The sequence below is a fragment of the Nicotiana sylvestris genome, chromosome 4 (genome assembly GCF_000393655.2).
Source record: "Nicotiana sylvestris chromosome 4, ASM39365v2, whole genome shotgun sequence".
NCBI classification, from domain to species: Eukaryota; Viridiplantae; Streptophyta; class Magnoliopsida; order Solanales; family Solanaceae; genus Nicotiana; species Nicotiana sylvestris.
In genome coordinates this window covers 88,023,172-88,095,260 of record NC_091060.1, presented here as the reverse complement: position 1 = coordinate 88,095,260, position 72,089 = coordinate 88,023,172, and the positions used below count along the sequence as shown (strand labels likewise).

The 72,089-nt window shown below is 35.6% G+C and overlaps 3 protein-coding genes across 7 annotated transcripts; 1 reads left to right on the top strand and 2 right to left on the bottom strand.

The window, feature by feature from the left end:
- The first annotated feature begins 33,760 nt into the window (after window positions 1-33,760).
- LOC104239164 (protein WHAT'S THIS FACTOR 1 homolog, chloroplastic) lies at window positions 33,761-39,582 on the top strand. Of its 5 annotated transcripts, XR_011406846.1 has the most exons (4): window positions 33,761-35,776; window positions 36,206-36,266; window positions 37,150-37,332; window positions 38,958-39,582. XR_011406846.1 is itself a non-coding variant. In XM_070172063.1 (3 exons), the coding sequence occupies exons 1-2, from the start codon at window positions 34,518-34,520 to the stop codon at window positions 36,240-36,242; spliced, it is 1,296 nt and encodes a 431-aa protein (XP_070028164.1). In that variant the 5' UTR covers window positions 33,761-34,517; the 3' UTR covers window positions 36,243-36,266; window positions 37,150-37,333. The 5 variants fall into 5 exon arrangements, 2 of the variants coding, with proteins under 2 accessions (XP_070028164.1, XP_070028165.1); XR_011406847.1 differs by lacking the exon at window positions 36,206-36,266; XM_070172063.1 differs by lacking the exon at window positions 38,958-39,582 and having other exon boundaries at window positions 37,150-37,333.
- A 617-nt stretch (window positions 39,583-40,199) lies between these two features.
- LOC104239163 (histone H3.2) lies at window positions 40,200-40,907 on the bottom strand. The gene has a single exon (XM_009793712.2). It carries the CDS (start codon window positions 40,828-40,830, stop codon window positions 40,420-40,422), a length of 411 nt encoding a protein of 136 aa, XP_009792014.1. The 5' UTR covers window positions 40,831-40,907; the 3' UTR covers window positions 40,200-40,419.
- Window positions 40,908-57,748: 16,841 nt separating this feature from the next.
- LOC104246052 (histone H3.2) lies at window positions 57,749-58,375 on the bottom strand. Its single transcript, XM_009801785.2, has one exon. The coding sequence runs from the start codon at window positions 58,287-58,289 to the stop codon at window positions 57,879-57,881; it is 411 nt and encodes a 136-aa protein (XP_009800087.1). The 5' UTR covers window positions 58,290-58,375; the 3' UTR covers window positions 57,749-57,878.
- Between the last annotated feature and the right edge of the window lie 13,714 nt (window positions 58,376-72,089).

Sequence of the window (72,089 nt, the reverse complement as noted above, 5' to 3'; positions counted from 1 at the left end):
TGGTCAAAGACATACCAGGTGCCTCTTTGCCCTTTGGGGGCCTCCTCAAGCTTAGACAAAATGCACTATTCTTCACCAAGATGTTAGATAAGTTTACCCTTAACTTCAGCAGTATGCTCGTATTCATAGGAGAGCATGTCCTGAATCCAAATAAAGAATTGAAGGTATGGCAACGACACTACGTCCTCTCCTATGTTCAGCTTAGCCCTTGGACTCCTAAGCGGTACGTGTAAACAAAGATTTAAGATTAACCGTTTCGGAGGTGAGAATTGAGGTCTTTGTCACCACTTTTCTAATTTTTGTATGCATTTTGTTACTTTGTTAAAGAGCTTTAAATTATATACACATAAAGAACTTTTTTTCACTAAGTTAGACCCAAAGATATTTACAAGTAAGTCTCCTTAAAATATAAAATTTAAAAATTTGAAAATAAATTAGGTTACATGCTATAATAGGTAAAGATAAAAACAGATTAGGTTTAGGGTGTGTTTAGTACCATGAATATAAATATAATGTTGTAATATCAACAATTTAAATTTTAAAAAGTATTTTTCCACATTTTTGTTTCTCTGCGGATCGCAACCGGATATTGTATAGGGTAAAATATGTTCATATTTAATGATTGCATGAGAAAATGACACGTGAAACCGAAGGCAGAAGATAGTTAAACCCGAAGGCAATGATCTCGCTTGTCACCGGAAAGAATGTCATGACCCATATTTAAGTTAGGGTATGTTGGTCTTTTAACATAACAAAAAAAAATAATACAAGAAAAGAAAATAAAAAGAAAGAAAGAAAACCTAATCAATTTAAAATAAGGGCAAAAGCCCACGTGAACCAAAAGAAAGAAAAGGGAATTGGGGGAAAGGGAAAGCAGCAGCGCATCAGAAGCAAAAAAAAACGCAGAGAAGGGAAAAAAGAAAAAGAAGAAGAAGAAAGAGGTTGGAACCAACTTTGGAAAATAGGTAATATAATATTCTTATATTTTTTTTTACTAATATGAGAGTATATAAATTAAATAATTTGAGTTATATAGTGAGATTGACTAATATAATTAGAAACAAGAAAAGATTAAGTAATACTTCCCTTAACTCATAGCACTTTGTGGAAGAATCATGGGTACCCGTAGAATACTTTGTAATGAAGATTTATTTTTTTAAAACCAATCAAATTCTTTATATCTTTGTATGTAGTAATATAAATTAAATATGGGAACATACATAGAAACAAAGGCAATTTGTTGAAGGCATTCTTTTTAATTCAAAGGATAAACTTTCTTACTTCACTTACTTAAGATTATCTTCTAGGTGTATATAATTTTGTTAGGTAAGAAAGAAAGTATTGTCGATAGTGATCCTATATGATTTAGATATATACACATAATTGGCATAATTTGGGTAAAAGAAAATTGAAAAATAAATAAATATACGAGTAAGTTGGAATTGATAGATTATAGACTAGTTAAATTACTCATAGCATGGATAAATATAATCCAAAAAATTGATGGTGTAACAAAAACGTTGAGGATTTGGAAGCTAAATTTAGCTATGAATTAGCTTAAACAAAGAAATTAACACAAGATCGATATTGATGTGATTATAGATTGATTGAAGAAAGCCGTATAGATCGCTCGAGGCGACGAGTTTGGTATTTCGACACAAGTACTGTGAGTAGTAGTCTTACCACAATTTGTGTTTTTATAACCTGCATGGTTTATATATGATTTTGAAAATAAATGTATTACCGATGCTTTGAAATTGCATGTGGGACAAGTCCTTTTACTTGATATGGTACCGAACAATTTACTTGAGATGTTTACCGATTAATCTAAATGTTTTCACCAATACTAGATATGTTTTACTGTTACTTGAGATGTTACAGTTATTTGAAGTATTCTCACTATTACTAGACATGTTTTACTATTACTAGATATATGATTACCATTACCGAAATTGGATTACATAATTTGATAAAAATTTAAAATGCCCTGTACTATTTTGAAAATGCTTCCATGTGAAGATTTACTGTTTACAATGAGTGACCTCTACCCGTTCAGTTGAGTTTTCCTTTCTGGTGTTGTTCAAATCTTCCATCTTTCCTTTGCTCCTGCTTCTGATAGGACTAGGAGGAGGAGTGGGTAGAGGGCCCTTTGATCTTGTGGAATATGATGATGATGCCAGAGTGCACGAACTAACCTTTGGGGAGGGGAGTAAATAAACAAAAAGTAAAAACAAAAAAGGTAACAAGTCAGTGAGGATTATAAGGAAAAGATGTTGCAATATTAAACACATAGTGCAAGAATATAAATCGTGTCCTAATTTGGGAGCCTCGTTGTGCCCGAGGTAGGCCTAGCGACAAATTGATTTGGAGAACTTAGAATGCTAAATGCCTTATTTTATTGATAAAAAGCAGACGAATCCCAAAACGACACTAAATAACAAGGAATAAAATGTCACTAGTGGTCATTGGCCTTATTACATTTCATAAAGTAAAAGAGAACTCCTATCTATTTGGTCCCAGAAGGACCTTCTCCAGACTCGGCATCTTTGGCTCCATCGAACAGCTTCACCAGCTCGCGAAGTCCCAGCAGCAGGTAGGCTCTGGCCAGGTGTCCACCCTCGTTTCCTTCATCATTCTGGCAGTCCTCGATCCTCTTGAGAAACTTCCTTTCAGCTCCACCAAACCTCGTTCCAGGTATCCTAATCGCTTGTTGGCACTGACAGCCATGTCTTTCCACTCTTCAATCAGTTTTTGGTGGGCTTCTTGAATCTCACGGTGCTCGCTTTCACATTCCCGAATCCTCTTGCGCAGTTGGTTGTATTTGACATGTGCTTTAGCCCTTTCATCGATGATTCTGTGACCTCGAACAAACCCGGGTTGGTCCAGACCATTGTGATTATCCTCCAGCCAGCCTAAATAGTATGGGGTGCAGCCAGCATGGTATCTGTCTGGTTCGATAGTATCTCTTCCCATGATGATCTTGCAATGCCACATATGCTGAGCTTGGCACTTATAAGGACTGTCATCAGCTTGGAAGTCAGCCCGGAAGTGACTCATCTTGTCAACCCTTGGTATAACCTGCTTCCTACCAGCCTGTCTCATAACTCGGAGAGGGATATAAGGGTAGGTTCCTCTCAAACCGATCAATATCAGAAATGGTGTGTCCCTGGATCGGGCGATGAACTCTTCAGTAGGGAACTACTCGAACATCCATTGTATTTGATCCTCAGTTAGATTTTCAAACAGATCCACCCACCCCTTGGCATCTTCTGGTTGAGCAAACATGTTGGGCATGTAGTTCTTTACCTTAGTTGATGGAAGGCTATATGATCGTCCCAGTCTCTACACTGAATCTCTTGCCGATATTCACCCCTTTGAAGATGCTCCATGAGCCAGAGCTAGAGTAGCAAGTTGTAGCCCTCGAAGTGTTGGGATCCTTGTTGACACTTTTCCAAGGATCGGTATATCTCTGCGATGATCATGGGAACTATGCTAAATGGTTGTCCACCAATTCCCTCCATCAAAGTTTTGGTGACCATGGCTAGCCTGGTATGGATCCTTGCTTTCTTCATTGGAAACACTATCATCCCCAAGAAGCAGAACATGAAGACAATGACCTTTCGGTGAATATGCCCCAACGATGTAAGGGAGAACTCATCCGGATAAGTGCGGTAGGATTTGATGTGACCGTACCTCTCGTACAAATAATCAAAGGGAATGTAGGACTCCTTCAAATATGTCAAGTATGGATTCTTCTTTAGGCCCATCATTTTGAGAAAACCTCTACCCCTTGCGATTTTTCGGCATTAACAAACCCGGGGTCTCCCATGGTATACCGGCCAATCTTCTTATTTCCTCTAGCAGGGGTGTCATCTCAATCTCTCCGAAGCGAAACACATACCTATCACAATCCCAAAACAGAGTAGCAGCTTCTATGATTTTATTGTTGGGTTAGACCTCCAGGAGGGAAGGTAGATTTCCTAGGTATTTTCGGACAAGAGTCTGATCACTGGAATGAAGATCCTCCCACCAGCTTAGCAACCTTAGGTGGATGTTTGTGACCATGCCGAATCCGGGGACTTCGTGCCTCATGTTTCTGCAAGACAAAAGGGTTAGGCCCTTACCCCCACCAGATTCTACTATTAAATACCAATAATTGGAATAAAAGCATTTAGTTCTCCAAATAAATGCACAAAACATGATAGTGTCCGTTTGGGAAACCCAGTGGACTTTGGATAAGGCTATCTTAAAGAGTTATTATGTGGACAACATAACTGAATCGGCTAGGTTTGACCATGATGCATGCACAATTAAATAGAGTAAGGTTTCTATGGGGGTTTTAGATTGGTACCCTTGAGCGGACAACTCAAGAGGAAAAGGCACGAAACCGTCGACTACACCGTTGATCGACTGGTTTTATCGTAAATACACCTTTTCCGGATTTAAAGGGTGATAATATCGGAAGAGCGCAACCACTCATTATAAGCGTTGCTATGGTATTTGTTTGGCACGAGTGGAATATGATGTTGGAAATATGCATATGCAATTAAAACAAGTTGTCACGTATTTGCACGTTCATAAAGTAATAATTACAATAATTTAAAACAGTAATAAAGGAGTGCAGTAAAGGAAAGTAGTGAAAGAAATAAGGGAAAGAAACAAGAAACAAGTTAGTTTTTGCAGTAGAAGAGGGAATTAAATGCTTAAAGGCATTAAGCAAATAAAGACATATAGAGAAGCGCAAAGTCATAATAATAGCCTGAAATGGTAAAAGCCTAAAAATCATCCCCAGCAGAGTCGCCACGCTGTCGTGCCCCCTTTTTCTCGCGAAATCGGGTTTATGACATTTGGGAGGACAACTCGTTCCCTTTTAGGAATTGGGTTTGAAGTGAAGAGTCGTCATCTAATGATTTGAGTGCATTAAGACACTAGAGAAGGTTTGATTTGAACAACCAGATATTGGGTAAGGGCTTGAAATTATCTCAAGGGGAAGGTGTTAGGCACCCCTCAAGATCCACTAGTATGGTTCCCGGCCAAGCTATTATTGTGACTTTAAGTACGAACAACACATAGGCAAATAAAGGCTTCAAAATAAGAGGGGGGTTTTCACGTAATAAACAAAAGTAAGAAAAAGGAACTAAAAGAGTTGATTTTCTTAAAAGAAAATGGTTTAAAAGATTTAAAAGAGACAAAGAAAACAAAGGAAAGGGGGGTCCTAGGTTTATTAATAATATGGATCACCCCACACAATATCTGGTAATCACTCCTCAATGAGGGGCTACACGTGATGTTATTGCATGGTCATCATATCCATATCTACCCTTTCCCACCCTGTTAAGGTATTAAAGCGCGGAATGGTCTTGTTTACTTATTGTATGCTATTACCCGCCTCAATCCTATCAGCCCCGGAGGCACTTGGGACTACTAATCTTAGAGGGAGGAGGTATTGGGCTTATTTGTGGTTTCAAAAGGTAAAATACTAAGGCGACAAACAAAAACATATAGCAAGTTTGGGGAAAACATATAACAAATAAAAGGGCTCAAACAGACCTCCTTTAAACCAAAGAAAGCACATAATGTAGCATGACTTGTATGTATTGTTTAAGGTCTGATTAAAACTTAAAGGGTCGAGGCAGACTGATTTATTACATAGTTCAGATAAGAAGCTTGAATCAGGCCTGCCTGCTGGTTGTAGCATATAAAATCTGATTCAGTTTATAAACTTTCACCCTATGGCTTGCATAAGTGTTAGACGAAGACCCTATAGGCATGATATCTACTGATTCCAGAAATAATGAAGTAAACATGAATACATACTGGTTTAAGAAAAAAAATCATTTGTTATTAAAGAAAGGCGAGTTTTAGCAAAAGAGCACAAGTCATTTGTGACTGGTTTTAAACTTATAAGTAAATGAAGTGGTTCAGATTCGATTAAAGCTCCTATAGGCATGCTTTCTATGTGTTGTCAATTTTGGACACTTTTACAGACATAGCAAGAGTGCAGAAATCCTATAGGCATGGCATCTAAATGTTGTACTTCGTTTAAGCCTATGAACATGATATCTAGATGTAGTTAGTTATTTAAGCCCTATAAACAGGTTTGCCTAATGACAGATGCATATGCAGGATTCGGATTTCCAGTTAACTATGAGCATGGTATCTATATGAGAGATGCAGAAATTTAACTATAGGCAAGATATCCATATGAATGCAGAATTTCAGAAAACTATAGGCGGGATATCTATATGGGTACAGAATTCCTTACAAGCATAGTATCTACATATGAAAGTGCAGAATTCTTATAGGCAGGATATCTATGTGATATGCAGAGATCAGAAATTCCCTATGAGCAAGATATCTACCCATTTTACATACATAGTTATCCCCCCCCCCTTTTCACTAGCCATCCCAATAGTTTATTACAAAGTTGTTACAGTCCAGAAAAAATAAAGTAAAGAAAATATATCAGAAGTTGAAAATTACAACCAAGGAGAGCCTGATTCAAACTTCTTGTCTAAAGTATGAAGTAAACCAATTCCAAAGATCATGTTTCAAAGCCTTCCTACCGCTTGGGTGTGTCAGATTTCCCTAAGAGTTTCATAAGAACTTTGGGCAGTACTTACATCCAAATGTATCACCATATTAAGCCAAAGTGCAGTGTGAAAGGGCTAGCCCTCAGGTGTCTAAGTTCAGAGGGAACTCAAGGTCCCAAGGCAAGGCTCACAAGAGGGGGCAGAACTTAGAGACTAGGAGAGAGTGCAAGTGCAGAATTCTGAAAGGGGAAAAAGGGAAGGGAAACAGTACACATAGGGATATAGGGAATGGGGGATTGCGAGAGCACAAGAAGAGCAGGCTGATAGGCATACCCAGCAATGGGATGTGCTGGCACACCCTCCAGCCTGTTTAGAGGTTAAGACCCCATTGGTTCAAAGCTCAGTTCATGGACAACAACTCATATTGCCATGCCCTAAGCCACCATTTACAAACACATAGGGGTAATAGGATAGGGAGTAAAGATTCACAATAGAAACAGGCAGTAGAACATAGGCATACTAAGCTAAATATCGAACTCTACAGAAAATAATAAAGTAGACATGGATACAAAGACTGTAAGTAAACACGTTGGGGTGATGCTGAAACTTAAATCAGGACATACTAGTTTTGAATAAATAAGTAGAAAAAGCAGTAGTCTTGTAAAAGCCAAAGTGCAAATAGGAAGACAGAATACTATAGTGTGAGTTCAGAAGAGATTGTGAAATTGTGAAGTCTGAAGTGTGTGTTTTGTGAAAAGGATCGTGCCTTTTATAGTGTAGAAAGCAGGCAAAAATAAGGTAAGAAAATAGTTTGAAAACTGATTTTCAATCAATTACACAAGGCTTCCCTTAATTAAGGGATTCAGAGTAAAACCATTTAAGGAAAGGAATTGAATAAGCACTTTGTGTAAAGCATGCAATTGAGGGCAAATACATAAAGGTTATCTAAGGATAGGGTTTTGACAGTACACAGTTTGTGCAAATAAGGTAAGGGAGTCAATTAACAGCCGGTAATTCACAAGGTCTGAGATTTGGTATGAATGAACCAAGTCAGAAAAGATGAAGAAGGGTTTTACTTAAGTCGAGTAACAGAGGAAATCAGTAAAAGATGGAAAGTAATCAATCAAGCTATATTCAGAAGGAAGTTTGCACTAATTGCAAATTTGAAAACCATTTAGAGGAAAATTCATCATATATAAGGAGCATGTGAGCATGAAAGAAGACTTTCGTGTAAATCAGTAGAAAAATCCAGTGTAGAAGATTTTAGCAAAAGGTTCAGCATTGTATGAAAACAAAGATATCCAAACTCAGTTCAGAGACTCAAAGTCAGTCTAAAAGAGTTAAGGGTTCTAAAATAAAACCCTAGTTCAATCAAACCTCGGCAGAACCCCCAAATTCTAGGGTTTCCACCTTGAATCAAGTACAGAGATGAGGAGGCAAGTAGTCGAATCGAAACATGTTTAGAGGTTTCAGAAAAGAACTGAAACTTCTAACATGCTTCTTCCAGCAACAGAACTCATGAATAGCCTGTAAATACAATAGAAGGGTTCAAGTCAAACAGAGTAAAGAAACTAATTCGAAACATAATGAGAAAAGACTGATAAGAACAGTAGAAGAAAGCATGCTTAAGAAGATCCTTTTAAAAGAAACTTAAATAAAGTTCAATAGAAGAAAAATAGTAAGAACACTTAAGAACACGGTAGAAGAATACAGTAGGCGAAACATACCAGAACATAGTAGAAGAAAATAGCAGGACATAGTAGAAAAGCATACAAGAACATAGTATAGAAAGCACAGTAGAAAAACATACAGGAACGGAATATAGAAAGCACAGTAGAAGAACATAAATGGTAGAAGGAAAACATATAACACAGTAGAGGCAAATACACACAAAGAAAAGGAAAAGAAAGTCAAAGAAACACTTAAGCATTTTCAGAAAACCCTAAATCGTAAAAGAAAGACTTTGAAAAGTAATTTTCGACAGAAAAGTTAGGGAGATCGTTTGAAAACTCAAAGAGAGCATAGATACACAACGGATCTAAAGAGATCGGAGAAAACCTTGAAGGGTTAGGGTTTCAAAAGAACCCTAGAAATGAGAAAGGCTTTGAAAAGGTCACCGATCTGAGTCGGAGAGGTCAGAACCAGGCTCAAAACACCATGGTACGCCGGAGCAAGGCCGGCGATGACTCTGGAACCTTGAATCGGCAGAGGTCTGAGTGCAAACCTTCAAGGCCTGGCCTAGAATCTTCAGGTATCAGGTGTGTAAGAGCAAGGGGATGTGAGTATAGGGCCCTCACAGCTTGGGAAGCCATGGTTTCCGGTGGGTTTCGAGGTGGAAGATGATGAGAGGCGGCTAGGGTTAGGGAAGGTTCGAGAGAGTTTGAGAAAGGAGAGGGGTTTTAGAGGCGGCGGGTGAATGAAAATGATTTTAGGGTTGGGGTGTTTGTGAATTAAAAAAGGAAAGGTAGAATCGTGGTCGTTGATCATTTTGATCAACGGCCTGGATCAAAAAAGGAGTCGGGCGGGTTGGATAATTGGGTCAGGGGTCGGGTAATTTAAAATTGCAAATGGGTTTAATTGGGGGGTTGATTTTGGCTACAATTGAAATGAAATAGGGCTAGTATTTAAATAGCCACTTTTCCCCTTTTCATTTTATAAAAAATAGTAAATGATTTTTGAAAATATATTAAAGGTACCAAACTAATTAATAATGTGTAAATATTAAATAAAAATACTGGAATTAATTTTATAATTATAAACGCAATTAAATCTTACAATAGGCTGAAATTGCAATTATATGCAATTTAGCTTTAAAAATACTAATAAATTTGTAAAAATGTGTAAAAATTAGCTTAACTTTATTTTGGTATAAATATGAGAATAAAATAAGTTAATCACCAAAATTATAATTTGAGGAATAATTATTGGTTTTTGTACTGCTAAAATAGGGCAATAAATTGATTTAAAAATCTTTAAAAAATTAGGAAAAATACTAAAAACATTTGGACACACTTATATATGTATACATATGCTATTTTGAAAGTATTTTGCATTTATATAAAAAAAATATACAGGGAAAAATTGGGTATCAACACTTTCATTTAAACGTTTGCGCAAGTTTGCTATTTGCGTCTTTTTTCGTTTGAGTGTTTGTGCAAGTTTGACTGTTTGCATCTGATCATGCAAGGCTTTGAATATATTTTCCCTCGAAATCATTTATATTCCGATCATAATTTCTTCCGAAATCAACCCTTTAACGTTAAGGTTTTCATAAGAGAGGGTCCTCTTATGTTTATGGTGCTCTTGAAGAGGACGTCTCCTGTTCATTACGGCACTAGCATTTGAAATACTTTTTAACTTTCAAATGATAAAATCAATTCATCCTTCAGACAAGAAACAAGATAGAAATAAAAGGACTTTACTTTATTCCTTCCATTTTTAAAAGTACATAAGAATTCGTTCTGCTAAAAAGAAATTGCAATTTCTTGTGGCTAACTTGTACAACTTGTTTCTATAGGGCTGGGCGTGCATTCCCTGGTCCCGATTATGTTTCCTCTTTTCTTATTCTAATCGAAGTGGCAGTCGTTGTTGCCATATCCTCATATCCTCCCATCTTGTAAGGCTCCGAAAAATTTTGCTAAGTAATTTAGAATTTCGTGGTGCCAGGTAGGTTAATTATAATATTTTATGTGCTATTAGCATGATGGAAATCAATTGGATATGGTAAATAGGTGTATATGTCATATAATAAGTAATTTGGGGTCCAAAAAAAGGCCTAAGTCTAAGTCAAATTGGAAAATTTCATAATAGGCTAAAATTCCAAATGAGTTTGCACAAGTCCACACTTTGAACTAGAATATATAAATATAAATAAGGTTTTATATGATTAACAATCTATCATATGAAAGGTCTTTGAGTCTAGTTTCCAATGCTTCAAATCGTTCGTCATTTGGACATTCCTACACAAAGTTATGATCAAATTACCAAAGGCTGGAAAAATGTGATCCTGTGGCAGTTCTGCGATCGCAAAACCATTATGTGGTTCGCATAATTGATCTGCGATCGCAAATCTGGTCGCAAAATGGACCAGTGTAGCCCAATTTTGGGCACCAGTTGCGCGATGCATTTTGCGACCCACATTCCTGTTTTGCGGTCCATTATGAGACCGCAGACCCGATTTCGGAGGCTTATTTTTTCTATTTTTATAACCTGACCCCATTTTGATAAATAGGCTTAGGGGCTTCATTTGGGGTCATTTTTCTACTGATTTTAGAGAGAGTTGAGAGCATATAGAGAGAGAAAGAAGGAGCCTAGATTCATAATCACCCAAATCATGCTCAAGTTTTCAAGAATCAAGGAAGATAACCACTTGATTGTCCTCCATCAGGATTGTTATTGCTAGAGGTGTTGGTGGATTGTAGAAACCTAAGAAAAGCTTAAACAAGGTATGTATGGCTAAAAAACCCTCTTCTTAATTGAGCTCCCATGGTGTACACGCAAATTTTGTAAGTCCGAAATTTGATTGATATATTACTTGTTATTTCAAAGGAATTGATGTTGCAAGAATATATGTGAAAGGTGTATCTCATGTGTTTCAATATGCTATTCTTTGTAAATTGAGGATATGTGAAGAATGTGAACTATGTGCTAAGATGCCTAGATTTCAAGTCAAGTTTAAATTGAGATTGTTATGCCAAACTATGTGAAATCCTCTATGTATAAAGATGTTTGAAATAAATCAAATGAATTTGGGAAATAGAGTGTGGCCAACGTGCTGAGAACTTGAGTTATAATTGTGCTTGGTGATACCTATGACATGAGAAAATATGAAACAGATTATGAAATGAGTCTTAACTCTACTTTCCATAAATGACTTCAATAATAAAGTGTCCTAAAGGCTTTGTACACAATTTATGCCCATAAGTGGCTATTCGAGATAATGTTTTGCCTTATAAGTACATACAATGTGATCCGAGTTGTTACATGTTCTGATGTTGAAATTGTATATTGTCGTGATTAGAAAAAAGTAATTGAAGAATAATTGGTGTAATTGCTTGTTTATAACTTTGATGTGTGTATTTATTGTAGTTTGGTGTGTCCCCTCCTTTTTGGAAGAATCACTTGTGTTTAAAGTTCCATTGATAATGAACTTGAGGTGTATGATTTCTGAAATATTGTATATACCCATGATTCATGATTTCCTCTCATGTGTACTTGACGTCTTGGATTGAATGGCTTGTTGTTGAAATTGATATTGATGTGAAATGTGGGGGAAAAGAGCTCGAATTATAAAATGTGGCATAGTGCCAAGTATGATGTGATAATTGTGGCCCTAAATGCCGATGAATTGATATGTGTGATATAAACTTGAAAGGAGATAATTGATGGAAAAATAGAAACATCTTGGTAAGACGGCTTAGCCGATCAGGCCGTGATCGGACGCCATGTCGCACATATGGTGGTATTGTGCTGATGTTGAAACCGGAAAGTGAAAATGAAATTGTGATTGAGGTATATGTCTCAAATGAGATGGCTTAGCCGATCGGGCCGAGATCGGACTCCGCACAAGAAAGCGGTGGTATTGTGAGTGCAACAGTATGAAATATCCCAACCTAAAGCTATGGAAATTATGTGAAAGCCATGTGATTCCTTCTATTTGATGATGTGGTGATTGTTTAAAGCTTTTGTTGAATCCTTATGATTTCTTTATTCTTGTATGGTTGTTCTTTCTAATGAGATGGTGTTTAATTATACATACTAGTGCTATTTGACGGCACTAACGTCCCTTTTGCCGGGGGCGCTACACCTTTAAATGGATGTAGGTGGTTCCATAGCAGGCAGTGTTGGTCGCAGCTAGTGACGCATCTTCCTTTCAGCTGACTTGGTGAGCCCCACTTCATTTCGGGTCTTGTACCGTTGTTTATCATGTACTTTGTATTTTGAGGTATAGCCGGAGCCTTGTTGCTGGCAATTTCATATTACTCTTCAGTTGTATTTGGAGGCTCCGTAGACAGGTTGTGGGTGGTGGTTGATATTGGAAATTAAATTAGAAATATTGGTATTTGGCAAATATGTTGTTCTTCATATCTATAAAAAAATTGTCATAGTTTGGATATTATGGTTGAAATGGATAATAGAAACAAAATGGAAGTTGTTAATGGAATATTTACAAAGTATGATTAATGGAGTTCATCTCCTCTTTATTCATGAATTAATTTGGGTAGAATGAAACCTAACAGGCTTGCTCAGTCGGATTTACTCGGTTGAGCGCCGGTCGCGCCTCCGGAGGTTAGGTCGTGACAAACTTGGTATAAGAGCCTAAAGTTTTAAAGTATCCTAGTATGTCTCAGAGCCGTGTCTAGTAGAGTCCTTCTTATCGGTGTGTTGTCGACCACATCTATAAGTTGGAGGCTATTCGGACATTTAGGAATTTCACCCTTCTTTGATACTCCAGATCGTGCAGTAGAGCTCAAGATAGGGAGCTAATTTCCTCGCTATGTGTTATTCCCAAGATGAGTAATCTTGATACCATAATCCATGAGTTTGAAGCAATAAGGAGGGAATGACCCCACCATTGAATCTGAGGGAGATTGCCCAAGAGTTTGTTAGAAGAATGTATCGAGCCATGGAGGGATTGGTAGAACTTGTTGCTAAGGGGATTACCCTTGTTCCTATTAATGTCTCTGCACCACCAGATCATGTAGTATATCAGTATGTTACCAACGTACGTTAGGGATGTGGAGTCGAGGGGTATCGATTAAGTTATTGCTCTATCAACCTAAAGTCACCAGGTAAGTCACTCCTTAGTACATCAATATAAACAACACAAAATTTCTACTTGTTGTATATGTACATCTATAGTGAAGAGTTCTCATAAACATGGTCTTAACAAGATGTTGAATCACAAAACATTGCATGCACCTACTCTTTGAACGTGACGTAGTATTCATGAAGCCTCCTGATCACAGTTCTCTTACTTACAGCCTCCTATGGGATTGAGCTCTATAAATATGTCCTTGAATGGAGTTATAATTCTAGGATTAATACTTCCCAATTTCTTACAGGATTTTGTTTGTTTAAATGGACAACATCTACTGGCTTGTGCCTATACATGCTCCGTCGTAAAGTTTACATATGTGGTGTCAAGTTCCATGTAAAGCATCCCAGTGTTGCGATCCTTCTTGAGTCACTCTTTTTCTCACTGGTGTATATGGCTTCTATAGTTTGAATAGTCATTCTACTCTCTCGCGAGTATCATCATGAAACCTTTTCACTGTCTAGTAATATAAGAGCATACCTTAGCACCTATCATATGAGTGCATGCCAATCGAAATGGTCTCCATCCATGTGCATGAAGTCTCTCTAAAAATTGAGATCCTCGCATCTTCTTCATAGGAAGATCTTGTGTCGCCATCTTAGTATAACTTTCGTGTCCACTTGGGACATCCCGCAGTAAGTAGCTCACTTTGTTCCTAGTATTTTGGTTGCCCGTGACGTGGTCTTGTTGGGAGTTAATATAGCAAAAACATGTCCAGCTCATAACAAATGATTATTTTCTCTCTATACCTCCACAACGTGTTAATTGTGTTCCTTAGTTAGTGAATTCACCGTGCTAGTTTCCCAACACTTGTTCAATAACCATGAGAGAACATGCCCTTCTATGTGTCACCATGACACTTCCTTTATCATAAGGACCCTCAATAGGCTCTCCGTCAAGACCAAATGCACCTTTGGGGGTTATCATAGAACAACGCCTGCTTCTCATGTTTCCTGTCTTTCATTAGCATCTGGGTATTTCTTAAGTCAAAATCCATGGAGAATTCATCATAAACATCTACAAACCTTCCATGATTATTTGCACTGTCTCATTGAGTTTGGTTGTCTTTACACCCTTGACTTATAGAATCATTGACTATGTCATTGTCATGTGCGGGGAGTTTTGCTACCCTTGGTATTCCACCTTCCTGGGTGGATAGGAGTGTTATTTGTCTTTCTCCCCGGAACATCATGTTAACCATTAGAACCCCTCTAACCAATACATGATTTCGTCCCAATATTAAGATGTCCTAGCTATGTGGTTTCACTTATGAAAGTTTGAGATTAGATGCCTTCAGATTTTTGCACATATCATGAGCATATTGATTTGGAAGACAAATTATCGTATCTTTAGTTCTCTCATATAGGATCAATTATCAGGAAGGGTTAAGCTATTTGAAATATGATAATCTCATAAGTGTTCAACTTCTTTTCATCCTCATGGGCTTGTGGCATAGATTCCTTGTGTCAGTTAATGTCAGGAGTGTAATTCAACTTCATGTATTTTGAAACAATATCGTATTCAAGGTGCCAGAGTATTCTCATTCTTGATAAACTGATTTTCCCTACACTCTAGGAGACGACTGGGTCACGTGCTTGAATATTCCTCCTTAATGATTCCTATTGCCAATGTACTAGTTACCTCTCTGCCTCATTTGTCTAATAATTGATGTTGTCACAATGATTAACCATGTCAGTATTGTTAGTAGTAATATTTGTGTCTCTTAGCATATGACCTCGTGAAATACTCTACTAGCACATTAATGGATTCCTGAATAATTCCAGTCCCATCTTGAACTCCGTTTCTCCTCATTGTATTAAATCTATTGGGTATTGAAGGTTCAAACATGTCAAAGAGGGAGCATCCCCGTGTGATCACATATATTCGACAGGTAATTTTTTATGGTCAGTTCAGGATAGCATATCTTAGTGTAATCGTTGAAGGTCATCAAAGGTTTAGTGTGGTTGTTCGCGTAGAGACTTAGAATTTAGGAGGGTGAACAGGTTATTCCCAATATTTTCCCCTGAAGATGTTATGTGAGTTGATAATGAAGGTTACATAAGTGTATATCACATTAGGCCGCACTAGGAGTATGAAGTATCCCCATAGTCGTTCCCCATATATTTTGTGTTTTCACATGTCTATGTCTAAGAAGGTAGTTGGAGATCCTTTGTGTATCATTTCGGTGGAAATTACTGAAGGTGGAGGTAATGGATAGTTGGCCTATGAAGGGTATCTATTTGTCATCCTTGTTAGGTAAGTTTTGGGTGGATATTGTTTTCATGAATGTGTTCTAGCGAAGTCTGTAAGTATAAGAGGCCACATTGAAGGCCGAGAGTGTTGTGGAAATAAAATATTTTCTCTTGATTGTATAGCAGTTGGTTTTGATTTGAAAGGTACCTTCTAGGTGTTATGATTTAAAAATGTTAAGTCCATATCCAGGTATCATTATGAAAATGTAGTGCTTGTAATGCTGAGGTTCGTGTTATTGATATATACATTATGGTGTTTTGTCAAGTTGTGGATGTGTTTTTAGGATGGTTTTGGTGGTTCTCTGGCAGGTGGATAGGCCTAGTTACAAAGGAGACTCTGCAGAAATTTCTGAAAAATTTAGGGACTTGAGGTAGGTGAGAAAAAGAGATATATTATGTTAAGCGCTTGGAGCAGACTCTACTCCTCATTCGAGGACGAATGATCCTAAGGGGGGGAGAATGTAAGGCCCCGGAAAATTTCGCTAAGTAATTTAGGATTTCGTGGTGCCAGATAGGCTAATTATAATATTATATGTGCTATTAGCATGATGGGCATCAATTGGATTTGGTAAATAAGTGTATAAGTCATATAATAAGTAATTTGGGGTCCAAGGAAAGGCCTAAGTCTAAGTCAAATTGGAAAATTTCATAATAGGCTAAAATTCCAAATGAGTTTGCACAAGTCCACACTTTGAATGAGCATATCTATATATATATATATATATATATATATATATATATATATATAAGGTTTTATATGATTAACAACCTATCATATGAAAGGTCTTCGAGTCTAGTTTCCAACGCTTCAAACCGTTCGTCATTTGGACATTCCTACACAAAGTTATGATCAAATTACCAAAGGCTGGAAAAATACGATCCTGCGGCAGTTCTACGATTCATGATTTTCTCTTATGTGTACTTGACATCTTGGATTGAATGGCTTGTTTTTGAAATTGATATTGATGTGAAATGTGGGGTAAAAGAGCTCGAATTATGAAATGTGGCCTAGTGCCAAGTATGATGTGATAATTGTGGACCCAAGTGCCGATGAATTGATATGTGTGATATAAACTTGAAAGGAGATGATTGATGGAAAAATGGAAACGTCTTGGTAAGACGGCTTAGCCGATCGGGCCGTGATCGACGTCATGCCGATCGGGTCGTGATCAGACATCATGCCGCACACATGGTGGTATTGTGCTGATATTGAAACCGGAAAGTAAAAATGAAATTGTGATTGAGGTATACGTCTCAAATGAGATGGCTTAGCCGATCGGGCCGAGATCGGACTCTGCACAAGAAAGTGGTGGTATTGTGAGTGCAACAGTATGAAATATCCCAACCTAAAGCTATGGAAATTATGTGAAAGCCATGTGATTCCTTCTATTTGATGATGTGGTGATTGTTTAAAGCTTTTGTTGAATCCTTATGATTTCTTTATTCTTGTATGGTTGTTCTTTCTAATGAGATGGTGTTTAATTATACATACTAGTGCTATTTGACGGCACTAACGTCCCTTTTGTCGGGGGCGCTACACCTTTAAATGGATGTAGGTGATTCCATAGCAGGCAGTATTGGTCGCAGCTAGTGACGCATCTTCCTTTCAGCTAACTTGGTGAGCCCCACTTCATTTCGGGGTCCTGTACCGTTGTTTATCATGTACTTTGTATTTTGAGGTATAGCCGGAGCCTTGTTGCCGGCATTTTCATATTACTCTTCAGTTGTATTTAGAGGCTCCGTAGACAGGTTGTGGGTGGTGGTTGATATTGAAAATTAAATTCGAAATATTGGTATTTGGCAAATATGTTTTTCTTCATATTTATTAAAAAAAATTGTCATAGTTTGGATATTATGGTTGAAATGGCTAATGGAAACAAAATGGAAGTTGTTAATGGAATATATACAAAGTATGATTAATTGAGTTCATCTCCTCTTTATGTATGAATTAGTTTGGGTAGAATGAAACCTAACAGGCTTGCTCAGTCGGGTTTACTCGGTTGAGCGCCGGTCAAGCCTTCCGAGGTTGGGGCGTGACACCTCCCCCCCCCCAGTGTTCCAATATGAAGAATGCGAATTAGAACACTGGGAGTTTCACACCATCGAGGATACCACTAGTGAATTGCTAGATAATCTTCAGTTTGGTAGCAAACTTCACTTCCCCTTAGGAATTTATGCTATCGAGCCAAAGATTATCTAATAATCCCATAGTGGCTTGCACTTGTTAATGGTCAGGTAATCTCTATTCGACAGCAAACTCAACTTCCTGGTAGGAACTTTGCTATCAAGCAAAAAACTATCTAATCGTTGCGTAGTGGTTCTTCTCTTGTGTGCCTTTTCAATAAAAGGTCTTATTGCTGCTATTGAAACTTCCTTCATAGTATGCTTTCTGTTGCTGCCTCGTTAAAAACTTTGCCAGAAAAATTCAATTAGGACAAAAAATTGAACGAAGGAAAAAGGAGTGCAGCACATACTTTCAGTTTAGGTGATGTTCATCAGCAATAGTATCTTTTGAGGTGTGCCACGTTCCAATTGCTTGGCAACTTTTCTCCATCTTGATTCTCTAACTCGTATGACCACTTCCCTGTGATAGCTAAAACCTGGTAAGGGCCTTTCAATGTGGGACCTAGCTTTCCCGCATTGTGTTCCCGGGTATTCTGAGTGACTTTCCATAAAATGAAGTGTCCTACTTTGAAATAGCGGAGGCTGGCTCTTCAATTATAATATCTCTCTATTCGCTGCTTTTGAGTTGCCGTCCTTATATGCACCAAGTCCCTGCGTTCATTGAGCAACTCCAAATTGACTAATATTGCTTCACTATTTGCTTCTAATCGAAAATACCTCATGGTAGGTCCACCTACAAATGGTGGCCTTAGCTCTCGTAACGTGGTGGCCTCTTCTAGGTGAACCTACCATGAGGTATTTCCGGTCCTTAGCTCTCGTAATATTTTTTCTTTTCTTTTGTCTCCTTCAACCTTAATTTGCTACCACCATCACCACTTCTTCCACCATCATCTCCACCACCTCAAAAAAAGTTCCCTTAAATTGTTTTAGCTTTTTTTCTTTGTTCCACAGTTACTTCTCCTCTTCATCATATAAATTTTTCTCACACGTTTTTATCAAAATTGCATTAATAAAGCTAATTAACTTCATACATGAAAACAAAAATAGCTAGGCACCTACAAATTGTTCTTTCCTTCTAATTAACTCAAAAACCATCCATTACCTCCAGAACATCTTGTTTTTAAATTTGTAACTTCTTCCTTAGCCACAACTTTAGTTCTTCGTCTCGAGAAATTAAGAATCAAGCGATGCGACCACAGAAGTATAAATTATATCGGTGGAAAAAGTCTGTTATTAAGAAGCAATGACACTCTATATAGCCACCAAAGAAGAAGGGTACTAATTATCTTAAATAATTTGTTGTTCCCTTCCAATTATGTGATTCAACAGAACATCAATTTAATGGAAGGAGGACGATTCATGGGCCACAGCCGCTGCCGTGATGCCCACCGTCACTGCCGATGCCGTCTCCTCACTTCTTCCTAAAACCACCACTACAACCCTAGCCGGCGAAATTCAAACCACTAGCGGCTACATTCTTCAATCTTCCTCACATATATAAATCTCATTTCTTTCAGATAACCCACTTCTATAGCCATAGATACACCTATTCATGAATCCTTTGAAGGTTTTATTGGGTATGGCATGAGTAAAAGTTGAACAAGTTTGATCCCATGAATCAACAAGATTCATAAATCTCATTTTACCAAAATTTATGGTATAGAATTTTGCAGGAAATTAAGCTTAAAATAACAAAGTAATATGTATAAAACAATTTGAAATGGAGTACATTGGAGTGATGAAGTTGGACTGCAATGGGATAGTTGTTTAATCAAAAAATGGGGTGGTTTATTGCCAGTGGCGTTGGCATGGTATTTTCAGGTGGGAATTGGCGTTTAATGAAATAGAAGAAAATGCTATGTTTTGTTGATGTGTCATTTTCTCATTCGCAATACTGCCACGTCAGCAGTATTTTGGCTTGCTGCAAAAAATGTATTCAATTGATACAATATAATTTGAGTTCAAGTATCCAATAGGTACACCTTTTAGTTCAAGTGCCTAAATTAAAAAATGAACAAATTTAAGGGGCTACATATGCATTCAGCATAGATTATACTGCAAAGGCACTAACTCACAACATCTAACTTATGAGATACTCTGCAACTCTTGCCTCTTAGGCAAAACATAACTTAGGGACTCTTGAAGCAACGGCTTAATCCCCATGGACTATATTTTATGCTGCCTTGTTGTGTTTAACTTACGTTACCTCATTGTGTTTAACTTATGAGATATTCTATAATTCTTTCCTTATATGCAAAACTTATCTCAGAGAGCACACATATTTAACAATTACATTACCTTATTGTGTCTAACTTATGAGATACTCTATAACCCATCTCTTATAGGGAAAACTTAACTCAAGAACTTTAAAATCACAACCTATGCCCCATGGGCAATAATTTATGTTACTTTATTGTGTCCATGTAATGAAATACTGTATAACTCTTGTGTGATAGGCAATACCTTGCTGTGGGACTTTAATACTACAACCTACGCTCCATATTTCTGTTATATTAGAAGCTACAGCCACGTGTCTGTGTGTCACCACATTCTCATTGAATAGTCAACAATTTAAAGGTCTTAAAGTTGCTAATATTTACCAAAAAGTTTAGCACAGGTAAATCGTTACTGTTGGATGTAAAAGGGTAAAATAATAAAGTAACATTTAATGGAGAACTCATTAGTATTTCACCAGAACTAAGTCCCGTCGTTTCTCAAACTGATATCCTGCAACCTCCTCAATCTTTTGTTCTTATTTGAAAGGGTTTTCATAACTACAAATTTTGTTATTACGTTTAGTACAACAAATACAAAAAGGAACTTACTCCTCTCTCCATGCGAAAATAAAGGAGTTGACATAAAAATAGGATCTCTAAATTTAAGCTTACCAATTAATTATATCTTTTTTATATACAATAATAACTTTCTTGCAAAACACAAATGAAGCTAAGAAAAATATCTCACCATCGGATCTAAAAGGCATATATGCATTTGTTTCAATAATATGAATAATCTTTTACTCAAAAAATAAAAAAATAAAGTAAATTAAACTAAGAAATATCATCTTCATTATACTTTTTTAGGTGAAATTAAAGTAGATATTATAATGACAACCAATAACAATCCTTTGAAAAACATTATCTAAAAATTATATTTGTTATAGCCTTTTTAATAATGTTATATATTTGATATAGTATTATATATATATATATATATATATATATATATATATATATATATATAAAAGTTATCGTTTTAGCTAATTCGAGATCTTCCCATTCCAATAGATCTTCATCGAATAATTATATTATGAGAAACTTTTAGAAATCACTATGTTTTAGTGGTTATTAGCTAGTTGTAGCTACCATTTACTATATTACTTCTTATAGCTATGTTTTCAGGATTTTTAGAGTGTATTCGATGTATTTAAGCTACTGTATTCATGAATACAGTAGCATTTCTAGGCGTGAAACAGGGGATTACAGCTAAACAGATTTTTGTATTCGACTGTATTCACGGTGTGAAATAAGGGATTACAGCTAGACGGATTATTGTATTCGACTGTATTCACGATATATATTTGTAAATACAGTAACATAAATAGCGCAATTCATGGTCTATTTAGCTGTTTTTAAACGGAAAGTGAATCAATTAACATAATAGACTCTTAATATAACTCAACAAACTCAATTATAACACACAAAACTTGTATTTCCAGTTATAAAAAAGATTCTCAACCGAAAAACACCTCAAAAACATAGCAATCTTCAGAGAAAATATGCTGAATATTTTTCCCAGCCGATAAATACAACAAAAACAGAGCAATTTAAATACATATATACATCTGAATACATAAATTATACGTATTAATTAAAAAATATATATGAATACATTCATGAAATATAACGAGACAGTGAATACAATGAAATACATGGAATACATCGAGATGCATTAAAATACAATGAAAAAAAAGGACAATAAATACAATGAAATAGATGGAAATACAGCGAGATACATTGAAATATATTAACAGAAAATTCAAGTTGCTCAGTTCCAAACTCCGTCGTCTTCGTTCAAGAACAACCCTAATGTCGTATCGTCGAGAGGGTCGCGATTCTGAATGGAAACGCCATTGTTGCAACATCAGTTATACAACACACACATCTATATATTTTTTGAATTCCCCCACTTCAGCAAAAAACAGAGAAGAAGACCAAAAAATCATATACACACACAGATCTGTCGCCGATGACCCCAAAAATTCTCTCACCCTTAACCCTTGAATCTCCTCCCCTTTCTTCTCCACATTTTCGGACTCAAGCAACCTAACAAGCACACACGGACATAAATGGACAGATTTCTGGGAGTTTAGAAAAAGAAACAGAATACATAGCATAAAGGCTAGAAACGAGATGAATGAAAGGCGAGAGGTCCGAGTTCCAGCGAGTTTTTGGTGTAAATCGAGTTTTTCGGCGAGTTCCGAGTTCATCGAAGGTCATATTCTGAGGTTTTCGGGCAGTCGCGGTTCCGTAGAGGTCGTCGAGTCCCTGTCTACTGTTCCGGTTGTGGTCATTTTCCGGTTTGTCTTCTGAGTTGCGGTTTTGAATTCATCAATAAAAGCTTTTGGTTAGGGACAGGAGAAATTTGAGTGGAGAGAGAAAAATAATACAAAGCTTATTTTATGGCTTAAGGGTAGGAGGTAATCATAAATAGATATTTGGTTATAAAAAATCAAAAGGTAGCTATGGAATATAATTTTTTAAAAGGGTATTTATTTAAAATAAACAAAGTGTCAACCTTTGCTACAGGAGGTAACTTATTTTACACAAAAAACATACGCATCTTCTGGACCTAGATTGGCATCAAACTTTTTTATGCAATGCATTTCATATCTTATATACTTCATAACACTATAATTATTATGAAAAAGTAAACCTTAAATATGTGTAATATATTGTATACTGCTACTGTATACATTGGTTATCATATAGTCAGAATACACATTCGTACTTATACAATTTACCTATATGAACTATATATTATATAATTATACAAATATGCAATAATATATTATATAATTTATATAATATAATATACGAATCTATAATAAATATATACTATATCATATATTATAAATAATTATAAAGTATAAAAACATTGATTAACACTTTACAAAAATCCAGCATAGAACAATTTTACTATAATCCAGGGGCGGCCCAAGGGTCAAGCCACTAAAGCAAAGGTTTAGGCTGTAAGCACGTGATTTTTGCCCTATATGAGAATTACTCCCAAAAAATTTAAAAATAAAATGATTTTTCTTGGTGTGCAATTTTGTGGTATTTTTGTGTAATTATTTGTATATTTATCTGTGCATGTTTATTTGTTAAATTATTAAAAATACAAAAATATGTCGCATTTTGCATGTAGGATTTAATTACACAATTGTTAGTAATTAAGTTTGTTTTACAAAAATTAAAAATTACAAAAATAGGCATTTTTTGCATTTTTAGCATTTAATGTCCAAATATACAATTTTATGCTTAATTATTACTTAATTATGCGTTAATTGTTATTGGGAGTTAATTTGCACTTTTTTTAACTTAATTTAGTCCTTAATAATAATTTAAGTATTTTTATAATTTAGTGTTAGAAAAATAAAAGAAGAAAAGAGAACAAAAATACAAAGAAAAATCGGATTGGGCCACTTCTTCAAATTCAAGCCACAAGCCCAAAAAAAAATATACTCAATCTTCCCAAACGACCCAGTCCATTTCGAATTGGGTCGACCCAGTCCATAACCCAAAGAGATCCAAACCCCCTTTTCTTTCATTTTTCATAAAACAAAACAAAACAAAATAAAATAAAAAACAAGAAAACCCTAAAACTAAGCTATCCGCCACCCCCCTCATTTTCCTTCTTCTTCCTCAAGCTCCCCTCCTTAGCATCAATGGCTGCCCTTCCCTCTCACCTCGTCACACTCACACACATACACAGTAAAAACGCACACACGCAGCAGCCTTTCATGGCTGTTGCTTCTTCTTCGTTCTTCATCCAAACGACCAAATGACCCTACTGTCATCGCGATGATTGCTGCTCCGTCCAGCTAGTCGTACACAGTTCGTCGCATCGTCGACCACCTTCGATGTTTCTTCGTCTCCGAGCAGCCATGAACAAGCTCAAGCTCAAGCTTTCATGGCTGCCTTCCTCCTCCTCACGTTCAGCCGCTGCTGCTGCTGTTCACGCAGCTGTTTCTACGTCGTCACTTCATCTTCTTCAGCAGCCCAACTCGAGACCCTAGAACCTCACCCTTCTACTACGATCCAGCCAGGACGTCGAACAGCAGCTCCAAACCAAAAGCGTCGTCCAGTTCGAGCCCAGTTGCTGCGTCTTCACGTTGAACAGCAGCAGCAAAGAAACCCAGTTGTTGCGTCTTCACGTTCATCGGCGTCGTCCAGTTCGAGCCCTACTGACCCTACTGCTTCATGCTGCTCCATCTTCTTCGTTTCTTCGTCGTTGTTTTGAATCGGTTAGTTGGTTTATGTTTCAAATTTCGTCCATATTTTTGTTCGTTGTTTTTCGGATCCAAAATCGATAAATGATTCAATTCTTGTTTTGTTTGTTCGTCGTTGAAATAATTTTTTAGTTCATGTTCATATGTTTTGTTGAATTAATTTTCAGATTTCAAATGGAAATTTAATTAGTTGTTTTTCATGTTTATTTCATGTTCTTGTTTATTGTTTAGGTAAAAATTTGTTAGTTTAATGTTTGTTAGATTCAAATTGAAATTTAATTAATTATTTCTTCAATTTGTTTCATGTTGTTACGTATTTTCCAGAAATTGTTAATGTTGTTTGAATCATTTAATCCGTCATGTTTGTTATTTAAAAATAGATTTAGTTCATGTTCATCTTTGTTTGAAGTTCATTTTTAATCCAGTGATTTAATGTGAGTTTATGTTTTTGATTTGTTGATTTAGTTTGAATCATGTATTTTGTTGTTTGTATTGTTGTCTCCTTGCTCATCCATTTTTAGTCTAAGTTAACCAGGATTGGTTCCCGATATGGTTAATTTACTTCCATTAATTTTGAGTTGTGTTGTTCATCGTGTTCATATGATTTGTTGTTGAAGATTGTTGAGAAATTGGTCATCTTGGCTATATTTTGGTTAAGTTATGATTAATTGATTGTTTAGAGCTGATGGGGGTTAGTTTGGTAAATTGCAGTACGTTCAGGGGTAAAATGGTAATTGCAATAAGGTCGGAGGGGTAGTTTGGTAATTGAACATTATTGTAATTCTTTATGTTAAACATGGGGACAAAATATAATGGGGTGAGGTTTGATATAATTGTTTAACATAATGGGGGACAAGACATAATGTAGTGGAGGGGAATATTGTATTTGTTTATGTTAGGCATAGGGGACAAATTGTAATGGGATGTGGTTGATGTATTTATTTAATGTAGGCATGGGGGACAAGGTTTAAAATAAAGAAAATATTAAGTAGTGGGGACAAAGCATGCCCTTGGGGGAATAATTTCGGGTTGGGGATTCAAGACAAAGGTCTTGCTATATATATAGGGTCATTTGATACTTTAAAAAAAAAGATTTTTTTTAGACTGGAATTAGAAAAAGATTTGAGAGAGAGTTTTAGGACTTGAACATTAGGAGAAGACTTTTACACTTGAGAGTTGACAGACTTGAAACATTTTGAGAGTAGAAGAGAAATGCAATTTGAACTTTCACTTGAATAATTTCCGTTTGCCTTTCTCGAGTGTTATTCAAAATCAGTAAACTACTGCATCTTGTATCGGTCTCTCTTCTGCTTTGACTACGATTGCACTTTGGTATTGCTGAGTTTTCAATCTGTTACTGGGTTATTCCACTGGTTGTTACTGGTTTGCGGTGTTGCTGAACCTGCTGTTGCTGTGTTATTACTGTTGCTGACTCCTACTTCTTTTCTTCTTGTACTGCCATTTCCAGGTACACATTTGTACACTCTCGGCTTGAAGCGAAATGAAATATTAATCAGGCTTTGTTCCTGTTGAATTCCTCCTGTTTAGATTTGTGTTTGAATAGAATTTTCCTTTCTTTGTATAATAATGTAGTCGATTGATTAATGAGTAATGAGGTTGCATATGTATAACTTTTTTCATCTAATAATGTTAATTTAAATTAATCGAAGAATAGCTAATCTGTTTTGATATTATTGTGCGTCAATCTCATGTTCCAGTATTATTAAATAATAGAATATAGAACGGAAGCAATCTTTCTTTGTACAAACTCGATTGCAATTTTCCATTTGCATTAGCCGTAAACTAATAACTAATAAGTTCGACTTTTTCAGCATGTAATTAATTGAGGGGTTTTCTTTTATTTTAGAGACAAACTTAATAGAAGAAATGTAGTCACTGTAGGTTTATCCTTAAAAAATAAAATGAGACGAGCCTCGCCAAATAAATCACACATCGGTGGGGCCCTCAATAAATACATAACCATTGACTAGACTTTGGATTTGGCCGTTTAATGAACCTTCACGGCCTCTTCCTAAAATAACAATACGTTAGTCTCTTTAGGACGCACCTTAATAAATCTTACCTTCTTAAACACGGGTGCACATTTATGTGACCCAAATCCAAATCTCAACGGAGTCGAAATGTGTCTCTAATCACGGGTACATTGATTGTGACGTGGTTCGAGATGCGTGTCCATGACGTTGCAAATTCCTTTCAAAAAATAAGAATGAGATGAGCCTCGCCAAATAAAAATACAAAATTGCGGGGCCCTCAGTAAATATTTGCTTTAAAATTGTTTAGACTTCGGAATGGACCGTTTAGTAAAATTCCACGGCCCTACCCAAAGTAAATGATACGCTAGTCACTTTAGGCGCGTATTTAATAATGTTATCTTCCTAAAACTCGGGTGCACATTTATGTGACCCAAATCCCAATCTCAACAGAGTTGAAATATGGCTCTAATCACGGGTACATTGATTGTGACGTGGTTCGAGATGTGTTTCCACGATGTTGCAATTCTTGATAAAAATAACAGTAAATGATAAAAGCGGTTAAAAGTTAAATTTTGCACATAGGTTCAACATGTATTAAATCAGATAATCAAGCCAAATATGACAGTTGAGCGACCGTGCTAGAACCACGGAACTCGGAAATGCCTAACACCTTCTCCCGGGTTAACAGAATTCCTTATCCGGATTTCTGGTGCGCAGACTGTTAAATAGAGTCATTCTTTTCCTAGATTCGGGATTAAATTGGTGACTTGGGACACCCTAAATCTCCCAAGTGGCGACTCTGAAATAAATAAACAAATCCCGTTTCGATTGTCCTTTAATTGGAAAAAACTCTCTTGTACCCTCGCGGGGCGGAAAAAGGAGGTGTGACATAGGCCTTCAAATTTTGGGGGCCCAAAATTTTATTTTATTTTTTTGTTTTCTACTCGTATTTGTATAGAAACCCCGACTAATCTAGATTTGTACCGCGTAAGACCTAATAAAAGAGAACACATTTTAACAGAATTTTTTTAACCATAGGATTCAAACCAATATATCTAATTAAAGTAAGTTGGATCATATATATCTCATAATAATCTTTAAAGATAGGGTCTAAATATATTTGGTATTTTAAAATAAAAAAGTAAAATATTTTATAAAAGGTAAAGATAACTTTTAACTTAGTATTGATGTAACCGTTTGAGCAAATGGAGAAAGAGAATCACTCCCCCTAAACCCTTGTTGCGAATATAAAATTTTTTATTATTTAAAATTTTACGATTGACATTATTAGTGAGGTACCTATATTATTATTCTCCTTTTACATTTCTAACTAAAAACGTGCAATAAACTTTTAGAATCCGTTTTTTAGTATCTTCAATAGTCCAAATATTATTTTTTATCTTTCTCATCAGAAAACGGGTACTACATTCTTATATTATCTTTCTTGGTTTCTGCAAAAAAGCTTAAGTTTTCAATAAGTTATATTGTTCTCTTTAGAAAGAAAAGAGTTTTATTTTTTCTATAAAAAACAAAAGTTGAAAAGTATGGTTGAATAAAACTATATTACGCATTTTTTTTCCTCGGGTTTCAAGCGTTTCAATAAATATATTAGAGCATCAAAAATTATTTTGATATCAAGTTATCAACTTCTTGAGATTAAATTATTTATAAAAGAAACTATTAACAACTTTACATCTTAAAAAGTTAGAAAAATAGACTTCAATCTTAGATTAAAAATTGGCTTTAGGCCACCAATTTTTTTGAGCCACCCCTGCTATAATCTACCTTTATAATATACTGTATACACATATAAGACATAATGCATAAAACTAGAAAGAAAGAAATTATTAATGAATATATTATACAGAGTATAATATATACAAAATAATGTATATTTTGTGTCAATTATAACAAACAAACAAAAGATATAGTGTATATTCCACTATTTTGCCCTTTGGGTTTTCTCGCAGCAACAAGAATGAATTTTTCATCCATTTTTGTATCAGATGGAGTTATCAACCCAAATTAAAAAAAAAAAAAAATAATTTACTGGAATCAAAGTATGGAGAAGTACTGGGATGATTTAGGGAGATTAGAAAGAATAGATTAGTGGAGACTGAAAAATAAGTTTGTGATTAGGCAATTTTGGCAAAGAAAAAAGTTTAGTAAAAACAAAAAATATGTTATGCCTATGAACTTGTGGAAGAGAATGATAAAAATTATTTCTCCACTTAAGCATGGCAAAACAACGTATATTGGAGAGAGTGTGTATTTGATAAGTTTAAAATAGGTTGAATACTCAAAATGATTTGAGTTTCCTATTTAAGTGGCTTTAATGGAGATATTTAAGGGATATGAAATGTTGTATATGATTTTATTAAAAAGTTAAAAATTGTAATAAATGGTATCTTATGTAATTTTCTGAAAGCAGTTGTAATTCTTTTTAATTAATTTTAAGAAGGTTGTATTATGTGTAAATTCCTAAAAAAGGAAACCATAAAAGTTCGCTCAGCCCCATTTTTGCGCAAAACTTGTAAAAATGACACTAGGTAGTCATTCTAAAGGTTGCTATTTAACAATTAGTCTGTGTGTCCTGTATTTTAGTTTTCAAGTTCAATTTTTCAGGATATAAAGTCCTGAAGTTAAAAAAATTATTTCAAAATTTTATCTGGCTAATCCCTAAATAACATCTTTAAAAATGGCTATTTGTGTACTTTCCCGATAAAACTTCACCAGTAAGGTTGTATTGTGGTCCGGGCGCGGTCCGGGACCGGCCCAGGACCGCGGGCCGGTTCAAGCGGGCCTAGTCTCTAGTGGTGCATAAGCATGTAGCGGGTCGGTCCAACCCAAATAGCCCGTGAGCCCGGGACCGGCAGGTGGGCCTAGGCCGGTTCAATCGGGCCCAACGGCTATTTTAAAAAAAAAAAAAAAATGACCAACGGTCAGATTTTTAAAATTTAGCCGTTTGCCTTCAAAATTCAACCGTTTGGCACTTTAAAAAATAGTCATTTGAGCCCCAAACTTTGTTTTAATCCCAATTTTTTTATAATTACACTTTTTCTCAATTCTCAACTATAAATACCCCCCCCCCCATTCTTTCATTTTTACTCACAAATTCATCAATCTCTCTCTAATTTTCTTCTATAATTGCTTACTTTATTATTGCAATTTCGTGAAAAATTATGAAGTTGGTGAATTGAAGTATTGAAGTCTTCAACGATATTCAATTTTCAAAAAGTTGTTCGTCAATTCGGTAAACTCGTTCCAACTCTTAAGTTTTAAAATTATAGTTTTGTTAGTTTTATTTAGTATAATTATAATTAATATGTTCTTTGAAAAAAAAATTGGTGGTAACGGTAAGGGAAAATCTAAAATTGGTGAATCTAGTAGCCAAGCTACTACTCTTCCCCCGGCTCCCCGACCCAGACCTGTTACCCGTCGTCCTCCACTTATTATTCTTGATAGTGATAACCCTTGTGTTCAATTTTCCGATAGTCAATTTTGCCATGATGTTGCACCAAGTCAACAATTAAATGAAGAAGTTATGAATGTTCTTTATCCTAATGAAACTATCTTTGAAAATGATGAGGAAAATGATGATTTAGATGAAAAGAAATCGGATTTAGATGATACACCTACTAGTCCTGTTAATAACTCAAATGATGCCTCGCCTAACCCTCCTGTAGTAACCCCTACTTTTAATAAACAACCTGTTAAACGGCCTAAAACATCTCTTGGTTGGCATTTTTTTACTCAACTAAGAGAACAAAATAAGGCTAAGTGTAAAACTTGTGGGTCTCAACTAGTTCATAAATTTACTGGAGACCATAGCGGTACGGGTAGTTTGACTAGACACATAAAGACACACCCTAGAGATAAAGCTAGATTTTTACAAATGAAAGTTGCGCAAGAGGGGACAAGTGTAGATACTACGGTTAACCCTAGTACAGGTTCAAATCTAGTTCAACCAGGAATTAACACTGTTACCGATGGCATTTTATATTATGATCCAAATAAAGATCGTGAAGAATTGGCAAAAATGGTTAATGTTATGTGCTTACTCTATAGTTTTCCTTCTAACCCTCATTGTGTGCATTACATTAGAAGAGTTTTTAATCCTACTTATAAAGGATGGCCTCGCGCAACCGTAAAGAGCGATATTTATAAATATAAACATGAATATGAACAATATTTGCGCTATTTATTTACTCATATAGATTGTCGCATTGCTATTACTACTGATATTGGTAGAAGTGGTAATGACTGTGATTATCTAACTGTTACAAGTCATTGGATAGATGAGGAGTGGATAATGCAAAAGCGCATTATTGCTTATAGAATAATTAATTCACGCCACACAGGTAAGTTTATTGCTAACACAGTTGCAGATATTTGTAGATATTTTTGCATTAGAGATAAAATTATGTCGGTTTCAATGGATAATGCTTCTAGTAACACTAACGTTATAGGCTTGCTTACAACTACACTAAATCCTGCATTTAGTAATATTTTTCATGTTAGATGTTTTGTCATATTTACCATTTAATCGTCAGTGCTGGTATGAAAGTTTTAAATGTAGAAATTGAAAAGGTTAAAATGGCTCTTAATTGGCTTTTTTATTCAAACCGTAGAAGTAGACTTAGATACTATTTTAAAAAATTGTGATGAATTTGTCCTTAGAGAAAGAAAGGTTCCTAAAGCTTGTCCAACTAGATGGAATTACATGTATGAAAGTTTAGTTGTTGCATATGAATATAGGAACCCAATAAGCGCAACGTATAATGCTCGTGTAGGTGATGGTGATGATGATGATGAGCACCTTACAAATCAAGATTGGAGTAATGTTAAAATGCTTGTAAACTTTTTAGAACAATTTCATATTACTACAAATGAATTATCTGGCCAATATTATCCTACTATTTCTAACTGTTTAGTTTATATTGCAGCACTTGTAGATTTATTTACTCAATTTTCAGAGGGTGGAGTAATTTATCAAGAAGCTATTAATTCTATGAAAGCTAAGTTTAAAAACTATTTTTTCCCTATCCCCACTACTTTTGGTGTTTCTGCATTGTTAAATCCTACAATGAAATTAGGAGGTCCTCACTTTTGGTATTCAAAAATTTATAACGCTTTATCACTTTCAGCTGAGGAATTTGCTACACTTGGAGATGCAAAAGCCTCAATTAAAATAAATGCTCAAACTATTTATAATGCTTATCAACTTGCCTTAGATCAAGCTAGACCAAATGTTCCAACTCCTACTTCATCTAGTTCGCAAGCATCTAAAAGAACTGCGGGCCTAAAAGCCCTTAGTTCTTGGACGGAGTTCAGGGGTTCTCAAGGTGATAACTTTGGTGATAGTTCACAACTAAATGAGCTTCAAGTTTATTTGTCGCAGGGACTTGAATCAGAGAATCCTGACGGCTCCTTTGATGTTTTGGAATAGTGGAAGGACAAACAAAAACACTATCCGGTTTTTTCAAGGATGGCTCGAGATATTTTAAGTGTTCAAGCTTCAACAGTGGCATCGGAGAGTGCATTCAGTCAAGCGAGACTTCAAAGCTGTGATCATAGAGCGTCTATGAGGGAGAGCTTGGAAAAATCAGTACTCTTCGGAGACTGGATCCGTTCGGAAAGAAGAAATTTTGGACTTACAGAATCACAACCGGAGATAGATGAAGCTTATGAAGAAATGCTAGCGGAACTTGCGCAGTATGCTACTTCGCCCGGAAGCGGTGATGAACAAGCTTCTTTTCCACCACCACCAACGGAAATTCCTCCGGACCTTGAAGGATTTATGAGATTTGTTAGAGATAATACATAGACTAACATGTAACTTGTATTTTGGCACATCTTCCTTAGTTTTTTTCCTTTTAATGGTGGTATTAGTACCTTGTTGTGCTCATTCCATTGGGGGAGGAAGACTAAGAAATATATTGTCATTCTTTGTTAATGTCGCAATAGTAAAATATATAAGACATTCCCTTGAATATATATATATATATATACATATACATATATATAAGGCAATACATACTATACATACTATACATACTATACATACTATATATACTATATATATTTATATAGCTATATATAAGCAATTTATACTATTTATACTAGTATATACATATATAGTTTACAAGAAAGTGCCTTAGATAAAAAAAATTAAAAAAATAGCCGGGAACAAAAAAAGCCCGTTAGGCCCGTTTAGGCCCGCGGGCCCGACCCATTTCGCCCAGGACCATGTGGGCTTAGGACCACCGTGGGCCGGTTCTACACATTGGGACCGTGAAGCCCGGGACCGTCTCAGCCCGGCCCGCCTAAAGCCCAGGCCCGTTTAGGCCCGTTTGGTCCCGGCCCGGACCACAATACAGCCTTACGGATTTTTTTTCCTCGGGTTTCAAACGTTTCAATAAGTATATTAGAGCATCAAAAATTATTTCGATATCAAGTTATCAACTTCTTGAGATTAAATTATTTATAATAGAAATTATGAACAACTTTACATCTTAAAAAGCTAGAAAAATAGACTTCAATCCTAGATTAAAAATTGGCTTTAGGCCACCAATTTTTTTGAGTCGCCCCTGCTATAATCTACTTTTATAATATATTGTATACACATATAAGACATAATGCATAAAACTAGAAAGAAAGAAATTATTAATGAATATATTATACAGAGTATAATATATACAAAATAATGTATATTTTGTGTCAATTATAACAAACAAACAAAAGATATAGTGTATATTCCACTATTTTGCCCTTTGGGTTTTCTCGCAGCAATAAGAATGGATTTTCTATCCATTTTTGTATCAGATGGAGTTATCAACCCAAATTAAAAAAATCTTTAATTAACTGGAATCAAAGAATGGAGAAGTACTGGGATGATATAGGGAGATTAGAAAGAATAGATTAGTGGAGACTGAAAAATAAGTTCGTGATTAGGCAATTTTGGCAAAGAAAAAAGTTTAGTAAAAACAAAAAATATATTATGCCTATGAACTTGTGGAAGAGAATGATAAAAATTATTTCTCCACTTAAGCATGGCAAAACAACGTATATTGGAGAGAGTGTGTATTTGATAAGTTTAAAATAGGTTGAATACTCAAAATGATTTGAGTTTCCTATTTAAGTGGCTTTAATGGAGATATTTAAGGGATATGAAAAATTGTATATGATTTTATTAAAAAGTTAAAAATTGTAATAAATGGTATCTTATGTAATTTTCTGAAAGCAGTTGTAATTCTTTTTAATTAATTTTAAGAAGGTTGTATTATGTGTAAATTCCTAAAAAAAGGAAACCATAAAAGTTCGTTCAGCCCCATTTTCGCGCAAAACTTGTAAAAATGACACTAGATAGTCATTCTAAAGGTTGCTATTTAGCAATTAGTCCGTGTGTCCTGTATTTTAGTTTTCAAATTCAATTTTTCTGGATATAAAGTCCTGAAGCTAAAAAATTTATTCAAAATTTCATCTGGCTAATCCCTAAATAACATCTTTAAAAATGGCTATTTGTGTACTTTCCCGATAAAACTTCACCAGATCCGCTTTGACCCGCTTCGTTTGCCATCCATACTCTAAATTAGGAATTAAGATGGCCGAAATAGAAGGGATTTTAAGTAGTTTAGTAGAAGAAAATCTCTGCTCGGTAGTTTGTCAAAAGACGTACGGTGATGTTGTTCGAGGTGTGTGAGGCAAAACAAGAAAGAGATAGACGAATGAAAATGGCTGTTCTTAAAGCCGCCCCATAAGAAAATTGAACACAAAATTGAAGTCTTCTTCTGAGAATTGCTTTATGCTTTTCCTTCCTTATAAAGGTCCGTTATATAAAATTTGAGTTGATTGATAAATCTACTGACATCCTCATTTCTTATTAGCCAGCAAGAATTCATCTTTGCTGCATATTTTCATATGATTCTACAAATTTGAGCAATTGGGTTCAATATACAGTAGCCTTCAAGTGAAACTAATTTGATTTCATATGTTCTCCGTGGCAGTAGTGGCAGAGTATCTGGTTGATGTTTTGATGTTATTCTACTGTTTAAAGTAATGGGGTTCTCAAATAAGCTTAAAAGACAAGTTATGTTGATTTTATTTACTTTTCTGAGTCAGTAATAGCATCCTAATTACGCAGAGGCGGATCCAATATTTGAACTTTATGGGTTCGGGAACCCACTGAACCCACTGGCCATTTGAGTTACTGGGTTCGAAATTTGATACTTGTACATATGTACATCCGCCCCTACTAGTTGGTATATATGTAAGTTGTGATTAGGAATGGCAACTCAGATTTATGTGAAAAGCCAGAGAAATGGGTACTTGAGTTTGTGGGATGCAGTGTTTAGTCTTCGTATTCGGCGAAGGTTTTCTCTTTGGTCAATGAAGAAAGATCCAGATCTTGAAGCTGCATTACATAGAAACCGTCGATGGATAGTGAATAATCAGATTAAGAACATTGTTATGAGATGTCCTAACCAGGTTGCATCAGTAAAATACCTGCAGAAGAAGTTCAAGACTCTTGATCTTCAAGGCAAAGCTCTAAATTGGCTAAAAAAGTATCCTTGTTGCTTTGTAGTCTACCTTGAGAATGATGAATACTATTGTGGTCTGACTAAAAGAATGATGTTTTTGACTGAAGAGGAAGAATCTGTTAAGGATATGCAGGAACCAATATATGCTGAGCGATTAACAAAGTTGTTGATGATGAGCCGTGATCAAAGGATGAATGTTATGAAACTTAACGAGTTGAGGAGGAATTTTGGATTTCCTGATGATTATTTGCTCAGGATTGTACCCAAGTACCCTCAAATATTTAGAGTTGTTAACCACACCGGGAGACGGAGTTCAATGGAGATTGAGCTCACAGCCTGGAACCCTGATTTAGCTGTTTCTGCAATCGAAAGAATGGCTAAAAAGGATGGTCGAGAGCCAGGTTTCCCGTGCTCTTTGCCTCCAACTTGGGTCAAATCATGGGAAAGATTTGAAGATTTTAATTCTGCTCCATATATTTCACCTTATTTGGGACTTGATGGTTTAGTGGATGGTTCAAAGGAAATGGACAAGAGAACAGTGGGGGTAGTGCATGAATTACTGTCATTGACCTTGTGGAAAAAGGCATCAATTTTCAAATTGGGCCATTTTAGAAGGGAATTATGTTTACCAGAGAAATTAAATGTTTTTCTGCTCAAACATCCTGGAATATTCTATGTTTCTAACAGATACCAGATCTATACAGTTCTCCTTAAGGAAGCATATAATGGGTCAGAACTGATCGAAAAGGACCCTCTTGTTGTTGTCAAGGAGAAGTTTGGAGAATTAATGCAGGAGGGACTCCATGAATATAATCGCAGACATTATCTATTGAATTTAGAAAAGAAGAGGAACAGAGGCATGATAACACCAAAGCCAGAGAAAAGGAGGAGCCAAAGCGACGAAACATCATCAGAACAAGATAAGGAAGGAGGAGATTTAGGTGGCATATTTGATCCGGAAGAGAGGAAGCGGTTTTACAAAGTTCTGTTTGATGACAATGCTCCGTAAGCAACGGAAGTAAACATATCCATATTAGCATCAGTGATACAGGTTTATCAGTATTACATGCAGATCTTATCATGTCCATAGGCAATAGAGCCTTAGGGAGTTATATGTTGCTATGAGAACCAAAATTTATAAAGTTAAATTTCCTTTGCTTTTGCCATATATACTGATTAATCTGGATTATTTATGTTATCTCCTTATGTCTCTCCCTGTTTCCCTACCCAAGAAAGGCTTAGAGGATGACCCAAAATAAGCAGTTAACATCAACTCCTTTCTTTCGTTCCTTTTTTTAATTTGTTTTCGGATAAAGATTGGCCACTTCTGCTTGATGATATATAGCAGCAGAATTCTGCTCAATTTATTTTGTACCCCTGTCTTTTTGCTGTTGAAAGGTCATGAGACTTGAGGACTGAATTTTCTCATCTCAGGAAACAGAGGGATAAAGAGATTATGCCACTTACATAGTTCATTTCACACCATCTTCATATGGTATACTCTTCATGTCATTCTTAATGTAACATATCTTCTTCTTCTTTTCTAAGTAAAAACTCGGATCAAGTTTGAAATGTGGGTATATACAGCAAAGGTATAGCCATGTGATTTGTTGTGGATTCTTCATGTAGGATTCCACTACTTCAGCATTCTTGAGCACCTTTAGATGTAAAAGTTGAGGCCTTTTCAATTTTGTATTTACCAAAACTAGGGCTATGACAGACACTATCCAGAAGTTCTACTTTACTGATCAAACAGAAAATGTGATCTATTACTGTGGGCTGAAGTATTTTTCTGTTGAGTTTGTTTTGGGGGGTTTCAAAGTTTGTTACTTCTCTCAGTTTAGTTAGATGTAGATATACTCTTATATATTTATTCAAAGAGTTCCTTTTAAAAGAAAAGCGTAGGTTTGAACGTTGTTATTTTAATGTTGATTCGGTGCTTTAGTTCTAATCAAAAGATTCTTCTTGAAACATCCTAGCTCCTAAATCATAAAGAAGATGGCACAAGTGCAACAAGAGGACCTAAGTCTAATATTGTCAAAGACATTGATGCAACCTTCTTGTGCTGGCATCAAATATCCTTGCTATTTGAAATCTATCCATTAATGATGCTTTTTTTCCTGAATAGAAGTATAATATCTGAATTTGTGCTATTTATCCTCCTCAGACTATCTTAACTAGGTATGTTGAAGCAGCATATTGCATAAAATTTCTTACTTAAGGCATTGAGAATAATGAAAAACCATTACTGAATGGATCCATTTTAGCATTTATCATTGTTGAATCTGAATCTCCTCTTGAAAAGCTTGACTTGCCTGCCAGCAAGATCATGTGCATTTCCCGTCAAAGGTCTGATTTTCCTCTTCTTAATACTGTAGGAATGTATAAATTGACAATACATGAATAGAATGGAAAGAGGAAAGAAGATTGAACTGATAAGGAGATTGGTTATAGCGCCTCCTGCCCATTCCTAGCAAGATTGCATTTCCCGATAATCATCCTTAGCGTTCTCCCGTTCCTCTGCCGGCGGGTGGGTTTTAGCTCTGGGCACTGGGAAAGAGGTGAGGTGGTTATAATGAATTTGAACTCCTTGATGCCTTTTCCTTCATTCGGTTGTTTGCTTCTTCTATATTTTATGTATTTCATATACTAGTAGACTTATAGCCTGGTTGGCCAAGCTGGAAAAATCAGCTTATTTTTGAGTAACTTTTTTCCCAAAAGTGTTTTTCGAAAAGTACTTTTGGAGAAAAACAATTTGTGTTTGGCTAATCAAATTAAAAAGTTTTTTGAGCAACAATTTGTGTTTAGCCAAGTTTTTCAAAAAGTGCTTTTAAGTATTAAATTACGAATAAGGAAATAAAGTGATTTACTTAATAGTTAATATTATATAAGTAGATAAATAATCACAAATATTTATTATTAAAGACAACAATTAAGTTTTTTATTTTATTCAAGTAAAATATAAAAATAAAACTGAAAAGTACTTTATTTTTTCAAAATGATTTAAGTATATCAAAAATTCATTCAACAAATATGAAAGTTTACCCCAAAAGTCATTATATATTATTTATTAGTTTAAACTAAGATTGTTTTGGTATATACAACATTGTGCTAAGGGTATTTTTTATTGGAAGAAAATTCAAGACCGCTTCTGCTTCTGGGAGAAGCTATTTTTTTCTTCTTCTCAAAAACTGTTTTTGCTTTTCCCCAAAAGTGCTTTTTCCCCCCAAAAGTTTGACCAAACACCTCAAGTTAGAGAAAAAAGCACTCTTTTGAGAAAAAAACACTTTTGGCCCTGGAAGAAGCTTGGCCAAACAGGCTATAATACCCTTATAGGAATAGTGATAAATAGGAACTTTTCGTCGAGACCTAGAAAGTATGGGGAAATTAGGAGCCTGACTTTCTCTCTTTCTTTGCTGTGCAGGGAAAGGGGAGGGTTGGATGAGTAAAATTTTGTTAGGGACAGGGAATGAAAGCTATAGTTTTCTTGTATTCGCCACTAAAGACTCCTTTGAGTCTTGTTATCCAGACTTCTGTTCACCTTGAGTATCACTTCCAATATTGGACAAGGGCACTCCTTTAAAATTCTCAGACATAAAAACCATTCTCAAACTTGTCAATTTGATGCTTAACCATATCTGATTTAACACCTGGGTTTAGATAACATTGTTACAAAGACTTTGAGCTTACTATCTTTCCATTGTTACAAGTGTCTGTTGTGAGATGGTAACTGCGAGTGACCCCTATATGCTTGTTTGGTCAAACAAGTAATTACCGTCAGAAAGCCGTTACATATAATTCTGTTTATAAGAATAATAACATGGCTATTTATCAGAACTCAGAAAAAGAAAAGAGAGGATAACACGGTCTCTGACCATAATATAGATTGGCTGTTACTATTGACTCTGGGATATGAAGGGTTTCTACGTGTTATTGATTATATGGGGGTTTTCCGTCAACCGGGTAATTTGGCATGCTAAATGCATATGTAGATTGAGCTGATCTTCCTTTTTCCAGTGGGAGAGCTTTGTCAATTAAGTTCTACATCTGTATTTTTCGTTACTGTCAAACTACAGATATTTTGGTCCAAGGACTGCACAAAGCTGCGTGCATAATTGTATAATGTACTTTTTGTGTTCATGTGAATATTTTCTTTTGAAGTTGTTTACACTTTTGGTCAAAACAGGAACAAATACGATCACCTAGTGGAAATCATATGTGCTCTAAACGATTGGGAATTCATCTGAGATAGAACCGCTGACATTGATGGCCATTAATGAAAGCCGTATCCTCTTTTACCCAAATTTACAGAGCCATTGGCTATAAGCTATCCTTGGATTAGAATATTCATCACATCTTGCTGCCACTGTTGAAGTAACAAATAGAATTCCAGAAATGAGGTTTGGATGCGACTGTTGGATTTTGATCTCCAGCCTCTCTTTCAAGATGTTAAAAGAAGTAATCTCCTCTGCCTAGTGCTATAAACATCAAGAGGAATGCATAATTTAGATTATCTAGCCAGTGCTATTCCAATTGGAGATGATTGTTTTCGTTAGTAAGAGTTCAGTACATGATTTCTTAGCAGAGTCTAAACAGCTGTATGTAGTCCAATATTTGACCATATGCCCTTTTTTTCTCTTGGAAACCTCCCCATTTCATTGTTAAATTTATCTTGAATATTTTACATTGTGATTATGTTACCTATCCTTATCCTCCTAGTCCTGTACTTGAGCAAATAAAGTTCTGTTCCCATATGGGAAAGAACTCTGTTCAAAATGACATTCCGATATAACCAAGTTTTGCTTCATTTATAGCTTGTTTGGATGGTTGTTACTTGTTGTATTGTATTGTTACTTTAAATATTACCTCCATTCCAATTTATTTGAACCTGTTTGACTGGACATTGAGTTTAAGCTTCTCATTAAGCGTGGAATATATTACCTCCATTCCAATATGTTCACATAAACTGGAACGGAGGGAGTACAATGTTTGTTTTGATTGTTTTTTAAATTTTATTATATCATATCATAAAATATATCGTTATGTAACGACCAAAAGTGTCCCTTTATAGAACAACTAATTTGGTGTGATCTCATTATTTCCTCTCTCTTTTTTTCTCATCTTGCCCTTCCATATTATTAAATAATCCTATTTTATATAATAATTCTACCTCATACCTTACTTTTTCTTTATAATATTACAAATTTATTCTCCATCTTGTTGGTGCATAACATTATAAAACATTGGAAGACAATACAATCTATCCAAACATTGTATACATCAAAACAATACAATACTATACATAACAACCATCCAAACAAGTTGTTATAATAATCCTATCTCCTAGACTTGTAAATAAATTTGCAATTCTAAATTACAGTTGTCGCCATTAAAACTCAAACAAAACAAGGGTAGAGGCAAGTGAATAGGTCAAGAAACTAGCAAAGCAAGCAATTTTAATTTTATATGTACAGATATAGCAGCATCCAAAACAAAGAAACAAAAATATGGATAGGTTTTTTTAACACAATATTGATTTTCATTTCCAAATCTTTCATTACATTAAAGACAACCTAAAACACCACATCCCAAGTCCAGCCATAAAACCTCTTCAAAACACTAACCAACATCCCAGAGATAAAAAAGACCTAAGCCCTTTCACCCCTAATCCGCCTAGCCAACTGAATATCCTTAGGCATAATAGTAACCCTCTTAGCATGGATAGCACACAAGTTGGTATCCTCAAACAAACCCACCAGGTACGCCTCTGCCGCTTCCTGAAGCGCCGCTACGGCACTGCTCTGGAACCTCAAATCAGTCTTAAAATCTTGTGCTATTTCTCTTACCAGTCTCTGAAATGGGAGTTTACGGATCAGAAGTTCAGTGCTCTTCTGATACTTACGGATCTCTCGAAGTGCCACCGTACCTGGACGGAAACGGTGGGGCTTCTTAACTCCACCGGTTGCCGGAGCTGATTTTCTGGCAGCTTTTGTTGCTAGTTGCTTCCTGGGTGCCTTTCCTCCAGTGGATTTACGTGCTGTTTGTTTTGTTCTTGCCATTTTTAAAGGATTTTTTGCAAGAGGGGAAAAGGTTGAGAATGGTGTGAAAGTTGTGATTTTGTGTGGGGAAGGAGTGGAAGGGTGAGTGAATATATAGGGAAAGAGGATGTGTGGAATGTGGAGGGAGGAAGATGAAATTTTGAGACTTTTGGGGAAATTTTCGGCGCGGGTGGAAATGGACCGTCCGATTTTAGAGGAAATGGATGGTGTAGATTGGGGTTATACTTTTGACGCGGATCGCGATCCTGGTGCTTTTTGACGCGGATCGCGAATTTATATTTTCTAATTAATTGATGTGTGTTGGGAGCTAATGACCAATCATAACTTCAGTGGGAGTTATTACTTTAAGTAACTTTTGGTAATCACTTATAATATATTCGAAACATTAACTAATCCACAACAAACAACTCTTATAGTTTCGAATCTGCCAAGCTGATCTATAGATAGTTATCTTTTATTTATATTCTTTTACTTTTAGCTTGAACGTTAGCAATTAAAAAGAAAAAGATGGTGGTCCCAAGAAGAAACTAACCTACTTGTATTAATCGAGAAAAAAATATTATTAACTATTTTTTTAATATTTAAAACTTTAAAATCAATAAAACTTTGCAATATTTATATTTTCTTATTAAATTGTGTAGGAAGTTCACTATTTAGAACTTCAAAAAAATTAATTAAGATACCTTATATAAATTATTTTCTTGTTTGACCAACTATTTAATCTTAATCTTAATTAAAAAAAATTAATTGTTGAATATAATTTTTAAATATTATAAAAATCGATGAAAAGAAAAATGTTGTTCAAGTCGGACGGAGTTCAAAAATATCTATATTGTCTATATCCCCAATGAAAAATAAATAAATTATTTTTAGTATTGGTTATGAATGATTAAGTCTTTGAATTAAATAATTAGCAAAAGAATTCAACTCAATTCTTTTCGAGATCATCATGTGAGTAAAATTATTTTTCAAGTTGATAAACTCTCAACATACATAAATTTATTTTTAGATGAAGAGCATGCAGTGAAAGAAAAAAGAAAATAGAGCAAAATTAATTATATTATAGTATTAATTTAATTTGGTACTTGTTTTCAGTATTAAATAACAAAAATAACAATAATTTTCATAAAAAAGCTCCCGCATGAATTCTCAGAAATCATAATAAGTCATATAAGAACTTTTGTTGAGGCAAATTCTTTTATTTATTGGACTAGCTAAATTGGACCAACATTCATTATTTTTAGGTTTTCTTTAATTTTGTTCAATAACACATGAACGTAATAATGGTTATGTAATCTTTTAAAATTATATATCCATGAATATAGGGTACACGCGCAAAGCGCGTACCCTTAGACTAGTACTATATTAAAATTAAGAGCACGAAAGCCCTTAGGAAATGTCATTCACCTTTTTTACCCTTTGAAATTTGATTTCATATTAGACAAAATAGTCATTTAATATTTCCTAATATCTGAGAATAAAAATTTAATTATTTTTCCTATATTTAGGAATAAATAATCAATTTTACCCTTTAAAAATAACTTTCAGATTGGACAAACTTGTAAACTTATAATTTAATTAATTTACTACTAATATTTAGGACTAAATTAAAATCAACTAAAATTTAGGTTATTAAGTTTTTTTCATTATTTGAACTATGCACAAACTCCTAATAATTAGGATAATATGTAAAATTAACTATAATAACTTTTCTTTTAATCTATAAACACTTTAACGTTGAATACTTCTTTAATTTCGGTACAGAATATCAGTTTACACTTGAAATTAAATAACGATTTCGTTATGAGATTAATTACATCTCTATGATGAAGCTAACGTAATTAGGGCACTGCTTATCGGGCAGATAGGGCGGTTATTTACTCTTAATGGTTCGGCTTATTGGTTATCGACTTTTAAATGTATTAATCCGCTAGCCACCCAATAAGATATCGGGCGGATTGATATCGATTAGCTATTATCGGACGATTATCGAACGGTTTATCGATCAATTTACTTTGCATGTATTCCCACCATTTTTCACTATTACCTTCAATGGTCATAAAACACAAGTCACTGCTTGTTAGTCATCGATGGACCTTAACTTAATTCAACTGGTGGATAACTGCAGCACATTGGATGAAATGCATGATCTCTGGAAAGAACTAGATGGATAAATCATTCCCCTTGAGGCCAGCCACTAAAAAAAGATAAAGAAAATGGAGCAACAAAAAAAAAAAGCTTCAAAGTTTTTTTTTATATATATATTCTTAACGGGTTAATGGTTTATCCGATAAGAAAATTGAATAATTTCTCCCCAAACTGATAAGCCGTTATAATAAAATTTCAACATGTTCCCCATCCGTTAAATCGATAACCCGATACCAATAAGCCATTAAGCCACTCTTGCGATTTGATTTTCAGTTTCGATTCGGTTTTAAGCACCCCTAAACGTAATGCTACGGTTGAAATCTATTAATAATAATAGCACCAACCTTTGTTCAAAAATGAGTTCAAAACTAATATTTTTAAAGATATAACTTTATGAATGAAAACTATTTGCAATATTCTAAGTAATATTAAAGCTCTTTCCATTTATACATGAATATAATAAAATAAATGTAGGGTTAAAATTAGAAGAAGCCATTATAATTTTCTAATGTAAGTAGAAAATTAAAACACAACAGCAAGAAAAATCAATAAAAGTTTTAGAAAAATAATCTAGCTATGTAAAAAATTCCTCAGAAATATTTTTCACGATATAGACAATTAAATACATTATCTTGAATCAAATTGGAGTAACTTTTAAAAAGTTTCAATTTAAATGAGAACTAAATATAAAAAAAAATCATAATATAGACAATTAAATCAAAGTTAGTTGTAAGAAGTTTCAATTCAAATTAAATGACCGACTATAGAAACACAAATTAAACACTACATTTGTGACAATTGATAAATAATAAATTCTAAATATGATAGTCACATGCATGAATCATATTGTAGGCATATAAATTTTATGAAAATTAAATTCATAAAATAATTTGGACTATATTTAAAATTAAATATATTTTGGTCCAAATAAATATTATGGCCTAATATAATTGGATCAATTATATAAGTCCAATATATATAAATTAAATAAATAAGTCTTAATCCATTGAGATATCTCATTTAATAGGGCTAAAGTGATAGCTCACTTCATTAAGCCCAAGATGCCATCTTCCTAGAGGCCCAGTTTGGTGTCACGTGTCATATGACGTGGCACGCCACGTCAAGCGGAAGAGCCAATAGGATTATGCCACGTGTCAAAATGACAAGCATGCCAAATCACATTAAAAGGCTAATGAAATCGCGTCACGTGTGCAAGTGACATGTTCTGGTCAATCAAATGCGGCCTTGTCACACTTCAATTTGATTTGTCGAAAAGAGTTTGTCCTTATCATAATTCTTCCCTTCCATAACTATAAATAGGGGTCTTCATAACCCAGAAAAGACACCAAAAGTTATAACAAGAAGCAAGAAAGAGCTCGTGGATCAAACTCTGCAAATTCCTCTACAAGTTTCAAGCTTCAAGCAATCAAGTTCAAGCTCAAGAACAAAGAACGAAGAACAAATCAAGATTCAAGGATTACGAGTTCAAATCAAAGTTCGTGCTAGTTAAATCCAAGATCATCGTACGTGGCAATAAATATAGATTCAAGATCAAACTCAAAGGCCCCTGAATTTATTTACTATTGGAAAGAAGAATCAGAGGATTCATAGAGATTGTAACACTCAAATATTTGAAATAAAATACCGCGACTGTTGCAATATTTTTTCGCTCTTAATTTTATTTTCTTGAGGCAATTTTGTCTACACATATATTTTCACTCATATTCTAGGATAGCATTAAATTCTAATATGCTTTTAAAAATACAACATTTAGATGCATAATTATGTCTATGGATAGAGAATGAAAGCTCTTTCCAAAATTAAAAAACTCAAATTAATCAAAATTTAGAGATTTTTACTTTTGCAATAGATTATCCTTTCTAATTTGTTGGAAATAATTTTCAGGCTGCCGACCCTTTTGTGATGAAGAAACGTAAGCCACACAGACCTAGAACCACCATTGGGACCTCAGCTTCTTCTTTCGAGGCAAGCCTCAGTACTGGGGATGAATATGATGATGGGAGCGGATACCGTTTGGAGGAGAGGCCAAGGCTGGATGCGGGAGCCCTACAGATACTCCGATAAGAAGATGCTGAATCGGGGATGGCTGACTCAGGTCAATCCCGTGAGGTGGAAACCCTCGAGAAAGATGCTAACGTGGTTCCCGATCCTACGGTCGGATGTGGTACAGTTTCTGATAGGGGGAACGTTGCTGCTAGTCCTGAAGAATTTGGGCTCGGAGCTTTTCAGGAGCAAGAATTGCCCCTCGTGGACATTGGTGACATAGGTGATTTCATTTTCGGCTCTCATTTCTTGTCAGGGGAGCCAAGGTATGCTCAAGATGCGAACGCCGCCAAAGTCGGGTGTCCTCTCAAGGGAGGAGGCACGCTTGGCAATATTTTTGACGATGTTAGCGGGAACGTCGATCTTGACGCTCCCGACTCTTCAAGGCGGCCGAGAGGTTCATGCAGTAGGTGATAACTGCTTTAAGTATATTTCTTTTAGCCTCGAGCATCTTTCCTCATTCTTCTAACTCTTTTGTTTTGTTGTAGTGCAAGGAGATGTATGATCATGCCCTCTTCAGGCTTAACGAGGAGCTTTTGCACAGTGAGAAGGAGCTTGAGAAGCTGTCCTCGAGACTGCAAGAGTCGAAGGCTCGTTCTGCCCGGAAGGAGAAAGATTCAGGCAAGCTCCGGGCTACTTTGGAGGGAGCACTCCAAGAAAAAATTGCCCTTGTCGAGCAGGTATTTTGTTATGCATGAGTCTTTCTTTTACTCCCATAATTCGACACTGACTGGTTTACTTTTCCTATTGTAGGTCAAGCAAAATGACTCGCAGATTGGGCGACTAAATGTGGAGATCCTCGAGCTGAGGAAACAAAATGAGGTAGTGACCTTGGAGTTGGCGTCAACCCATGGTCTTCTCAAGGATGCTCAAAATGAGATTGTTGTGCTGGTTGTGGCCAAGTCCCAGACCGAAGGAAATGTTGCTACTTACCTGAAGGACACAGCCACGGCGAATCAAATAGCCCGTGATGTATCAATAAAGGCCAAGCAGAAACTGGCTCAGGCCATCAAACATGCTAGGGCGGAGGCGAGGAGGAAGACCTTGGAGGAGATCGAGGCCAGAGTCGTCCATCTGTCAGTTGGAATCGAAGAGGCCCGGGAGCTGGAGAGGAAGTTGGCGATTTTGGAAATAATTTTCATAGTATTTGTCACTGATCAAGAAATAGAGCATTTTTTATTTTGCTTGGCAGCAAATAACAGACATCTTGTGGCAGTTAGAAGTTCTTGTTTGTATTTTTTTTTTCGCAATTAAACTTAAAACATTAGTTTACCAACAAAAAAAAAATAGAAGAAACATTCTTGTTGAAACTAAAAAGGAGATATGATAATTTGTAAAATTGAAGTAATCAAATTATAAAACTAGATTAAATTTTAAGTCAAACACACTAACTGAGATGATTGAAAACATTGGTAGACCGATTTTTTTCTTGGCTTAGCTAAATAAGAACAATAATCATCATTTCAGGAACTTACGATTTTTTCACCTTTTATTTTATAGTAACTCAAATACAATTTTTGATATTATATTTATGCATTTGCTTAACAAAATTTATACTTAACAAGACGAGGTACATGTACAATGCACGCATATTGAGACTAGTACCAAAAAAAATATAAAAGATTTTTGTGACTCTAGACATCTAAAGGGAAATCATCTCTGTAATTTGTCGTTAAAACGAAAATAACCGTTGTGCTGACAACTTGTGGGATGTGTAAATTAAAGTAGCACCAGTAAATTTAATACAATGCATATTAATCATTGAGTTTGGAGCCATGTATGTTTTTCATCAAGGCCAAAGGAAATTGATACTTTTCCACCATTAGCAACTAATTAAGAGCTCATATACACAGACTCTCTCTCTCTTCGCCGTTGAATATATTATTATCAACCTCTTCACTTAATCACTCTGTACTAAGACTATCTGTTATAACAGATTCGATTTTTGATCATTGAAGGTAGCTTTTGAGCTTTTGGTTGACCTTGACCATAGTTTATTGTCGTTCTTTCAAGTCTTTTAGGAATATTTCTTAATCGATCTGTTATATTCACATTTTATGATGTCTATTGTACTTGCATTTTAAGTTCCATTTGCCTTCACTTAATTGTAATAGCACCAGCTCTCTTGACAAAACTCTTGCTATGTTTATTAGTGCATATTCGTTTAAATGCAATATTAACTTTTCTGGGTGGAATCTGCTTAAAATTTTTATCATAATTATCATCTTTGTTGCTATTTTACAGGATTAGCTAAGAAGTTGGAAATACAAGAAAGACGAAAAAGACAGACGACTATTCTTCACACTTGTTTAATTCGGGGCGGCCCTTAATAAAAAACAGGTTGCTTCAAGCCTCATATTTGTGGGGCTCTTTTTTTGTTACACCTAATAAGCTATATATAAGTTTTAAAAAAATTCTGCGAATTGAAAAGTAAAATTATATGGGAAGTTGTATAAAAAGGGAAAACAAATTTGACCTATATTGTCAATTGAGAAAGCCTTATTAAAAGAAAATTATTAATAAATTAGCATCTAAAAAGGCTAGAAAAATAGACTTCAAATAAGATAATAATAATTTTTTTTTAAATGTTAAAGCCCCTCATTAAAGTTTGGCTTTAGGCCACAAAATTCGCCGGGTGCCCCTGGTTTAATTGTGAGCCTAAAGCAAAACTTCCGTTTACTTAGCTTCTTTTTGAAATTTAAGTTGATTCACTTGGTATATATTAGTAGTACTTATATTGCTAGAATATAATCACATTGAAGTGAACAAATATGGACTATCTTGTTGTGAAAATGTTTTTCTTTTCCATAAAAATGATGATTTTATTTTCACTAATTTGCTAATGATTGAGCAGCTAATAATTACAAACAGACCATATTACCTTCTTTTTTCAGTTAGAGATGTCAACTTTTATTAGTAAAGAAAAATGGAAAGTACAAAAGTGAAGTAGGTCATCAACCTAACTTCACTTTTTTCCCAGATAGAGGAGACATACAAGCTCATTGAATGTGGTTGCACCTTTGAAAAGCATTGGCATATTAGAAGATAATGAACAATGGGGTAATGAATATAAGGAGATGAATGCCTAGCCAATTCCTTATAATTACATTAAATTTGATCTAGTGAGTGTATGTTTCTATTCCATGATGAGAATACGGAGCATGACAATAAAGCATGTTTTTATGCACGGACAGTATAGCCCACTCCTTTTAGAGTTTTTGCCCAATATAGTACAAAGAGCCAGACCATTGTTTCTACAGAGAATTATGCAATTATGGATCAAGTACTAATTTGGCACAATTACTAATTAGTTCGAAACTCCGTTAAATGTAAAAACTAAGTAACCTATATTTGATAGTTTTTCCGGGCCTTTGTGATTGTTGTTTGTAGGATTCGATGCTCTTAAATGTGTGTCCTTTTCTTGTTGTAAATTAAATGTTTCCTGTTTTTCAGTTCAGATTGCTGCCTGCAGGGATTTATTTTCAGGTATGGTGTCCATACTGCTCAAGCTGCGGGAGTTAGTAAGGGCAGGATTCATGCTGCTAACTTGCAGGTAATTTTTTTGTACCTCATTGATATCAATGGCATTTAATTCCGCTGTGGGGGGGAATTGTTAATGAAATAGACTTTAGGTGTCTAACTCAATTCCAGAAGCTAGCTTAACATGTGAAGATTGCCCAAGTCGTATAAAAAGACCACCATCCCTTGAGCCTTCACCAACATATGTGGGATCGTTCAACTGGAATGACCTTGCTTCTTTCAATATCATTCAGTATTTTTTTTACTATGTTGTGCCATTTTCTACAGTGTGTTACCAATGTTTACGGAGAGGTTTGTGGTGTTCCATGGATATGCTGTAAGGTTTGGTGATTTAATAAGCTGCAATGGTCTTTTAGTAATTGTGTTTCCTGACTTGGAGTGGTTAATTTAATCATTAGGGCTAGGGTTGGCCTCTAACTTTTAGTAGTAGCTGGTACTTTAGGTAGGGTTTGGGACAAAAGGCCAAGTTCAAGTATTGCAATCTCTTATTTGGGAGAGTTTGATCTAGACAGTCAATAGGCGAACTCCAGGACAAAATCCTGGAGTTATAAGTTACAAAAACTAAACTCCAGGATTTGTGCCATTTTAGCTTGTATTTAAGCTTTGAACTCCGGGACAAAATCCTGGAGTTTTAAGATACAAAAACTGAATACCAAGATAGCGTCCTGGAGTTTTAAGTTATAGAAACTGAATTCCTAGACAGCATCCTGGAGTTCGAAAAAACGAAGCAGCAGGTCTTCGCTGCATTTTTAGTTAGGGGTACTTTTGTCCAATTGTTATATCCAATTATCCACATGAAAAAGTGCTAAATTTCTATGTTAGTTTTTGGAACTATGGCTTATTTTCAAATTGCAGTAGTAAGTGGCTATTATATTTTCCCCAAACCACATACTTGACTTGCTTTAGAAGGTCCATATACGAAGCTTCCCATTTATAATTTTTGAAGCCCATATTTCGAAGTACTTTCTGACATATGTAAAATGTTAACTAGTTACATGGTTTAAGGGAACTTGTTTTCTTTTTTGATTTTCGTGAAAAGCCTTTTAATATGTAAGTTACAACTCAGAGTGACCATATTGTAATTAGAACTGATGTTTAGAGAACTTGTTTCTCCATAAGAAAAATGGCATAAATTCCAAACTGATGCTCTTAGTGAAGAGTAATACATGAGTTTGGTGACTTACAGGAACTCTTTACCTTATCCAAGAAAGATGGCTCAAAACGAGATTGAGAATCATTACTACTAGAACCTTGAGAACCCCTAAACCTCGCCGAAGCACCAAGTGCTCTTACTCCTGCAGTTCTTTTAGATGATTGAGAATCAGAAGAAAAAGGAGTTGGAACATTTGGTCTAGCATGATTTAATGCAACTTGATAAGCATTATAAATAGTTTGAGCATTTATTCTAATTGAGGTTATTGCTTTCGGAAGTTGAGGCAACTCATCATCTTCATTATAAACAGTTTCATACCAAAATTAAAGACCTCCTAATTTCATACAAGGATTTAACAAAGCAGCAACACCATAAATAGGGGGAACAACAACAACAACAAATCGAGTTTGATCCCAACAAGTGAGGTTTGTGGAAGGTAGTCTGTACGCAGACCTTACACCTACCTAATGCAGGTAGAGAGGTTGTTTCCAATAGACTCTCGGCTCAGGAAGGGCAAGAAGAAGAAGAGGAAAGCAAGGGAGAAAGAAAGATGGAAGATAAAAGAAAAGGGAGAGATAAAGGATAAGTGGTACCAAATAATAGCAAAAGGGAATAGGGAAAAAATATTTTTAAACTTTTTTCTCATAGAATCAATAGCAAGTTTATGAATTTCCCCACCATTTAAAAAATGAGCAAACAAATTTGCAAGTTCTGCAATATAAAATAAACAGTTAGAAATAGTAGGATAATATTGCCCAGAAAATTCATTTGTAGCAATGTGAAATTTTTCTAAAAAATCAACAAGTTTTCCTAGGGTCAGTGTGACTAGGAGTAGGTACATTTTTCTCCTCGGCCAAAGCTTTCAGACATTCATATCTAACTCTATCTTTAGGGGTTTTTTATGTGTCTAGTCAAAGTCCCCCCCCCCTCCCTCCCCCCCCCCAAAAAAAAAATATTTAAAAGCTAACTCCATACCACAAGTTTTACACTTAGCCTTATTTTGTGGAATCGGTTGAGTAAAAAATGGCCAAACAGAAAATGTTTCCAGCCGTTTGGTAGGTTGTCTAGAAAAAGTAGGGACAGTAATAAGAGTATCAGATGGGTCATCATTTGGATTAGCAGGGTTATCACTAGTTGGGTTAACATCAGAAGCAGGACTAGTGGGTGTATCATCATCCAGTTGAGTTTCATCAAGATCAATTTCCTCAACATCATTTTCATCAATAGTATTATAATTATTAGAATAAAGTGCATTCATTAATTCATGGTCTATTGTTCACCGGCTGCAATATTATGGCAAAATTGACTCTCGGTAAATTATAATAAACTATTATCGTTATCAAGAATAGCAGGTGTAGGACGGATATAGGGTTTGGTTCGGGGAGTCGGGGGCAGGGGAGGAGGAATAGCATCACTCTTGAATTTTCCCTTATTATTATTTTTATCAAAAATATTTTTTAAGGAAGCCATCTTGATTAATCAAGTAATAGCAACTAAATAAAACAAACAAAACTATAATATTAAGACTTAAGAGTTGGAATGAGTTTACCGAATTGACGAACAACTTGTTGAAAATTGATTATCGTTGAAGACTTGAAGACTTCAATTCACCAACTTCACAATCTTTTCACAAATTGAACAACCTCAATATTTTTTTGCTATATTTTGGAATAAAGTAAGTAATAGTAGAAAGTATAGGAGAAAATTAGAGAGAGATTGTGATAGATTGATATTGATTTTATAAGAAATGAAAGAATGAGGGGATATTTATAGTTGAAAATAGGAAAAATATAATTATAAAAAGTTTGGGGTTAAAACAAAGTTAGTTTGGAAGGGGAGGGGGGGTTAAATGGCAATTTTCTAAATAGCCAATGGCTATTTTTTAAAATAGTCAAACGGCTAATTATTTAAAAAAAATTACCGTTGGGCCTGTTTGGCCTGCCAAGGGACCGATCCGGTCCCGGTCCTAACGGTTCAAAGCCAAGAACCGGCCCAGGCCCACCTCTAGCACTCCTACCGGTTCTGGCTCACTTAGCCCATTTGGCCCGCGGTCACAGACCAGCCTACTTGCCACCCTTAACTACAATGAAGAGGAAAGTACCTTTGATGACTTTAAAAAAGTAAGCACCCCTAGCAACTTTGGAAAACGATAAAGTAGCACCCCGAGCAGCAGGTATGTGCCATTTAGAAACTTTGATAATACATTCTGAAGGTATCGTATTGCTGTCAACTGAAATTTGGAAATTGGCAAAGTTAAGGCATGTTATATCCATTATTTGGAAAATAATTAATAAGCAGGAGATCTCTGAAGAATCATCTATATATGTTAGGAAATTCGAGCTTTTTATTGTTGAGTGCCAAAGTCCCACATCGGTGAAGTACCAATTTTGGTTGGTACTTCACCCTATAAAAGAAGGCCTAATGTTTAGGATTTAAACACGCCTCTCATTTGCCTTCTTATCTTCTTAAGGCATTTGTATCATCTCTCTTTAGTATTATTTCACTTGTATTTTTGGAGTAGAATAAAATATTGGTTGTGTCCGAGGAAGTAGGCAAAATTGGTTGAACCTCGTAAATTCTGGTGTTCCGTTTATTGTTGAATTATTGTCTTATTTATTATTTAGTGGCTGCCATAATTTTTGGTATAGTAGTTGTGACTCATTCACACTATATACATTTGGCTTCCGCAACAATTGGTATCAGAGCCAAGGTACTGTCTAAGTATGCTATGTGGTTGCAGCATAGTCTGATCTTCCACATCAGAAAAGATTTATCTTGGTAACTGAGTCAAGGTTCTGTCTCAGTATGCTCTATGGTTGCAGTTTAGTCTGATCTTCCACACCAGAAAGGAAATAATCTTGATTTGTGTCGTCAGCTATTAAATAATATTTGTGTCAAAGATGGGAGACAATAAACAAGAAGAATCTACATCAAGTGTCAACAATACGTCATCATTGGCATCTTCGCTTATGACAAGAATTGTGTCAAATGCGAAATTTGCGGTAGAAATTTTTGACGGGTCCGGACATTTTGGGATGTGGCAAGGCGAGGTTCTAGATGTCCTTTTTCAACAAGGGCTAGATCTGGCCATTGAAGAAAAGAAACCAGATGTTATTGGAGAAGAAGATTGGAGAATTATCAACCGTGTTGCTTGCGGTACCATTCGATCCTACCTTGCTAGAGAGCAGAAATATCCATACACAAAGGAAACTTCTGCAAGTAAATTATGGAAAGCACTGGAGGATAAATTTTTGAAGAAAAACAGTCAAAATAAATTGTACATGAAGAAGAGACTGTTTCACTTCACCTATGTTCCTGGTACCACGATGAATGAACATATCACCAGTTTCAATAAGTTGGTCACAGATTTGCAAAATATGGATACAACTTATGATGATGGTGACTTGGCCTTAATGTTGTTGGCGTCACTTCCTGATGAGTACGAGCACCTTGAAACTACTCTACTCCATGGAAATGACGAAATTTCTCTCAGAGAAGTTTGTTCAGCTTTGTACAGCTATGAACAAAGAAAGCGAGAAAAACAGAAGGGCGGAGAAGGAGAAGCACTGTTTGTGAGGGGTCGTCCTCAAAATCAAACGAGGACAAAGAAGGGAAGATCCAAGTCAAGATCCAGACCCAGCAAAGATGAATGTGCCTTTTGTCGAGAAAAAGGGCACTGGAAGAAAGACTGTCCGAAGTTGAAGAATAAGGCCAAACATAACAATGGAAAGGCCATTATGGATTCAAATGTAGCTGATTGTGATGATTCAGACTTCTCATTAGTTACAACAGAGTCATCAACATCATCAGACATATGGTTGATGGACTCGGCTTGTAGCTATCATATGTGTCCCAACAGGGACTGGTTCGTGGAATTTCAAGAAGGAGAATATGGAGTCGTCCACACAGCGGATAACAGCCCTCTTACCTCATATGGCATTGGTTCAATACGATTAAGGAACCATGATGGAATGATCAGAACATTGATAGATGTTCGATATGTACCGGATTTGAAGAAGAATCTCATCTCTGTGGGAGCCCTAGAATCAAAAGGGTTCAAAATCATTGCAGAAAATGGAGTGATGAGAGTATGCTCCGGTGCACTAGTGGTAATGAAGGCTAATCGGAAGAATAATAATATGTACCGCTATCGTGGCAGTACAGTTATTGGGACAGCGACAGTAACATCCAGTGACGACAAAGAGGCAGAAGCAACCAAGCTATGGCACATGCGCTTGGGACATGCTGGAGGAAAATCCTTGAAAACTCTATCAGATCAAGGATTGTTAAAAGGAGTAAAGGCTTGCAACTTGGAGTTTTGTGAGCATTGTGTTAAAGGGAAACAGACAAGGGTTAAATTTGGTACAGCGATCCATAATACTAAAGGCATTTTGGATTATGTACACTCTGATGTTTGGGGTCCTTCCAAAACAACAAAATGGAGTGGCAGAACGTATGAACCGGACCTTGCTGGAGAAGGTACGGTGTATGTTGTCCAATGCTGGCTTGGGCTAAGAATTTTGGGCTGAGGCAGTTACATATGTATGCCACCTCATTAATCGTCTACCATCTGCTGCTATTGATGGCAAGACACCATTTGAAAAATGGTATGGAAAGCCTGTTGTTGATTATGACTCTTTGCACGTATTTGGCTCAACTGCATATTATCATGTGACAGAGTCAAAATTAGATCCAAGGGCAAAGAAGGCTATTTTATAGGGATTACTTCTGGAGTCAAAGGATACTGCTTATGGTGTCCTATGACAAAAAAAGTAATATTCAGCAGGGATGTTACCTTTGATGAATCTACTATGGTAAATAAGGTAACAGAAGATACCAAACAAAATGAGGGTGCTTCTAAGCAGGTGGAGATTGAGTGAAAATTTATTTTTCCTACACAAGAAGCAGAGAAGGAAACAAATGAAGATTATCCTCTGGAAGAAGAGCCAGTAGAGAGGGAGATTCCAACTCAAAAACCTCAACAACAACTTGAATCAATTGCAACTAGCAGGCCAAAAGGACAATAACAAAACATGTTCGTCTTATAGAGACGGTTGCTTGTGGTGCCTCAATTGTAGCTAATGATGTTCCTACCACTTATAAAGACGCAGTCCAAAGTTCAGAAGAAGATAAGTGAAGGATTGCCATGAATGATAAAATATAATCCCTTCATCAGAATCATACATGGAGATTGGCCAATCTCCCGAAGGGAAAGAAAGCAATTGGGTGCAAATGGGTATTTACAAAGAAAGAAGGATTTCCTAACCAAGAAAAGGTTCGCTACAAAGCAAGATTGGTGACCAAAGGATATGCTCAAAAGGAGGGAATTGATTACAATGAAGTATTTTCTCCAGTTGTAAAACATTCCTCCATTAGAATTATGTTGGCTTTGGTAGCACAGTTGGATTTGGAACTAGTTCAGATGGATGTAAAAACTGCGCTTTTACATGGAAACTTGGAGGAGGAAATCTACATGACTCAGCCAGAAGGATTCAAAGTTGCTGGAAAAGAAAATATGGTATGCAAACTTGAAAAATCATTGTACGGATTGAAACAATCTTCTAGACAATGGTACAAGCGATTTGACAAGTTTATGTTGCGGCAAGGGTACAAGAGAAGCAAATACGATCATTGTGTGTATTTGCACAAGCTTGAAGATGGTTCCTTTGTATATCTTCTCCTATATGTTGATGATATGTTGATAGCTTTCAAGAATTCGGAAGAAATTGATAAGTTGAAAATTCAACTGAAGAAGGAGTTCGAGATGAAGGATTTGGGTGAGGCAAAGAAAATTCTTGGCATGGAGATAATAAGAGATAGACGTTCAAAGAAACTCTGTTTATCTCAGAAAGAATATTTGAAAAGAGTACTACAACGTTTTGGCATAGATGAAAAGACTAAGCCAGTTAGTACTCCACTTGCTCCCCATTTTAAGCTAAGTACTACTATATCGCCAAAAGATGAAGTTGAACAGGAGTATATGTCAAAGGTACCATCCGCAAATGTTGTTGGTAGCTTGATGTATGCAATGGTCTGTACGAGACTTGACATTTCACAAGTTGTTGGAGTTATTAGCAGATATATGCATAATCCAGGAAATGAGCATTGGCAAGCTGTGAAGTGGATTCTACGGTATATTCATAATACTGTAGATGTCGGGTTAGTTTTTGAGCAGGAAGACAATCAATCTGTAGTTGGATATTGTGACTCACATTTTGCGGGTGATCTGGACAAACGAAGATCAACTACTGGTTATGTGTTTACTTTTGCAAAGGCACCAGTTAGTTGGAAGTCTACTTTGCAATCAACAATTACTTTGTCTGCAACAGAGGCAAAGTACATGGCTATTACAGAGGCTGTGAAGGAGGCAATTTGGCTTCAAGGGTTGCTAAAAGAGCTTGGTGTTGAACAAAAAAGTATCACAATTTTTTGCGATAGTCAAAGTGCTATTCAATTAGCGAAGAACCAAGTTTATTATGCAAGGACGAAACACATTGATGTTCGGTATCATTTCGTAGGAGAAATCATAGAAGAAGGTGGAGTCACGGTGAAGAAAATTCATACTACGGAGAATCCTGCTGATATGCTGACAAAGGTGGTGACTGCGGTCAATTTTCAACATTGTTTGGATTTGATCAACATTGTTGAACACTGAAGATGAAGACACAACCAAAATTTGTTATTGAGAGAAAATTGAAGATGTGGAATTTTGCCAAGGTGGAGATTTGTTGAGTGCCAAAGTCCCACATCGGTGAAGTACCAATTTTGGTTGGTAATTCACCCTATAAAAGAAGGCCTAATGTTTAGGATTTAAACGCACTGCTCATTTGCTTTCTTATCTTCTTAAAACATTTGTATCTTCTCTCTTTAGTATTATTTCACTTGTATTTTTGGAGTGAAATAAAATATTGGTTGTGTCTGAGGAAGTAGGCAAAATTGGCCGAACCTCGTAAATTCTGGTATTCCTTTTATTGTTGTATTATTGTCTTATTTATTATTTAGTGGCTGCCATAATTTTTGGTATAGTAGTTGTGACTCATTTACACTATACACATTTGGCTTTCGCAACACTTATGATATGCTGATCATGTGGAGGGGTTCCTAATCTTCAACAACGTAACTTCAGATCTCTTACACTTATTGCCAATCATTCTCCAGAAAACAAAACTTGCATTCCCAAACTTGAAGTTCTACTCAAGGCGGGGGGTATATATATAACAAGAAGAGTGGTATCTAGAAATAATGGAGAAATTAGGAGAGCCTGATTTCCCCTCTTTCTTTGCCAGCCATGCTGGTAAAGGGGAGGGTCGGACAAGTGAATCCATTCCTTTTTTACTCTTAAAGACAGGGAATGGAAGCAAGAGTTTGCTTGTATTCACCACAAACAAACAATTATAAATAATAAATGAATAAAAAAGAGCTAGAGCTTACTATGCTTATTATGATGAAACCTTTTGCCTTGTACTCCTGTTCACCTTCAGTACAGCATTGGAACAAGGGTAGTCGTTTCAAATTCCCATAGTTAAAAGACCATGTCCAAACCTGTCATTTTGATGCTTAGCCTTATCTGATTTAACACCTGGGTTTAGATAACAGGTCTTTCCATATCAGTTTCTATGATGAGATGTTAAAAATGTGTCTTCTTGTTAGTTACAGTCAGAAATGACTTTATACATAATTTTGTTCTTCTGACCATTGGATTTTAATCTCCTATCTTCCGTCCAAGATCTTGAAAGAAGTAATTCTCCTCTGCCTAGTGCTGTAAAAATCAAAGTGAAATGCATACGATTTGATGATTGTTTTGGTTCTCATTTTAAAACCATATGTTCTTAAAATAATTCTTTTTAGATTCCTACCTAATCACAGATTAAAACCTTCTGATTTTCTTCTTTTTTTTGGAAATGGAGTACTACTTACCAGCAATAAAACATTTTTTCCATTCTATATGCTCAGATATAGAGTAGCTAATAGCCATGCTTTAAAAAAAACAAAGAAACAAAAATATGGATAGGCTTTTTAACACAATATTGATTTTCATTTCCAAATCTTTCATTACATTAAAGACAACCTAAAACACCACATCCCAAGTCCAACCATAAAACCTCTTCAAAACACTAACCAACATCCCAGAGATAAAAAAGACCTAAGCCCTTTCACCCCTAATCCGCCTAGCCAACTGAATATCCTTAGGCATAATAGTAACCCTCTTAGCATGGATAGCACACAAGTTGGTATCCTCAAACAAACCCACCAGGTACGCCTCTGCCGCTTCCTGAAGCGCCGCTACGGCACTGCTCTGGAACCTCAAATCAGTCTTAAAATCTTGTGCTATTTCTCTTACCAGTCTCTGAAATGGGAGTTTACGGATCAGAAGTTCAGTGCTCTTCTGATACTTACGGATCTCTCGAAGTGCCACCGTACCTGGACGGAAACGGTGGGGCTTCTTAACTCCACCGGTTGCCGGAGCTGATTTTCTGGCAGCTTTTGTTGCTAGTTGCTTCCTGGGTGCCTTTCCTCCAGTGGATTTACGTGCTGTTTGTTTTGTTCTTGCCATTTTTAAAGGATTTTTTGCAAGAGGTGAAAAGGTTGAGAATGGTGTGAAAGTTGTGATTTTGTGTGGGGAAGGAGTTGAAGGGTGAGTGAATATATAGGGAAAGAGGATGTGTGGAATGTGGAGGGAGGAAGATGAAATTTTGAGACTTTTGGGGAAATTTTCGGCGCGGGTGGAAATGGACCGTCCGATTTTAGAGGAAATGGATGGTGTAGATTGGGGTTATACTTTTGACGCGGATCGCGATCCTGGTGCTTTTTGCTTATTTTTGGAGTAGTAATTTCTTTTATGGGAAAATGGAAACTTGCACTTTTGTATTGCATTTGGATGATATCTTTCAACCAAAGTTTTAAAAAGGCGGGGCGGGAGGCGAATTGTTTTACCTCTTATAAGATGAGGCGTAAGCCCTGAGACATATAAGTCCCACGAATCTTTAAATTTTACTAATTTTAAGATAATATAAAAAATAGAAAATAATTATAAAAATTATATTAAAATCACAAATTTTAACAAATAATCTATTTAAAATATTTATAAATTATAATTCAACTATGAATAATACGAAAAGTATGATATATATCATAATATACAAATTAGTTGCAAGCCTGCAACATAGTTACAACTCAAACATCAAAAGTAATGTATTCAATTTTATATGTATCTCTTAAAGAGTAATAAATCTTGAAAGGATTGTGATATTATATTTGATATTTTTTTAAAATACTCCTTTTCTTTAATATGCTTTCTATTTGAAAGATAATTTATATAAAAACATAATTACAATTGTACTTAGAGAATTTTCCTAGTAAACGCATTAGAGCTTATGACTTGTACTACCGGTTTTGGGTATTGTATTGCACTCGGAATTATTGATTTACTATAAAAAAAAATCAATATCACGCTTAATAGTTGTTCTGGTTGAATTCTGTTAATTTATTTCAGTAAATGTTAGGCTTACCTAGTCTTAATGACTAGGTACCATCACAACATCTTACGGAAGGAAATTGGAGTCGTGATACTTTAGGAATTATTAGGGTTGATAAGAAGATGTGGAGGTCGAGTATTAGGGTTGTAGGTTAGGAGATAGTCGAGTTTTGCCTTACATCGTACCTTTGTGAGAATAGTTTAATGGAGTTTTTGTCTAAGATAGCTAGTGGCAATATTGTGTCCTACTATTTCGGTTTTTAGTACAGGACCTATTTTACTAACTATCGCTTTTGCTTTGTCTCTTTCTTCTAAATTTCATGTTTCTATTTTTTTTTCTATGATTATCGTGGTGATACTAATATTGTCCCTTTTTGTCTTTTTGTTTTTTCTTGAGCCGAGGGTCTTTCGGAAACAGTCTCTCTACTCCTTTGGGTAGGGGTAAGGTCTGCGTACACACTACTCTCCCCAGACCCCCTTGTGGGATTTTACTGGATTGTTGTTGTTGTTGTTGTCGATACTTTAGGAATTATTTTTGAAAGAAAGACTTCGGAATGTAATAGTACTAATGTGGCAGTAGATGAAGGATTGCGTATAGGTGTTTGCAACACGCAGCGGAAGACAATAACAATCCTAGAAAGATCTTTTCGTGTTTAAAATTTATTTACGTGTCAAAGATCGGATCTAAAACATACCTGGTGAAAAAAGTCTCATTTCAAATTCTTCGATAGTGCGAAGACTCTATGCGTATCCACACCGAGACCGATCCTTGCTATCAACTCTTTGATCAATGAAACCCGTGAACAAAATTGAACGAATTATTATGTTGAAATTTTTCTCAAAAATCTCAACTCAATGTTATAAGAAGAACAAGAAACATTTTTCTTGTAATTGTATTTTCTCTCTTGGCTTGTGTTGCACTCTCACTTTTACAAAGTGATTTTTCTTCTCAAAAATTAATGTGGCAAATTTTCTTCCATCACCCTTTATATAACATCACCTATAGACCCTTTTTTTGTTTGGTTGAGGTAATGATTTAATTAGGGTAAAAATTTATTCCAAAAAAAAACTTAAATGGAATTTTCTATAAAAATTCGAATCCCATTCTCAAAGGGATTGAAGTGTCGAACGCTACTTAGTCCAATTGGACTTTCACGTCTTTACAATTTCAATTCCAAATTGGAGAATAAATTAATATTATATATAACATTTATATAAATCAATAATAACTTATATTATATATATCACATATATATTTCAACTAAGAGAAATAATTTAATTTTTCTATTCCAAATAGAAAACTTCAATTTTTTCACAATATTAATTATATCCTCTGTGCTAGCAAAGCATATAATAATATTTCATTTTGACTAATAACTAAATCTATTTGACTAATTAAATTCCTTAATTTAATTAACAAATAATAAAGTAATTAATCCTTTAGCAAAGATCAGAACACTCGTTAGTGTGCGACCCCATAGGTTCAATACTAAACCGGTAGTAAATTGACCACATCAATATACTAATCAAGGGTGATGTCTAGCAATACTCCTTAACGACCGGATAGCATGAAGTATACAATTTACTCGCAAGAACCAGTAAAAGAATAATGTAGTAATTCCTTCTGTCCTTATAGCTCTGGATCACCCTAGGATATGGTTCAACTGTCAAATCCTAATAGGCGACCAACTATGTGTTCATGTCAAGTATAATCGACCATTGAATGACCTAAGAAACTCTTTTCTTCTTTCATTCAATTGCCCTGGCCAAGGTCTTAATTTGATCGTTTATAATTCATGACAACATGGAGCTTAAACTCATTACCAAGAGTTGACAAATTCCATCTTGATCAATCACTAATTCTACAAGTATTTAATCGTACCCTATATCCTTTCAACTATCGCTCTAGGGCCATAGGTGTCTGGTATCAAAGCACAATAAATAATTTGTCGATTACTATGACAATCTCAGGTCAAAGGAAATTCTTACATCACATTCTTCAAGAGAATATCCTATTGACATTTTATGGTAATTCTAACCATTAGGAATTATCCAATGAGTCGGTTCAATGATCATATCTCTATATGCATCATCTATCTATGTGATTTAGTTAATGATATCAACTAATCTTTATCCCATAAAGACGATCACATAAATATTGATCTAACCAGATTACTAATGTCCAAATTAATAATCCTACGATCAAGAACAAATTTAGATTAAATTGTAAGAGACTTTGCTCTCATTATCATGATCTCTATCACGATGACAAGCCTCAAAATTTAATCAAGCACCTTATCAAATTAAGCAAACAATTAATAATAACTATGATAGAAGAATGACATATATTTTTATATCGAATAGCGTTCACAAAAATATGTTCAAATCATCAAATATGAGATTGGATCCAGGCCATATCTATTATATCCCTAACAATCTCCCACTTGCACCTGAGCCAATTGCTCGTGTACTTTATTCCCAATTTCACTTGTGCTTGTCAAACTCTTTTGTACCGAGAGCTTTAGTGAATGGGTATGGAGCAGTTTCCTTTCCATCAACCTTTTGAATCTAGACGTTTCCACGTCCAATGATTTCTCTTATCAAGTGATCCCTTGGCAGAACGTGTTTGGGTTTTAGGTGTGATTTTGGTTCTTTTTCTTGAGCAATGGCTCCAGTGTTGTCGCACAACAATGGAATCGCACTTTCTATTGAAGGAACCACACCAAGTTCAGTTAAGAACTTTTTCATCCATACATCTTCCTTGGCAGCTTCACTAGCTACTATATATTCTGCTTCAGTCACTAAATCAACTACTGTAGCTTGTTTGGAACTTTTCCAACTCATTGCACCACCATTTAAGGTAAATACATAACCAGAAATAGATTTGCTATCATCTCTATCTGAAGAGAAACTTGCATCAGTGTAACCTTCAAGTTTCAACTTAGAATCTCCATAGATGAGGAATTGGTCTTTAGTCCTTCTTAAGTGCTTAAGAATGGTCTTCACCACCTTCCAATGTTCCTCACCAGGATTTGTCTGATAGCGGCTAGTCACTCCAAGTGCATAAGCCACATCAGGACGTGTACATGTCATGGTATACATGATAGCTCCCACTGCACTAGCGTATGGGATCCTACTCATGCGTTCTCTCTCTTCAGGTGTTTTAGGACAATCCTCCCTACTGAGAGTAATTCCAGTGCCTATCGGTAGATAGCCTCTTTTGGAATTATCCATATTATACCTCTTTAAGATGGTATCAATGTACAAAGACTGGGAAAGTCCAAGCAGCTTCCTAGATCTATCTCTATAGATCTTTATTCCTAATATATAAGCTGCTTCTCCCAAGTCATTCATGGAGACTGTTCAGATAGCCAAATCTTGGTACTTTGCAATGTCGGTATGTCATTCCCTATGAGCAATATATCATTAACATACAACACTAAAAATATAATTGTGCTCCCACTAACCTTTTTGTACACACAAGGTTCTTCTTCGCATCTAACAAAATTGAACTTTTCAATTGTCTTGTTAAATCGAATATTCCATCTTCGAGAAGCTTGCTTTAGTCCATAAAATGGATCTTTGTAGCTTGCAAATTTTATTATGATCAAACGATGATGTGAAACCTTTAGGTTGTGTCATGTACACATCCGCTTCTAGCTCACCATTAAGGAAAGCTGTTTTCACATCCATTTTCCATATTTCATAATCATAGTATGTTGTTATAGCAAACAAAATCCGAATAGATTTGAGCATTCCACGGGAGAGAAAGTCTCGTCATAGTCGACTCCTCCTTTATGATGATATCCCTTGGCAACAAGACGGGCTTTGTAGGTCTCCACCTTTCCGTCTGCTCCAATCTTTTTCTTAAAAACCCATTTACAACCAATAGGTTTTATATCCTTTGAAGGTTCAACTAAAGTTCATACTTTATTTTCTTTCATGGATTCCATTTCAGATTCTATGGCCTTTTGCCACTTCTCATAATCAGAACTTTGTATAGCCTCTTCATAGGTCTTAGGGTCATCATCATTATGATCAACCTCATTTTATACATCATCTTGTACCATTAAATTTAATCTAGTTGGTACATGACGTTCTCGTGTAGACCTTCGAAGAGGTACTTGTACAACCTGTTCACCTTGTGCTGGATTTGGTTGTTGTTTAATTTGGTTTGGAACTGGTTCATTAACTTGTTCTTGAACTTCAACCGTTAAAGATGGCAACTTCTTTGGCAACTTCAAAACATCCAATAAAGGTTCTTCAACTTGGGTCTTATGATCTTTATATTGTGTTGATTCATTAGTTTCTTGATCTTCATCAAGTTCTATTTCTCCATTATAATTTCCTTCTAAAAGAAATTCCCTTTCCAAAAAGGTTGCTCCTCTGGCCACAAACACTTTATGGTCAGAAGGGTGATAGAAATAATATCCCATTATTCCTTGGGATACCCAATGAACCTATACTTATCAGATCTTGAGTCAAGTTTATCAGACTGTAGTCTCTTAACATAAGATGGACAACCCCAAACTTTAATATGTTTAAGGTTAGGATTACATCCTTTCCATATCTCATATGGTGTTGTAGAGATTGACTTAGTGAGAACTTTATTAAGTAAGTATGTTGTTGCTTTCAAAACATATCCCCATAAATTTATTGGAAGATCAGTGAACCCCATCATAGATCTCACCATATCTAATAAGGTTCGATTTCTCCTTTCAGACACACCATTGTGTTGTGATGTTCCCGGAGGTGTCCACTGTGAGAGAATCCCATTCTCTTTGAGATATTTGGTAAAATCTTCACTAAGATATTCTCCACCTCTATCAGACCTTAGTACTTTCATACTTTTACCAGTCTGTTTCTCAACTTCACTACGAAACCTTTTGAACATTTCAAAAGATTCAGACTTGTGTTTCATAAGGTATACAAATCTATATCTTGACATATCATCAGTGAAAGTAATGAAGTAAGAATATCCACCTCTAACTTGAATTTTCATGGGCCCACAAACATCTGTATGAATTAGTCTCAGTAATTCAGAAGCTCTTTCTCCACTTCCAGTAAATGGAGATTTGGTCATTTTTCCTTTGAGACGAGATTCACAAGTTGGATATGATTCAAAATCATACTTGTTAAGGTACCTTTCCTTGTACAACTTGTTAATTCTTTTCTCTCCAATATGACCAAGTCTACAATGCCAAAGGTATGTTTGATTTACATGATCATCTCTTTTCCTCTTAAGACTTGAAACATGCATAATCGAATTAGCATTCGCATTAGGGAAGGCATAAACATCATGTTGGAGATAGCCATTCACATATAAATTATCACCATAATTAATAGAGCAAATACCATTGCCTATAATAATGCAAAAACCACGTTTGTCTAACATAGAAGCTGCATTTATGTTCGAAACAAATTTAGGAACGTACTAACAATCATCCAACATAAGTACTTTGCCCGTAGGCATTATTAAAGAAATTGATCCTACAGCTACGGCTGTAACTTTTGCACCATTTCCAACTTGTAGATTAACTTCTCCTTTCTTTAGTCTCCTATTTATCTTGAACCCTTGCAACATATTACAGATGTTATAACCACTGCTAGTATCTAATACCCTTAATGAAGAATTAGTAGTAGCTAAAGAAACCTTGAAAACATTTTTCATTAATGTCTCACCTTGTTTTTTGTCCTTTAGAGTTGTAAGATACTTCTTGCAGTTTCTCTTCCAATGCTCTTTCTTCTTACAGTGAAAACATCCAGCATCATATACTGACTGCAAGATCAAATCTTCAGAAAGCTCTTTACCAAGCTTGTACCCCAATTTCTCATGTTCTTCGGTAAGAACAATCATATGATTGACAAGGGGTCCAACTGGAGATTTTTCAATGTCCAACTGTGTATCAACCATCTTCTTAAGATATTCAATGATTGCAGTTGAATCCATATTCTGATGTTTCCTCTGGAGTTCAGAACTCATAGAAGCGAGAATGATGTGTTTAATAGCAAGGCATTCTTCCAAGTGTTTCTGATAAACCTTGGTGCCTTGAGCATCATTCTCTGGTGGGACTATCTGTAACGACCCGACCGGTCGTTTTGAGATCCGGTGTGTCATTCAGCAGTTTGAGTCCATGAATGGCTTCATCTCAGGTATATTGACTTGTGTGTATGGTCAGAATTAAAATTCAGGAAGTTTGGAGTCAAATCTAAATGGAAATTCTCATTTTGAAAGCTTAAAATTGAAGAAATGAACTAGGATTGGAATTTTGAGTAAACGACCTCGGAATTGGGATCCGAAGGTTCCAACAGGTTCGTATGATGATTTCGGACTTGGGCGTATGCTCGGATCGGGTTTTGGATAACCCGGGAGCATTTTGGCGCCTATTGTGGAAGATAGCATTTTAGAAGAAATTGCATCAGTTTGGTTTAAAATGCATTTCAGTGTTATTAATGTCCGTTTGGGATTCTGAGACTGGGAGTAGCTCCGTATGGTGATTCTGGATTTGGGAGCGCGACCGGAAGTGAATTCGGATGTCCGGAGGTCATTTTGAAGTCATTTGGCTAAATATAGAAATTTGAAGGTTTTTAGAAAATTCGACCGGAAGTGGAAATTTTGATATCGGGGTCGGAATGCGGTTCTGAAAGATGAGGAAAGTCCGTAATGTCGAATGTGACTTATGTGCAAAATTTGAAGTCATTCCGGAATGATTTTGGTAAGGTTTGAGACACTTAGTCTCTTTTAAGGAGGTTTAAGTTGGAAAAGTCAACCGAACGTTGACTTATGTGTTAGAGGGATCGGATTTGAATTCCGATGATTTCGGTTAGCTTCGGGGGATGATTTGTGACTTAGGAGTGTGATCAGAAGTAATTTTGGAGGTCCGGTGTAGAATTAGGCTTGAATTGGCGAAGTTAGTATTTTGGCGAATTCCGGTTGATAGGTGAGATTTTGATCCGGGAGTCGGAATGGAATTCTGAGAATTGATGTAGCTTTGTTATGTCATTTGTGATGTGTGTGCAAAATTTCAGGTCATTCGGACATCGTTTGGTCGGGTTTTTGATCGAAAGTGTATTTTCGGAAGTTTTTGGAAACTTAGGCTTGAATTCGATGAGTTTTGGGTAATTTGATGTTGTTTGAGGTGTTTTGATGATTTGAGAAGGTTTTAATGATGTTATGAATTATGTTGGCATTTTTGTTCAGGGTCCCATGAGGCTCGGATAAGTTTTGGAAGAGTTTTTGGAAGATTTTTGTCGTTTTGAGCATAAGCATGTAATGATCCAAGGGTCCATTTTTAGTTTTAGAGATTCAAATTTGATTTCGAGACTTCAAAAATTTAAATCATAAATTATAGGACTGATCTGGAAATTTTGGTTTAATTTCATCAAGTCGCGATTGGGTTTTTGACGTGAAATGTGAGTTAATTGTTTAACGAGCGAAATGGGTATTGAACTGGGCAAACAAGCTCCGAATTGAGTTTCAATTGAAGGGTTGTGTTCATATTATTATTTGTGACTTATAGGAACAAGAATCGTCTAATTCCGAGTTCGTATGATGGAGTTAGAGCCTTTTTAGTGAAAATAAAAGCTGCTGCAATTTCTGCTGCTAAGCTGTTTTTGGACAGCAATGTGCAGTCGTGGAGCGTACTTCGGAGATCTATATCTTTTGATATACAAGGAATTTTGAGATGATTTAAAAATGAAAGTTGTATCCCTTCATATCTAGTTTCCAGAAAGCTAAAGAAATCGTAATTTGGACATTTGTAGAGAAAACTATGATTGATTAAAGATGACTGGTGGAGCTGTTTCTCCAGAAATTTTCTGATTTCATGGAGCCGATTTAGAAGCTCATATCTCGGGATATATAAAGAGTTATATGATGTACAACCTATCAAATTAAATATCTTTGAGTCTAGTTTCTAAATAGTCAAACCGTTTGTCATTTGGATATTTATACAAGACGTTATGGGTGTTTAAACAGAAGGTGTCCGACAAGGAACAATTTTAATAGGATGTACAACTTGTATAGCACAAGTGCAAGGTACAACTCGACGAAGCACGGGCAGATTCTTTTAAACACGGATTTGGCTTATTTCTTTCATTTCTTTCATTTGGCTTGGATTATTTTGGAGAGAATTTCAAGGGGGATTTCATCAAGCATCAAAGGTGAGTTGTTTCTACTTATTTCCAAGTTAAATACATGGATTAGAGCTGAAAACTCAAGTAATTTATAGACAAAAATGGTGGTTTAGGGCTTGAAACTTAAGAGAATTAAATAGTGATTTGAGGGGTCAAATGAACTCCGATTTTTGTGAATTTGGTATGTATAGACTCGTGGAGAGATAAGGGTCGTATTGATGTAAAAATTTCTGAATTTTGAGACGTGGGCCCGGGGCTCGGGTTTTGCTAATTTCGGGATTTTTGACATTTTTCGAGTCTTTTCGATTGGGTTATATTCCATTAGCCTATTGTAACGTATTTGTTGTGGTTTTGACTAGATTCGACGCGCGAAGAGGTCGATTCAAGAGGAAAGGGCATTGCGGACTAGTCTACGGCCGGTTAGAGGTGAGTAATAGATGTAAATGCTGTTCTGAGGGTTTGAAACCCCGGACTTTCACATCGTAACGCTATATTGAGGCGTGACACGCACTCCATGGCGAGTGCGGGGTCGGATACTATTGGGGATTGTGACTTGGTCCATCCCGTGTGATGTTTATACTATACTGGTGATTGATACACATACTTCATTGATATTACTGGGCTTGATGCCATGTTTGGGGCCTTGTGCCGATTTGTAAAATCCTTCGAGGATTGATATTACTGCTTAGCATGATTTGCATATCATTTAATTTCAGTCCAAGGTTTTAAATGTTGTTTTGCAAACTCAACCATAATTCTAAGTGTTGAAAACTTAAATGATATTTTTAAATGTATTCCGGGCTGGGAACTTCTGTTTTGTAAATGCCCAAGGAGCTTATTATATTATTTTCTGGACTGATTATAAAGTGACTTGAAACAGTGGTAACAATGGCACTGTGTGATATACTTGAAACAGTGGTAACAATGACACTGTGTGATATACTTGAAACAGTGGTAACAATGACACTGTGTGATATACTTGAAACAGTGGTAACAATGACACTGTGTGATATACTTGAAATAGTGGTAACAATGATACTGGATGATATACTTGAACAGTGGTAACAATGACACTATATGATATAAATTGGTCAGGTAACAATGGCTGACCAGTCAGGTAACAATGACTGACCAAGATATTGCGCTTGGGCTGTAGGAGCCCCTCCGGAGTCTGTACACACCCCCAGTGAGCGCCGTCGACGATAAATAAATATGGATGGCTCGGGCTGCACGCCGCAGTGGGTACTGGAATGTACCATCATATGCATTGCATTGCATTCATGTATTTGTATTTATACTGGTGTTTAGCTGCTCAGTTCCATATGTTGCTGTATATTCGGATTGTAGCTTACTTTGTGTATTTACTGGATTTTCTTATCTTCGGACTGTAGTTACTTTTATTACTCACTGGGTCGGAGTACTCACTTTACTCCCTGCACCTTGTGTGCAGATCCAGGGCAGTCTCAGGCTCAGTAGATCCAGTTGATCAGCAGATCCAGCCTCTGGGAGTATCGAGGTAGCTGCACGGCGTTCGCAGCCATTGATCTTCTCCCTCCTATCCTATCTCTTTATTTCCGCATTATCGGACTTTGGATATACCGTGTATTAGGATGATATTCTGTATTCTAGAGGCTCAGATTCGTGACACCGGGTCCTAGTGAGATTATATTGTGTATTTTGTTAAAATCTTCAGTACTTTAATCTTGCTTAATTGATATTTCTTTCCGCTGTTTTTGATAAATTGGGTTAAGTGTTGAATAATGGTCGGGCTTGCCTAGTAGTGTGCTGGGCGCCATCACGACCGGGATTTGGGTCGTGACACTATCTTTTCAGACTTATCGATCACATCAATGAGCTTTTCATGCATGAGAACAATTCTCAAGTTTCTATACCAGTCATCAAAGTTTGGTCCTACCAACTTGTTGGTCTCAAGTATTTCACGTAGTGATATAACAAACATATTGAGAAATCTAGAATATAGAAAAGAAAAGGCAATGGTATAAGAACATATTTGCATATATCACAAAGACATGAACTTTTATCTAAATGATATTTTCACTAATTATTTTAAACTATTTACCCTCATTATAGTTTACGGAATGTTTATTTCTGTTAGTGGAGTAAAGAAATTCTTTAACAATATGTATCAGCCCCTTGGAAGTCAAGTCGTTTCTCACATATATTTTAAAGGTAGGTACTCTTACCAATTTGTATCCTCATACAATTTTCTTAAATAGCTCTATGTCAAATAGTCCCCCGGTAGTCAGGTCGATCCTATTGGCATAGTTGAGTTCAACCATCATGATAGCAAATAACTTATTAAATTTTATACTCCCCCGAGTGGTTCAGGCGTCTAATGTAAAATTGAATAATTCTTTCAATCCATACATCTAATGCAATAAATAATTTTAACATATTCTCGAACTATAAGTCTCCTGGTAGTCAGGCCGCTCCTTATAAACCAGAAATAAGTAAAATTATTTACCTTGATGGATAGCTCTTTATTTAAGAACTCAAATTTTAGTAAGAGGGAATTATTACTAAAACAATTTTTAATAACATGAATATCAAATCTTTTATAGCATGTGAATTTAGTTCAAGTTGTCTACATGCTTAGTCCTAAATTAATTTACATCACATGTATCAAATAATTCAAAATTATGTAACGAACAAGCATGTGACATAAAAATGAAATTCAACATTCTTCTAACATGTTTAATCTATATATCACATATATCACAAAAAAGTAATTCATGCCAGAATATCATTATTAATTAACATCTCATGAACTAATAACAATTAAAAATAACAATAGAATCATGTAACCTATTATAGATTCCCGTCGTATCTAATACAAAATTTCAAATTCAAGTTTTGAACTATCTCAATAGTTATATGAATACATATTTTATCCACAATAAAATAATATCAACATTCAAATGATTTGACTATTGCACAATACGTATTATGATTTGAACTCTTCAAATATAATATTAAAATATTTTTTAAATAAATTTTAGACATAATAAACCACGGCTCTGATACCACTGAAGGATTGCGTATAGGTGTTCGCAACACGCAGCGGAAGACAATAACAATCCTAGAAAGATCTTTTCATGTTTAAAATTTATTTACGTGTCAAAGATCGGATCTAAGACGTACCTGGTGAAGAAAGTCTCGTTTCAAATTCTTCGATAGTGCGAAGACTCTATGCGTATCCACACCGAGACTGATCCTTGCTATCAACTCTTTGATCAATGAAACCCATGAACAAAATTGAACGAATTATTGTGTTGAAATTTTTCTCAAAAATCTCAACTCAATGTTATAAGAAGAACAAGAAACATTTTTCTTGTAATTGTATTTTCTCTCTTGGCTTGTGTTGCACTCTCACTTTCACAAAGTGATTTTTCTTCTCAAGAATTAATGTGGCAAATTTTCTTCCATCACCCTTTCTATAACATCACATATAAACCTTTTTCCTGTTTGGTTGAGGTAATGATTTAATTAGGGTAAAATTTATTCCAAAAATAAACTTGATGGAATTTTCTATAAAAATTCGAATCCCATTCTCAAAGGGATTGGAGTGCCGAACGCTACTTAGTCCAATTGGACTTTCACGTCTTTACAATTCCAATTCCAAATTGGAGAATAAATTAATATTATATATAACATTTATATAAATCAATAATAACTTATATTATATATATCACATATATGTTTCAACTAAGAGAAATAATTTAATTTTTCTATTCCAAATAGAAAACTTCAATTTTTTCACAATATTAATTATATCCTCTGTGCTAGCAAAAAATATAATAATATTTCATTTTGACTAATAACTGAATCTATTTGACTAATTAAATTCCTTAATTTAATTAACAAATAATAAAGTAATTAATCCTTTAGCAAAGATAAGAACACTCGTTAGTGTGCGACCACATAGGTTCAATACTGCGACGACCCGACCCGTCGTCTCATGAGTTACTATCTTGTTCGTCCCATTTTTTGCTTCCTCATGTTTCATTATCGGTATTGGGTGCATTAGAATTTATTTGGAGCGATTTTGATAAGAAATGAGACATTTAGTCTCTTTCAAGAAGGTTTAAGTTGGAAAAGTCAACCGAACGTTGACTTATGAGTTAGAGGGATCAGATGTGAATTTCGACGGTTCTGTTAGTTCCGGGAGGTGATTTGTGACTTAGGAGCAGGACCGGAAGTAATTTTGGAGGTTATGGTGTTGAATTAGGCTTGAATTGGCGAAGTTAGTATTTTGGCGAATTCCGGTTGATAGGTGAGATTTTGATCCATGTGTCGGAATGAAATTCCGAGAGTTGCTGTAGCTTCATTGTGTCATTTGGGATATGTGTGCAAAATTTCAGGTCATTCGGACATCGTTTGGTTGGGTTTTTGATCGAATGTGTGTTTTAGAAGTTTTAAAAAGAACTTAGGCTTGAATTCGATATAATTTGATGATTTTGGCGTTAGTTGAGGTGTTTTGACGATTGGAGCAAGTTTGGATAATGTTTTAAGACATGTTGGTGCTTTTAGTTGAGGTCTCGGGGGCCTCGGGTGTATTTCGGAAGGTTAACGGATCGATTTAGGCACGAAAAAAAAAACTACATTTTTTTACAACACTATGAACAGTAGTTATGAACAGTGCCCATGAACAGTGCCCCGTAACAATATCCGTGAATAGTGCCATGAACAGTACCCCCGTAATAGTATCCGTGAATAGTGTCG

Coding starts and splice junctions, on each gene's coding strand:
- LOC104239163 (XM_009793712.2), bottom strand. CDS start 40,830: ATGGCAAGAACAAAACAAACAGCACGTAAATCCACTGGAGGAAAGGCA.
- LOC104239164 (XM_070172063.1), top strand. CDS start 34,518: ATGGCAACTCAGATTTATGTGAAAAGCCAGAGAAATGGGTACTTGAGT. Junction 35,777..36,205: donor CTGTTTGATGACAATGCTCC/GTAAGCAACGGA, acceptor TTCTCATCTCAG/GAAACAGAGGGATAAAGAGA.
- LOC104246052 (XM_009801785.2), bottom strand. CDS start 58,289: ATGGCAAGAACAAAACAAACAGCACGTAAATCCACTGGAGGAAAGGCA.